The following is a 60013-nucleotide window of genomic DNA, read 5'->3' on the forward strand; positions in this document are numbered from 1 at the left end:
TTTTTGTTTTGTTTTGCGTCCGATTTTCAAAGAAATGCCTTTGGAGCACGCTTCTTCATGGCCGCTGCTAGGAGGTAACTGTGAATAGAGCAATGACTGGCCCTAGTCCAATGCCGCTTTCTCCGGTTGGCTACCCCCCCCCCCCCCCCCTTTCTTCGAGTCTGTCTCAGTAAAACGGTCTCTAGCCAGACTGTTTTCCTCGAAGTAATCGCTTCGAAACCTGCTGGGAATTGAGAATTCGTGCGCCTTTTAAAATTCGTGTCGCGCAGCGGGCCATTGGTATAGGGGTATGATTCTCGGTTCGGGTGCGAGAGGTGCCGGGTTCAAATCACGGACGGGCCCGTGGGTTATTTTTGTTTGGTTTATTGCCATTTTTATGAAGAATTGTTTTTTGGAGAGTACGCTTCTACAGGGCCGCCGCTGAGAGCCAAATGGGATGAAAGCAAGAACTGGCTCTTTTGAAATGCCGAGTGATCCGATTCGTTTTAAATGCTTAAGCATTTCTATACCGAGTCAACGAAAACACGCGTCTGTCCGTCTGCGCCGCTTGATGTGCCGCACTTTGGCTCCTTAAAAAAATGCTAATATAAAGCGCCTCAGAGCCTTGAAATGGTTATAGATGACCGCTTAAATTGCCCCTAAAAATGCCTTCCGGGCAATGTACTTGTGTTCTGTTGTGTAGTGCAGTATATCGAAGGCAGTTTTTCGAATTCTATTAAATTTTATTTTTCCAAACAATATATTCTGGAGGGGTTCATGGGCTAAAAGCTGATTCAGAAAAGATTGGCTGTGCACGCGAGACTTCAAAAGAAATCCCGATTCACGTCTACCAAAACATGGTCCAAGACACACTGCAACTACTATACAATACAATACAATCATATAATCGTAGAAAAAAGTACAAAAGAATAAGTTCTGCCTTGACGCTGAAAAATAAAATAGTAAATAAAATAAAACAAAATAAAATAAATAAAACAAAAAATAAAATATACGATTGTAAAGGACAGAGTATTAAAATAAATGTTGTAACAGATAAACTGCGAACAAGCTATTGTTGTTTCTAAATAAAGAATTCTCTTAGTTCTTTTCTTGTGAAGTTAGCAGAACATTAATTATGAATTTCAGGTTATGTTTTACTGATTGCAGGATATAGTTTGCGAAATTTCGGGAGACGCCAAGCATCGCGGGGGCGTGTGTTTAAAGCATTTACGTTAGGTGTTAGTAAAGAAAGACTGGTCATTAAATACTTGAAAGAACAATGACACACACTGAAAAATACAAAAAAATGCATACATTCAGCTGTTATGATGTCACGTTGTATAACAGGAATATGTGTTTGTGACAAAAATCGAGGTGTGCAATATAAAGTAGAGCTTTTCTTGCAATGTAAGTATTTTAATAAAAGCATTATATAACCGGTCGGGAATTCAGAAATCGTTAGTCTTCTACAGTGCATGTAACACAGCGTCCTGTTGGTCTTGGGGTCCGGGTTCCAAACATTGGTTAAAAGCACTGATTACCGCGCGCACGCTAGGTACATACTGCACTCGGCCATCCAGAACAACGAGATAATCATCAACATAGCGGAAGATCTTCACTATGTTCAAAATTTGCTGCAGCGGCGGCAACCGCCTTTTCATGCCGGCCACAAACAGGTCGCTCAACACTGGTGCAACGCACGAACTTTTGCACACCCCCTTCTTTTGAGGGTAAGTGTTGTGACTCCAGTGTACATAAGAGGTACAGTGTACATAGGCGGCTGGAGGCCCTAGCTTGCAGCAAAGTTTGAACATAGTGAAGATCTTCCACTATGTTGATGATTATCTTGTTGTTCTGGATTGCAGAGTGCAGTATGTACCTAGCGTGCGCGCGGTAATCACTGCTTTTAACGAATGTTTGGAGCCGCTTTGCGTGACACACGAACTTACGGACAACAGCACGATAAAGTTACTAGATTTAAAGCTCCATTTCCTCGCGAGCAGTACGTGCTGGCAGTTTGGGCCCCGTGCCGGTAAACCTGTACCTCCCTATTCTTCGGGGAATTCAAAAGTGGTGAAGCGGGGTGTAGCCAAACTGCGCTTCATATAGCCTTAAAAAATCATGTCTTCACAAAATGGACGATAGCCTAACCATGCAAGTTGGCCGCCTTGAACGAGCAGGTTTTCGTGAGCACATTTTGACGCATGTTGCGCATTGTGTGATCAGATAATCAAAGAAGGGTCTGCGCGAGCGGGACTGTGTAAACGATCAAAAAAAAGAAAAGTATGCAGTCATTCCATACAAGCATGGGTTATCGCACCGGTTAAAAAAGATTGGAGCCACAACTAACGTCAATGTCGTGTTTTCCGCACCCCTGAAGATTGGATCCTTGCGCAGAAAGAGCTACTGTAAAGACACGAAACCACCTTGCGAAGTCAAGCACAGGGTTAGGTTTGTTGACAGCGCTACGTGTGTAGTGTACGTCATTCCGTTAGACTGCAAAAAGATATACGTAGGGCAAACGGGGAGGTGTATCAATGATCGCCTGCGCGAACATGCTAACAATGTGAAAAATGCCAACTCGGGTCATTTGGCTATCAAGTGTCTGAATTAAAAATGTAGCACTCTGTTTGTTAAGTGTTATATTATAGCGACGAACAGGAGCCAGACGACCCGCGAGATCATTGGGGCCAACGAAATAGCACGTGCTCGGGAGTGCTGTGTAAGCACTCCCACCCTCGCACTTACGGACAAGGAGATACACTTCCTTGGGCAAGACAACGATTTATCGTGAAACTGCAATCGCTGAGGCGCATGCCCTATGAGTGTGGTAATTCAAAGGGGGAGGAGGGGTTTCTTCTCTGTTTTGGGGGTGAGTGTGCATGAGAGAGAGTGGATGGTATAAATCTCTGATTTCTTCTTAATAAAGTTTGTTGTAAGTGTGCCCTGTCTCGTGTCGTCTCTCTTCAGTCTTCGTTCCTTTTGTGCGCAATTGAAGTACAGCATGGATTACCAAATCGCCCGAACCTACAGCCTACTAAGTGCTTTCTCTGTTCTGTTTGCGCTCCTCTTGGCTTGTAATGGTCCTTAAGATGCCGGTTTAATTATCTGTAGCTTGATAAAACGTGTACCAGGCAACTTTCCACCGCATAACCTGCTTTACGAAACCGCTTTTTTGATGCCAGCCTAACTCTTATATTTTCGTTTTAACTTGTTCTTGTTCCCAGCGCCCAGATTTTCATTCTCTAGGAATAAAACTGCTGGCTCTTGTAAGCGCTCGTTCGTCACATATCACCGTTGCCTCACAGTGATGCTCTGTTAAATACGAACGTTCTGAGAACTATATGAGAATTTCCTGCGCTGAAAGATAGCTTCTCAAAATAGCAAGCTGGTAGATGAAAAACAATTCAGAAGTACTTTAATGGTTGCATCACACTTCGCGCTCAAACAAATATTTATGCGCCTAAACCTGCGCGCGGCTCTGTATTTGTCATGGGAGTGATATACGAAAAACATGTTTGCGTAACAACTTCAATACTAGGTTTCGGCAATTTTCATTTCTCTGTTACTCTGATCGGCGTAAGCGTAACGTCAATCTGCAACGCCGCCTGGCGTTTTAGTATTCATGTGAATACCCGGCTTCGGCTGTCCGGAGGGTTTCATTTTCAATCCCCGTTGTGTAACGTAGGTGACGGGACGGGAATATAAAAAAGCTAGGAAAACTGGGGTGCCAGCACGTGTCTCACAATGCGTGCCTTTAAAAATGCAAAGCACCGTTGAAGTCGAGCTCAAGATGGAACCGAAGAAGGAACGCTTCTTGAAAGGAATCAAGCTGGGACAGCCTGTGCGGAAGGCGCTCATTGGTGGACCGGATAAAGCGATTTTTTTTTATTCTCGAAAGTTTCATAAAACACTTGCCAATATCACCATCCATTGCGTGTCAGCTTCACGCATGAGAAACTGTCTGCCAAAAAAGAATACAAGGTTGAAAAGCGCAATATTTTGGACATGGAAATGGAGTTTGCATTATCGAGTACATGGGAAAAAAGTCGTTCAGCTTAAGCGTAAATGCTTTATTTACGCCAATGCGATTTTTTAGATGACACATTTACTGTCTATATATAAGTCGCTTCCATAAATTGAAACACTCTGTAAACAATCTATAAAACAAGATTATAGATTTAAATGAGCGCGCATTGCCAGAAATGAAAAAAAACCTTACCGATTGGGGCATGAGCCCCTCTACTAATTCCAGCCTGAATGGAACAAAAATTGTTTCGAGTGAGCCATATTTTGTTGTCTATAGTTCATGCTGGCAAAATGTCAATGAAGAAAGCTTTTCGCTTAGCAAAGGAACGGTCAGAAACATATTTGCATTTGTGGGATCTGATTTCTTTTTGTCATTTTTAATTTCGGTTTTCTTAATTTATTTCTCGACTTGCACACACCACCCGCCAAACCTAATAACCGATTCTCAACAAGCCTGCCGGCATTACCGCATGGGAAGAGTACCTCCGGCGGCTCTGAAGATCCCCAAAGCCATTCGTCGCCTACCCACAGTCACCATCGTATGGACCCCGAAACATGCCTCGCGCCCTGGGAACGAAGCAACACATGTGGTGCCCTCGAGCTACCCTTCCGGGCGTTCCCTACAGGGTAGGCGGCTGTGCTTCTACGACGGCCACTCTCGATCCTCCTCCCCCTATACTTCACACTTCACCGATATCCTACCGCACTATTGTCACACCCACCGAAGGTATCTCCCGCCCCACCTTACCCTCTCTGTCGAAGAATCGCGAATTTGGGGCCGACTACAGACCGGCACATACTGCAACGCCACCATCCTCTTCCACATCTCCGACTCATGCTTAGGGTGACTGTCAAGTTCCTGCCACCACTGCCCACTTCGTCTACGTGTGCCCTAAACACTTCATTCCTCCCTCTTCCGCAACCATCGAGCAGCGGGAATAAGCGTTGACCAGCTCGGACCTGCAGTAGCAGCGCAGCAGATCCAACGGGCCACACGAGCAGCGGCGGCGCGCGGCCTCCTGAACTGACTAGGCGACCCACTGTTCCGTTTCTTTTTTGCTCAGTAAACGTTTTACCCACCTATCTGCCTATACCAAGAAAAAATTATACCGCGTTTTTTTTTGTTCCTTCGGCAGGCCTCCGAAATGGTGACATTAGGAGCGGATGGGTTGAAAACCTAAAAATATCGATCCTGACTTGCCCGGTGCTGTAAATTGGCTCCCCCATTACTCCTCCAGAAGTACCGTGTTACGAGTGAAGTTTAGAGGAGGACATTTTTAAATGTGAGACTGGCTTGAACCTAGGCACATGGTCCCTGAACAAAGTATGTATACCATGCGTTATGGTTTCTGAAAGCACCGATCAGATGGTGTGAATATTCTGAGTGGGCTTCTCCTAGCGGCATATCATTAGTAATTATTGTCTGATTCTGTAAGTTTGTTGTTTCTTCCAAACTAACTATTGCTACAATTCTTCTTTGAATATGTTTTCTTATTATGCTTCCTTTCTAATCTTTTCATTCCTCCTTTTCTCTTCGTATGTTTCATTTTCTTCTCGTTATCAGTACTGTTTCGTCATCACACACACAAAAAAGAGAATGAATGCATTCACTTCAGGCTGTCAAGAAGTTTCACAGGTCGCTGTTGTCGCCACCTGCAGAGTACATATTGCACCTTCAACAACTCTGTGGTTTCAGTTGTCATATCTTAAAGCGAACACATTTTAATGAGCTACGTTTCATGGAAAGCGGAAGGTAAGGAAAATTGTTGTGAGGTACGCAGAATTGCACAGAAAATCGAAGCACGCGCCGCAGAAAAATAAAAGGCCGCCGCCGAACGTGTAATAACATCCACTGTGAGAGGTAAAGGTGTTGGCTGGGGCGAACAAACGGCTCCTGGTTACGGCGAGCGAGCGAAGCGAGCTTCGGAGGGTGCTGTGCGGAGGGCTGGTCAAGTGATATCAGCCCCGGCCGCAAAGTTGAACAAATTCAACAGAAAAGATCAACAGTAGGTCCAACGAGGCTTTCGCCTTCACATTCTTAGAAAGTTCTAAGCAGCATTCCCCAACATTTTTCCCCTTTCGGAAATGGCCAAGCAAGGCGTGCGGGAGGACGTAACGGAACATCGCTGATGATTTACAATTCATAGGGGCGTAGTTTTATGCAGCCCGAGCAGAAATATTTCAGCTTTTGGATTGTTTTTGTACCATGTGCTGCCATCCGCCATGGAGCAATATATGCCCCCGTAATGACATACGCCCATATGATACTCGAGGCAGCAGGGACGCCCTTGTACACATACAACGTTAAAAAAAAGCCTTATTTCGTCATTGCATAACGCTCAGGCACGGGCCAGAACAAGGACACGGTCCGTTCAAATGTAAAGCGCGAACCATTAAGTACCGCTTCAAAATTGCATCACGGCCTCACTGGAGAGCGACTGGAGGGCCCCGCAGGCGTTCCCTGTGCCCTCGGGGCTCTGCAGTCCGGAAGTGGCTGTATCTGTCTAATAGAAAAGCATAGAGAAAGTGAAAGAAAAGAAAAATCTGGTGAGGACTAGCGTTGCACCGTTGTAACCACAAAGCGAAAGATTGCAATCTGTCTTCTTAGGTTTTTTTTATTATTATTAGTTAACTGGCTGCTCCTGCCCAGTGAATGACATACGCCCACTCACTGCACGTCTGAAACGATGGGTACACTCGATTACAGAGAAAAATCAACGCGTTTCGTGCTCACTTGCAGAAACGAGAAAAGAAAAACTATCTGGAAGTCAAAATCGGGTCGTTGGGAAGTCAAACTGCATTTTCCGAGGCATGTAATCCTGAACGGGAGTGACTGAAAACTTTCCACGATTTCTTCATGTGCGGATGAATAGCGAAAGCTGCAGCCATCGCCAGCACGACGCGATACTCCGGAATCGGCTTAGAGCTAAATATACTTTAGTGTTTGTTTCTTTTTAATTCAACCTTTTTATTCTTGCGCAATTCCTTAAACAAGTTATCGACCACTTTTCATCCTTGCAACTGAAAAGCGACCAATGGCAGGGGTTTTCTCTGTTGCTACGCACTGGGCAATAAGGTACGTGCTAAATTTCAGGAGGGAAGGAAAGCAGTATTTTGAGTATCAATGTTCTGTGCTTTGCGTAGAATATCACCATTCTCGGCTCATGCTTTCCGTGGTCTCATAAACAGACGGGGAGCGCGTAACTTCGGATTCTCTGCGAAAACATTTCAGGTGCTTAAAAACATTGTTTGGGGCTTCATCAAAGCAACGGTCTCAATGGTGGTCGAACGACGGACAATTATGCGGTTGATGAAAGTCGGCGTGGTTACGGAATAAATTTTTATCGTGTTTGTTGCTCTGCTTAAGGTAACAGCAGTAGGATTTTGAGAGAGTGATGGCTAGTTTTTAGTGTGCTTTCCTTTCGACACCATTTTGTGTCGCCTTCGGTGAAATTCTGCTATTTCTCTGACTTGAACGCGTGTGTGACGCCGGCATCAGTTTAGCCGTTGCGTTATAGCGGTACTCTGTATTTGAAGTCTATCGCCGTTGCGCAATTCGGTCACAGAGCCAGCCTGTTCTACACAGGGCACTGTGTGGTCGAAACAGTGCCACTTGCCTGCGACTCTCAATGTGTGCTTTATTAACCTTATACGTTTGTTATGGGGACTGTTTTGTTCTTTACGGTCTCTCCTCTCTGTTTCCTTCTACAAAAGGCTCTCATCACAACGATGCGGGCGAGGATGGGAAATTCGTTCGTGGCGTTCTTCGGCCTGACCTTGGTGAACACCGGGGACCAGTTCCTGATCAACGCAACCGCGAACATTATCAAAGAAGTTTCCCAGTAAGGACGGCAGTTATTCGCTCAGTCCAATTGTTGAACTGGGTTTATCCACCGCAGAGCAAAAGAACTTGAACCCTTCATTTTGCTACTTTTTCTCTCCTTATCTGGGCGCAGGTACGCGAATCTTTTGATTGTGAGGAGCGATATGGTGCATTTTGATGGCACGGCCTGCAACCCTCATCCTCTTAGCACGTGGAAGCTCGCACAAGGAGACCACAGTGCAACAGCGTCAACAATTGTGAGTGACTCCCGAAATCTGAAAGCGTTGCACATATATGTTGTGGTGTAGTAGTTTCGAATTTGATCTTTTTATAGCAATAGAGCTCGCTTTGGGGTACATATGCAATAGCCTTTGTACGGCATAGCTAAAAAATGCGCCTCTTGGATGAAGTTAGCCGGCTAGCCTACCTGCGTACTTTGTTGCATTAATTTCATTTGATATGCGCATCTGAAGGTTATACCTCCAAAATAAGGCCTCCCTTGAATGAAGACTCATAACTTCCCCATACAACTTGGCCCGTTTATGGAAAATCAGACATCTTATTTTTAGAGAAAGATTGACCATTTTATAGCCTGTTATTCCTTAGAAGTGCCTCTTTTACTTAAAATTCAGCAAATTACGCAGGAAGTTTTCTGTCTTAATTTCTTGGCATTTTTTATGGCGTTGAGTAACAAGCCATAAACCGAGAATCCAGACAGCACTGCCCCCCTCTGAAATCCTAAAATCTACCTACCAAAAGTAGGCAGGTGCATTGTAAATGAGTTTTTTGAGCGCGTATAGGTGAATAATCTTTGCACTCTAAGAATCGCTAAATCTGCTCTTGTTGTTTGCTGGCGTCGCGAGTCGTAGAAAGGAAAATATCTGGCAGTGACAACTGTCTGTGCATTTTACTAGCATAAATGCATAGATTTTACTGAACGTCACTCACGCACACACACACGCACACGCGCACACACACGCACGCACACACACGCGCACGCACACACGCGCACACGCGCACACACGCGCGCACACACACACGCACGCACACACACACGCACACACACACACGCACACACACACACACGCACACACGCACACACGCACACACGCACACACACACACACACACATTAGCTTGTTTTCTCGCTTTTAATTCTGATTGAACTCATAGCAGATTTATGTGGAATAAACGCTGCGTAGATGTCAGCGTATTAGCTCTCCCTTATAGAATACGAGTGTTTCTTTTCATCAGTAGTAAAAGGTGGAATGAGGGGTGTAATTGAAATATCAATTTCTTTTACTCATCGAGCAACTTGTTCGATCCGCGCTTAAGTAAGCATGGACTTTCAAAGTGTCTTCGAGAAATATTTGCTTTGTGTTGCACTGATTCGTGCAACAGGGCCGAGTATATTGCTACCGTACTAAAACAACCTGGACTGCACATAGTCAGAACACTGGAGGCGAAGCTCTTGCCGGGGTTTGTCCATTCGAATATCGACAAATTATTGGTTTGGGGATTAAATGCACGTGGCTTTACCGTGGTCTGGCGCAGGCGCATGAACAGATTTATTCCCCACTGAAATGGAGAGCTGAAGAAATTGTTCTATTACAGCCCACTTCAGTGTATACAAAGTCCACACGAAAGCCGGTTTGACTTCGCATATTCTAGCGTCCCAAGAAAAATCCCTGTCCCAGGTTCTTATCGATAACTACCGCAAGTCTAGCGCAGTAACTCTACAAACTGAGCTGACCAGGAGGCTAGTCACTGGAACCACAAGAGGGAACGAGAAAAACGAGAGCGAACTCGGAATGCAGTAAGAACATACAGCAAAAGAAAACAAATACCAAGTTTTAGAAAGGCAACCAGATTCCATAGTTCGAATATACACTTGAGAAGTCTTCACGAAATCACTAGAATGCCCGTAGAGTAGTGTAGCACAGTTTCAACAGACATTTGAGAGCCTTTGAGGTAGGTCACGCTTCATACAGCTCTGTGAAGACGTGTTGTGAGGGCATGGATGGCAGTGTTTTTTAGTGAGGGGGAATCGTCGTTGTAGGGGGTCGGTTTTATTTTAACGAGTGGTACGCTCAGTTTGAGAGGTTTTGCCTGTCAAGGGAGGGGGCGGAACATGACCTTATTAAAGGTAAAACATTAGGAAGGGTATCATACTTGCAGACAGAGCATTTTGGAGGAAGACAACAATGGAGATGGGCTTATCTCGAAATAACATCGGGCATACATGCGCAGTTGGCGTACACCTTATTAGCGAAGTCTTCCCTTGTCTGGAAAAACTTTTAATGGTTGAGATGAGGCCCGCAGGTAGGCTTCAGCGAGACTGGGACGTCGGTGACTGACTGGCGTCGGCGAATAAGTTTTTATTTTTATTTAACGGTATTGTTGTTGCCAGAATGACCGATGGTTGGTTTTAGCCGAAAGAAATATTACCGGAACTTGTCATTCTGCTTTTTTTTAATACTGCGGGAAATTATATATTTGCACTGTATTAAACTACCATATTAATTTGTTTTTTCCCCCTTCGTTCTGTTCACGTCTCCAAATTCCGTTGCAGAGTTTCACTTCCGACCAGTGTTTCCTTGATTGGCATTAAAAGGCTCAAAGGAATCCACTTGTTTGGAGTCGGCGTATCTGGAGCTTTAAGCTTTCTTCTACTAAGTGAAAACAACTTTTTTTATCGACTGTTCCAAGCAAGAGATGGCGATTCCGGGTTAAACTAACTCAAGATGACCGGATTCGTATTGCAGCAAGCTCCAGATAAGCTGACGCAAAACTAGTGGATACCCATACAGCCTTTTAGCGCCAATCAGTGAAATGCTATTTTTATTTGAAGACATCTAGCGAACAAAAAGAAAAGACCGAATCAAAAAGACGATTTGTAATACTGTACAAAAATAGCGTTTCCAACAGGTATTAAAGTTGCAGAAAGACTCCAGGTTCCGATAGATTTCTGGAGTTGAAGTTAAGGTGGCCCTGAAGCACTTTCTTCAACTTTCTTTGCAAAATATGAAATTATTTCAGAACTTTGCTAACAAGCGAAACAGTACTTCCAATGCGCGGCTGCAAGGTACCGCAGCCAAAAATTGCTGCTCTACGCTGTCGTATAACTTAAACTTGTGCTCAATATGTTTTGTACCTATCGACCTGGGCACTGTTTCGGCATGACGTGATCCGAGCGGTATCGCTGCTATAGACCAGCTTCTTTCCATTTTCATCAATGGATGCTTTCGATAGCCACTTCAAAAAAGATTTGAACAAGATCAAAGCTCAGAAACTGGAAGACGTATCTGCGGCGACGGGCAAATCACTCGCTGCTATTTGCTAGTGATAAACCGCTTTCGAAGGGCTTCCATTCATGAAGGATGAGTGATAACATTTAGCGACAGTGTTGCGGGGTACCTTTAAAGAACATGTAGCACCAAGTTTAAGCCTCGCAAAAAACACTGAAATCAGCTGGGTGGGATTGAACACTCACGTAAATTCATCAGTTGAAAGCAAGATGTGTTTCACGCAATACCCCTTTCACGTGGCAAACCATACACGGGCCAACAGGTTGATGTATGGATGGAAAATTAAGAGTACACGGTAATGCCTGCCAACAGATACAAGCACAAAGAAATATCTCTGCGCACTGCAAATAATACAAATGCAAGCCATGATTTGACACTGCGCAGGCGTTGGCAGAGGCCAATGATCGCACAAAAAGAGATATTATGGAAGCTTACTATGCTTAGTTTATGAGGCGGACGAACGCGTTAGAGCATGTTTTATAAGTTTATCATGGGTTAGATAACATTATTAACAACCGTGTGGCATAAAGAATCACACTTCTGAATATATTTCACTTTATTACACGCCTCTTCACCCTGACCCATACCTATACATAACCGTTTCCATTTCGTTACTGAAGCAGCTGATAGTTTGCGCTTATCCTATGCATGTTGTTTGTGTTGTTTTTGTTTTTGTAACCCTACAGCGCACTCACACATGAATACGCTTAAAAGCATACCAACTCAGGGGTACTGGCCAGTGACGATGACAGCAGCTGTCACAAGCCCGCTGCCGATTCGTCAATTCCCATTTGACTGCGACGGCTGCATGCACTCCAACAATACACACGTATATCAGGGAGATTGGCCAATAGCGATGACAGCTGCCGTGAGGAGCCTAAGGGCGAGTCACCACTTCCCATTTGGCAGCTGCGCCGACGTACTGACCCCACTATTCTCACATGTCCCCTCCGGAGGATGGCCAATCACGAGCACAGCAGCGGTCAGATATGCTCACAGCAGATTCGCCAATTGCCACCGGCAGAGATATCAGCATACCACACACGCATAGGCTTTCACATGCCAACAAGAAAGGATGCTCACTCATTCTCATAACATAAGAGAGAGCTCGGGTGTCCCCGTAACTTTTCTTGGAGCTACGAAAAATAGGAAGCTGTTGGGGTTCGGAAATAATTTTTATGCATTTCGAATTTTCGTTCGTCCTCATTAATTTCCACGGAGTATATTCGGGTATAAAACTGACAGATGAATTTCATTTATAGAACCGGCAGGCATTGCAAGTTATAGAACTCGTTGCGCTATCTTTATTTTCTGGAGCCCGGACAGCGCCAGTACGCTCGTTCAAAATCACGATCTTCAAAATTTCGATAGACGACGGCACATTTTATTCTTCTCGTTATACATTGCTCGGCAAGAATTTTTGAGGCTTGTACGCATGCGTCTTGAGGCATAATGTTTTCATTGCTGCAACGAACGAAGCCTTTTAAGTGCAAATGCACTTTATAAGCGACCCTGAATTCCGTTAACCGCCGTCCGTCCACATAGCAACAGCTGCGGGTGCGCGCGCTCCTCGTCTTCCTTGGCAACGGGGGGAGATGGCACATACCCACGTGGGGGATTAGCCAGGAATCTCCTCGTCCTCCTTGGCAACGGGGGGAGATGGGCGCGCGCGGCCTGGCCGCTGACATGGCACATACCCACGTGGGGGATTGGCCAGGAATCGGGCGTGAGAAGGGCTAATGCACCCGCTTAAAGGAGTACTGACACGAAATTTCAAATTCATGGTGTGCGTACCTCTTGACTCACCCACTACCATCAACGGTGGATTCGTCGACCTGGCCTTTGCGAGGAACTGTCAGATACGCGCTGTCATAGAACAACCTCTAACGGTTCATTTCAGCGACCATAAAGCGCTGATCGTGGCGGTCGAGTACATCGATAACACCGGCAGGTGCTGATGTGTAAATAAATACTGTGGCACTTTACTGGCGCGTGTGCGTGTGCGTGTGCGTGTGTGTGTGTGTGTGTGTGTGTGTGTGTGTGTGTGTGTGTGTGTGTGTGTGTGTGTGTGCGTGTGCGTGTGCGTGTGCGTGTGCGTGTGCGTGTGTGTGTGTGTGTGTGTGTGTGTGTGTGTGTGTGTGTGTGTGAGAGATTTCATTCCCTCTCAAACATACACTTTAATTCACCAAGATTTCCAGAGTGGGACTAACGGAGTGTGTGAATCCCCACTTGATCACGCGGGGTGTTAAATGCAACTAACGGGCGAATGCCAACACAGTTCAACATAACTCCCCCTCATAGCATCACCCGTGCATTCGCACTTCCCCATGCTCCCCTTCGGGGAAATGCGGGTGAATTTTTATCGAATTTGTCGCCCTAAAACAGCGGCGCCGAAATGACGAGATTATGCTTTCTATTTTACTTTACCGTGGCTTGTTTTAAAAACATTGTGAAACATCTGAAAAGCTTAGGCCATATTAAAAGAGAGAGAGAGATATAAACTTTATTTTTGGAAAGGTCTCGAGGAGAATCGAAGTTCTAATGGTGGTGGCAGGCAACGGGCTGAAGGCCCGCCACCTCCTGGAAGTCTTCTCCTTAACTTAGGTTGGTGGTCCCGTGGTGGGCGTTGGCTGGTGCCTTCCGGCGACCTCTTCCGCGCTCTTGACCAGGCGGGTCTGTAGGTACGGGCCGGGGCTGCGAAGCGAGGCCTCCCACCCCTCCTCAGAAGGGATTTCGGGGAAAGGGTCCTGGGGGCATGCCCAGATGATGTTGGCCAGGTTGGCATGGGCGCCACATAAAGGGCACGCCGAGGTTTGATAAAGGCTGGGATGGACATGGGTCATGGCGGCCGGATTGGGATATACTCCCGTCTGGAGTTGACGCCAGACGTGATTTTGCTCTAACGTGAGCGATTTGTCCGCCCGAGGAGAGATCCGGCGGGAGAGGAGGTAGTAGGTGGTAATATCATGAAAACCGATCAGACGGTCCTGCGCGGACTGGGCTCCGTGGTAAGGATACGGGTTCGGCCCAGCCCGGATAGTAAATCCTCGGGCTAGGTCATGGGCCGCCTCGTTTCCCTCGAGCCCAGAATGCGCGGGGGTCCAGATCAGTTGTACTGGCGATTGCGGTGGGTTTCTGGGCAAAATTTTGAGTGCCGCTGGGGATATGCGTGTAGCGGCAAAATTTCGGAGAGAAGTTTTAGAATCTGCAATTATTGTTGCGGGTGTGGGGGTGAGTGAAAGGGCAAGCGCTATTGCTGCCTCTTCCGCCGGTTTTGGGATGGGCGTCCGGAGTATTACAGAATCGAGCATGCTGGTGTTGGGGTAATTTTGAACGGCGATTGCGGTGAAAGCCTCCTCGGGTCTGCACTCTGCTGCATTGACGTACACGACTTGTGGATCATTTTTATACTTCTTGTGAAGGGCGCGCGCTCGTTGTTTTCTGCGCTCGGAGTGGTACGTGGGGTGCATATTGCGGGAAAGTGGTCTGGCTACAATATGAGAGTGAATACTAGGGGGAACTGTTTTCGTGTCCTGATATAGTGTGTAGTATCCTATTCCTAATTTGCTGAGTATGTGTCTCCCTGTGGGTGTGCGAGCGAGGCGTTCATATTGTCCCATTAGGTGAGCTTCAACTAATTTGTTGGCCTTGCTGTGAAGGTCTAACCCTTCCAGTTTGGCAGTGGACGTGCCGGGGGGAAGACGTAGTGCTGCCTTGTTGGCACGTCTAATGAGGACGTCAATTTTGTTGGTTTTAGCAGCTCTTAGTTTAAGGTATGGAATCGAGTAAACTATCCTGCTCAAGATGAAGGCTTGGATTAGGCGAACCCTGTTCTGCTCGGTCAAACCGGAGTTTTTATTGGTGACCCTCTTGAGTAGACCAATGGTTTGGTTTATGTGCCGTTCTTTTGTTTGAAGAAATTTGAGATTTAGTCTAGTGGATTGTATGTGCAGCCCAAGGAGTTTGAGGGCCGGGACCTCTGGGATCTCTCTACCTTCAATGTGAAGTGTGATGCTGGATTGGAGCCGTTTTTTCTGGTTCGGGGGGAATGACAAGTAGCTCAGACTTGGCCGGAGGGCAGGCCAAACCCGCCGTCCTGGCCTCCTCCACCACCACTTCTATGCCTGTTTGCAGTGTTTCTTCGATGTGCCCATCACTCCCCGGTTCATCCAGAGGGTGATATCGTCTGCGTAGAGGCTGTGGTAGAGGTGGGATATTCGTGCTAATTTTTTCGGGATGTCTATGATTTCAAGGTTAAAGAGTAAGGGTGACAGTACGGCTCCTTGCGGAGTGCCACTACTGCCTAGCGGGAATGTGTCTCATACAAGGCTATCTAGGTGTATGGCGGCTGTCCGGTTTGACAAAAAGTCCCTAATGTAATTGTAGGTTCTCTCACCCGGATTGATCGATCCCAGACCCGACATTATGGCCTCGTGCGAGACGTTGTCAAATGCTTATGTCAGGTCCAGGGCCAGTATCACCGATGTGTCTAGGCCGGTAGGTGGGTTGATAATTTGTTTTGATAGCTGTATGAGTATATCTAGAGTTGAGAGACCAGGTCTAAAGCCAATCATTGTGTGGAGGATTACATGTTCCATGAGTTTTGCTAAGCACGACGTGAGGGAAATGGGGCGGAGGTGTTCGATTGTGAGTGGTTTTTTGGGATTTGGGATTAGAATATCCTTGGCATGCTTCCACGATTCCGGAATTCGCCCCGTTCTCCAGCATGTGTTGAGAAAAACAGTGATTGCGGTGATTGAGAAATCATCGAAGTTTCGTAGCGCCCGGTTCTAAATGTGGTCAGGACCTGGGGCTGAATTCTACCTAAGTTTGCGAATCGCCAATCCGACCTCGGCTTCAGTTATGTCCCTGTCCATTTCGCTGTTGGAGTGACCCATGTACAGGTGACCCATGTACAGGGGTAGGGTCCTATCGGGAGGTGCATGTCTCTGATTTGTGCTATGAGTTCGACGTCGGAGCCTGAATATGTGTGGACGATTTTGGTTATGCGGTTTCTTTGTTCTGTCTTGCTCTGATCATGGTCGAGGAGGTGTCTAAGAATCCGCCACGTCTTCTTCATTCCAAAGTTTAATTGCATCTGATCGCAGATCTGGTCCCATTGGGTGTGCGATAGAGTGACCGCGTGCGCATCAATCTCCGTGTGCAGTCGGGACAGTTTTAGCCGCAGTTTGCGATTGTTCTTATTTCTGCGCCATCGTTTTTGGATTCCTTGGTACGCCTCCCAAAGGTGCCATATTAAAATCACTGCAGGCTGAGTCATTTACGTTCTACGCATACTTTTATTTCAGATGCACAGCAAGCTGCTCGTGGCCAGCTTGACAGACTTGGAAGGCACGATACTGGCCATGTCATCAAGCTTAGCTCTGAGAGTGTACATCGTGACGCAGAATAGGTCGTGCAAGACTGAAATAAAGCCGATTACGGAGGTGCGTAGGAATGACGCTGATTTCACCTAAGTGCGTAATGATGGGCCACCTTGCGAGAAAATCGCATATTCGCGAAGGCCTTAAATATTTTTAATACTTTTGCACACTTTTTGGGGTTTTTTATTAACAAAACGATCCCTTTGTGTGCGAGGGCGTACGATTGTTTTGTAAGGTAAATCTACTTGACGGATCGAACGACGTACCCCTCTTTGTTCAGGTATTAGTTTAGAACATTAGGACGCAAATACGACGAGAACGTTTTCACGAGAGTGTGGTATATATGCGCGTCTAGGTCACAGCGATAACCTTTTCTCTCCGAGGTTCTATACGAAATATGCATTAAAATTCTCTGCCAACACTCTGACTTGACCGGTTGAATGTGCAACAAAGGATGTCTTCTGCGAACTCCGTGCTAGAAATATTTCTACTTGGACAGCCAAAAACATTACCACCACACAAGCGATTAACTGTAGGGCTTGATAAAGCAAGCAGGTGCATTATTGTCACCAATCAGGCGAAAGAAGAAATTATGAGCGCGGAATCCACCTTCCCCATTATCGCAATAGGCAGCACAAGACCGCGAAGTTTGAAAGTAGCCTGATTCCTATCAGAAAGACGTGTAAGGAGTATCAAATTTTAGAATGCCTGAAAAACAGCTCAATACTTGCTGTAGTTTGGTTACAACCATGTTTAGCCTCTAACACAAAATAACGCACGCCACGCTTCAACACATTGAAACACTTTTAAGCGATAATCCATCGGATATTTTTGTGCATAGCCTGGTTGGCTTTCACCACTGAGTTTAGACTCGGTTTGTGCAAGAACTGGCCCCACTGTGCAACAGTTTTGGGCTGGAAAGTGCACGTTACGATAGGCTCGCGTTTCCTGGAACTTGACTGTTATGCACCATCAACAAGTGGGAAGTTTGCGGAGTGTTTTGCGGAGGTGTGATTAATTAGGCGTGGTTCCTTATTCTAGGCGTATTCAGTAGTGTAAGTAGTGTACTCTAGCGTACAGTATTCATATTAACCCCCAGACACACCGATTTAACCACACTGTACCTTTCAGAAAAGTACGAGGAGATGCAAAATGAATATATATGTTTCTAAAATCAATAACGTGCGTGCGACCACAGATTGCGTGCGCTGAGAATAAACCAGCGAACTTTGCCTGCCAATTTTACCTCTGCTTTTCGATACTTAATGCTCTAAAATTAGAAAAACTGGGGAAAATCCTTAACTGCAATAATAAGAAGTCAAGCGTTCACATTAGAGCCTTGAACTAGTTACCAGTTGGCTAGAGCAGTGGACAAGATTATTATTATGGCTCATTATCTACATAACAACAATAGACCCTGTAACCTTGGCAAGTGTACAGCGTCTGTCTGAAAAAGCCGAACAGTTCCCACGCAGCCATGATTCAACATGGCACTATACTACGAATGATCAGGACTAGTCATGACAAAGACTGCAACAGCGTAATGAAAGTGCATACAGAGGGGTGTACCCTTCTACTACAGCAAAAAAAAAAAGCACGATCTTTTTGCTTGTAGAATGTTTTTTTTCTTACCGTTTCCCACCATGATGTCACAGAAATTAAAGTGATGAGGAGGATGCAGATAATTACAGCGAAATTTCTCTCTACTTAACGTATGTCATTAGCGATACTGAGTCCATTTTTATGCTGCTGGTGTTCATTTCATGTTGCTCTATAATGGTTTCAGCTGGAATTATTTCTTTAATAGAGTACGTTTCGTTATTCTCTGTCATTGTTTCTTATTCCGAAAATACCGCATTTTCGAACGGACAGGTCTGCAACCAGAAGGGATTCGAGGGCGCCAGTTCCTTACGGGATCCAGGAGGAAAAGGCGCCCTATTTGAGCGCTACTCCAAAACTAAAGACGTGACCCTTTTTCGGACTTACGAGTCAGAGCTTACGATTCTCGAAACAGTGAGTACGTTCGGCTACATTTGACTACACCAATTAATAATTCCTCCAAATCTGAGTTGTAGGCCATCAGTTCAGAAGGAGTAAGGCAGCGGCCAACCCATGTGCTGTGGTAATTATTAACGGCACCTGGAAAGAGAAACGACGTAAACTCAACTAAGCGCTCGAGAAGTATGATGCAAGAAATTTCATCGCCCGTGTTGATGTGATTAGGACATGTTTATGTCTGCATAAAAACTTAATTTCGATGACCTATAGCTAGAACAACTTTTAGCATACTGGTTACAGCTTAAAACACACATCATTGGACGCGTTTACCTGCCCCACATTTCTCGGTTGGGAGGGGGAAACTTTGTGAAAACGAATTTGCCGTGTTTCAGAAAATATTCTTTGTCGCTGCATCTGGTATTGCGTGTCTGGATGACAGTGCTACTTCAAACAATTACTCGCAATTTGCTACTTTTTATTAATAAAGTAATTTATAACCAATTTACCATCTGAGTAATGTGGTATAGTTTGAGGGTGAGTAACAACTAATGGTGAGTAACAACTTACTATGGGGCGTACAACAAAACTCCCAAATTCTTGTTCAACCTGAGGCCACGCATGTCATGAGGTCAGAGCCATTAATGCGGGTTACCGACGTTTTAACCTTGTTAAACGTGAGTACATACTTTCGAACGAAGAGGCAAAAATGTTTACGGACACACATTCAAACGAGGCTATCTCGAACTTAGTTTCACTGCCCCACACCCCTTCGTCACTCACGAATCTTATTTTTTATTTGTGCTCGCATGTTCCCCTGCCTTGAAGTTGAACGCTGTTCTCTGTATATAGTTCAGGTCCTTCGAAATATTCTTTCTATAATGCCCCCTCCCCGCCATCTAGAAGTCTCAATCAGCAGCGTCTTACGGGGATTATTGTGTAAGTAACAAACAAATAATTTTTTAGTATGGAGTTACAATAATGCGTCCATTCTGTAGCTCAGCAACGGTCGTGCAGCGTACTAGTTACTTTTTAAGGCAGTATCAAATAACGGTATTCAGTAACTTGTTTTGTAACGTGACCACGATTTCTGCCATTTTAGGGACTTATTTTGTACCCACTCCTATTTTTGCAGCTTGCGTAACCAGGCGCCACACAAATACAAATCTCTAAGCCGGAAATCTAAATCTAAAACTGCCCCAACGCTTTCGACGCGGTTATAAATACACACAAAGAGATCTCAACTGCCGACACGTCGAGACGGCAACGCGACATGAATACAAAGGCGCTCCACGCGTCGTTTCCCTCCAATGGAGAGTAGGAAAATGAACCGCATACATAAAAAGATAACGTCACAACTTTAAAAAGATAGCTGTGAATTGAGAAATCGTTCAGACTTTCAGAATGCGTGTATCGCAGCGGCCCGTTGGTCTAGGGGTATGATTCTCGCTTTGGGTGCGAGAGGTCCCGGGTTCAAATCCCGGACGGGCCCTAGTTTTGTTTTACCTTTTCCGCGTCTTATTTCAGAACAAATTCTTTTGCGCTACGTTTCATCAAGGCCGTTTCTTGGAACCTAGCGTGAATGCACAATGGGTGGCCCTTCTGGCACTGCGACTTGTTCGGGGAAATTTCTTTTTCCTGCGTATGGTTTGAATAGAGGAATCAACGATGGACGGTGTCCTCAAGGCCTTCGCTTGGAAACCAGCTGCGAATTGAGAAATCGTTCGGACTTGCACAATGCGTGTATCGCAGCGGCCCGTTGGTCTAGGGGTATGATTCTCGCTTTGGGTGCGAGAGGTCCCGGGTTCAAATCCCGGACGGGCCCTAGTTTTGTTTTACCTTTTCCGCGTCTTATTTCAGAACAAATTCTTTTGCGCTACGTTTCACCAAGGCCGTTTCTTGGAACCTAGCGTGAATGCACAATGGTTGGCCCTTCTGGCACTGCGACTTGTTCGGGGAAATTTCTTTTTCCTGCGTATGGTTTGAATAGAGGAATCAACGATGGACGGTGTCCTCAAGGCCTTCGCTTGGAAACCAGCTGTGAATTGAGAAATCGTTCGGACTTGCACAATGCGTGTATCGCAGCGGCCCGTTGGTCTATGGGTATGATTCTCGCTTTGGGTGCGAGAGGTCCCGGGTTCAAATCCCGGACGGGCCCTAGTTTTGTTTTACCTTTTCCGCGTCTTATTTCAGAACAAATTCTTTTGCGCTACGTTTCATCAAGGCCGTTTCTTGGAACCTAGCGTGAATGCACAATGGTTGGCCCTTCTGGCACTGCGACTTGTTCGGGGAAATTTCTTTTTCCTGCGTATGGTTTGAATAGAGGAATCAACGATGGACGGTGTCCTCAAGGCCTTCGCTTGGAAACCAGCTGTGAATTGAGAAATCGTTCGGACTTGCACAATGCGTGTATCGCAGCGGCCCGTTGGTCTAGGGGTATGATTCTCGCTTTGGGTGCGAGAGGTCCCGGGTTCAAATCCCGGACGGGCCCTAGTTTTGTTTTACCTTTTCCGCGTCTTATTTCAGAACAAATTCTTTTGCGCTACGTTTCATCAAGGCCGTTTCTTGGAACCTAGCGTGAATGCACAATGGGTGGCCCTTCTGGCACTGCGACTTGTTCGGGGAAATTTCTTTTTCCTGCGTATGGTTTGAATAGAGGAATCAACGATGGACTATATCCTCAAGGCCTTCGCTTGGAAACCAGCTGTGAATTGAGAAATCGTTCGGACTTGCACAATGCGTGTATCGCAGCGGCCCGTTGGTCTAGGGGTATGATTCTCGCTTTGGGTGCGAGAGGTCCCGGGTTCAAATCCCGGACGGGCCCTGGTTTTGTTTTACCTTTTCCGCATCTTATTTCAGAACAAATTCTTTTGCGCTACGTTTCATCAAGGCCGTTTCTTGGAACCTAGCGTGAATGCACAATGGTTGGCCCTTCTGGCACTGCGACTTGTTCGGGGAAATTTCTTTTTCCTGCATCTGGTTTGAATAGAGGAATCAACGATGGACGGTGTCCTCAAGGCCTTCGCTTGGAAACCAGCTGTGAATTGAGAAATCGTTCGGACTTGCACAATGCGTGTATCGCAGCGGCCCGTTGGTCTAGGGGTATGATTCTCGCTTTGGGTGCGAGAGGTCCCGGGTTCAAATCCCGGGCGGGCCCTGGTTTTATTTTAGCTTTTCCGCATCTTATTTCAGAACAGATTCTTTTGCGCTACGTTTCATCAAGGCCATTTCTTGGAACCTAGCGTGAATGCACAATGGTTGGCCCTTCTGGCACTGCGACTTGTTCGGGGAAATTTCTTTTTCCTGCGTATGGTTTGAATAGAGGAATCAACGATGGACGGTGTCCTCAAGGCCTTCGCTTGGAAACCAGCTGTGAATTGAGAAATCGTTCGGACTTGCACAATGCGTGTATCGCAGCGGCCCGTTGGTCTAGGGGTATGATTCTCGCTTTGGGTGCGAGAGGTCCCGGGTTCAAATCCCGGACGGGCCCTGGTTTTGTTTTAGCTTTTCCGCATCCTATTTCAGTACAGATTCTTTTGCGCTACGTTTCATCAAGGCCATTTCTTGGAACCTAGCGTGAATGCGCAATGGTTGGCCCTTCTAGCACTGCGACTTGTTCGGGGAAATTTCTTTTTCCTGCATCTGGTTTGAATAGAGGAATCAACGATGGACGGTGTCCTCAAGGCCTTCGCTTGGAAACCAGCTGTGAATTGAGAAATCGTTCGGACTTGTACAATGCGTGTATCGCAGCGGCCCGTTGGTCTAGGGGTATGATTCTCGCTTTGGGTGCGAGAGGTCCCGGGTTCAAATCCCGGACGGGCCCTGGTTTTGTTTTACCTTTTCCGCGTCTTATTTCAGAACAAATCCTTTTGCGCTGCGTTTCATCAAGGCCATTTCTTGGGACCTAGCGTGAATGCGCAATGGTTGGCCCTTCTAGCGCTGCGACTTGTTCGGGGAAATTTCTTTTTCCTGCATCTGGTTTGAATAGAGGAATCAACGATGGACGGTGTCCTCAAGGCCTTCACTTGGAAACCAGCTGTGAATTGAGAAATCGTTCGGACTTGTACAATGCGTGTAACGCAGCGGCCCGTTGGTCTAGGGGTATGATTCTCGCTTTGGGTGCGAGAGGTCCCGGGTTCAAATCCCGGACGGGCCCTGGTTTTGTTTTAGCTTTTCCGCATCTTATTTCAGAACAAATTCTTTTGCGCTACGTTTCATCAAGGCCATTTCTTGGAACCTAGCGTAAATGCGCAATGGTTGGCCCTTCTAGCACTGCGACTTGTTCGGGGAAATTTCTTTTTCCTGCATCTGGTTTGAATAGAGGAATCAACGATGGACGGTGTCCTCAAGGCCTTCGCTTGGAAACCAGCTGTGAATTGAGAAATCGTTCGGACTTGTACAATGCGTGTAACGCAGCGGCCCGTTGGTCTAGGGATTCCACTTCCGGCCACCGTACCGTGCGGACGCGGAATGGCAAGCTCCGTGCAAGGAGCGGTTTTAGCGGGCCCTTCGGCCCGCGGTAACAGGTCTGCTGTTCGTGATATCGATACCCAGGACTACCAAGTTATTCTGCCCCATCTACCATCAGGACCATCTGCCCTTAACACAATATTTTTGCACGCGGACGTCAAAGGAAGACCTTACAAGGTGGAAGATTTTCGTGATATTCTGGTTCGTCTGGCGCTGCTCCCCGAGGTTGTCGCCTTGGGGGCGTACCAGATGAACCATTTGTGGGCGGTGACTTTCAAGGACGCTGAAGGGGCTCGGAAACTTGTTGCCGCCGGAGAACTTCGAGTCAAGGAACGTCGGTGCCTCGTGATCGATCCTCGAAACCAGGATGTCCGTTTAAAGCTCCACTGGGTGCTCCACCACGTCCCCGACGACGACGTGCGAAGCGCCCTGGGGCTTTACGGAAAGGTCACTGAAGTGACCAGGGACCGATGGCGTGTGCCAGGCTGCTCTGCGCAGTCTTCGACGACGCGCCTGGTCACCCTCCGGCTGAAGACGGGTATCAGCGTGGATGACCTCCCTCACCAGGTACGAGTCGCCGGCGAGATGGCCTTGCTGGTGGTGCCCGGGAGGGTACCCCTGTGTCTTCGCTGCCACCGGAGCGGCCACATTCGGCGCGAGTGCCGGGTGCCGCGCTGCGTTCTTTGTCGTCGCTTCGGCCACGACGAGAGCCAGTGCGTACGCACATATGCCAACGTTGCGGGATCAGGGGAGGACGACCAGCAGTCGGAGTTTATTATGGACGCGGCGGACGCCGAGGAGGCGGCGAAGGGAGGAGGCGACGGACTGCCGCGCGGGGCCACGCCCACCGAGAGGGCCTCGGAAGACGCGGCACAGCAGCCAGCGCCCAAGGAACCCGGAATTATCGATGAGGTGCCTGAAGTGCCGGAAGAAGCATCCACGTTTCAGTCCACAGGCAAAGAAGAAAAGGTGCAACTCGAGGGAGACCAGACTGGGTGCATGGAACTCGGGGACGACGCAGCCAGCTCCTCGGTTGGCAAGCGACCCCGAGCAGAGGTGAGCGACGAAGGCACCGAGGCGCTGAACACCGGGGAACCGCCGTCCAAGGCGGCTCCACAGGTTCGACGCGCATCCCTGAAACCGAAGCCCAACATACCTCCGGATCGTAACAAAGGTCGGCCGTCCGTCACCTGAGTCAGACCGTCGAAAAGGGTGGTGGGAGTGGGGGTACTGAGTGCAATGCTCACGCTACGGGACTTAAGCACGACGCCTGGATGGGACGTTACGCAACGATGGCAAGGTCAGGCCCTGGTAGAGCTGAGCAACCGCGCCACCCGGAAAAAGCACGGACAGCCGCACCCGAAAGGAGCGACACACCGGCGGGAATACGAGGAGCATGTAAGCTGACGACACGAACAGTACTGTCTGCTTTGTGTCTTTCCCGTTCTTAAATGGCAGTACTTCAAAGGCCGCTACATATAGCCACGCTAAACGTGCGAGGCCTCGGAGAAAGGCGCAAACAATGTCAATTGCGTAGAATAATGTACGAAAAAGAAATCGATGTTCTGGCGATACAGGAGACGAAGATAGAAAGTGAAGAGAGTACTGAAAAAATGATAAAACCTTTGTCAAACAGCTTTAGTGCGTGTGTAAGCCATGCAGTGGGGTGTGCGGGGGGGTGTTGCATCTTCTTTAGAAACAATGTTGGTATTCAGATCGAGAGTGTTGTATCGTGTGTGTTTGGTAGGTTTATTGTATGCGATTTTGTTTATTTCGGCTATAGTTTTCGCGCTTTCTGTATTTATGCACCAACGGTGTGCCGAGAGAGAAATGTGTTCTTTGAATCTATCGAAGGGTTTTTGGATTGCGAAAGGCATGTCATTTTATTAGGTGATTTTAACTGTGTTTGCGAGAGGGTAGACCGATCTGGCGCCAGTAAGTGGCAAGATTCCAGTACTCAGCTGCTGACAGAACTGCTAGAAAAACACGAGTTAGTTGACGTCGCCCATTGCTCTGATAACGTGAACACGCTACGGTTCACGCATTTTCAGGGGGCTAGCCACGCCCGCTTAGATAGGATTTATTTGTCGGGCGATTTAGCTCCCAACTGCAAGGGCTATAACGTTGAGTATGTGTCTTTCAGCGATCACTGTCTCGTTTCTTTCTGGCTAGGGGGGAGGAGGAGCAACTTCAAGACGTTTAGCTGGGACCTATGGAAACTAAATACAAAACTTTTAAGTGATGAAAGGTACAACGATGATGTGATGGAAGCTTTCAACAAACAAAAAAGTAACGAAAGCATGGCCTGGGGAGATAGATGGGAACGTATAAAAGAAGATAGTAAACTGTCCGCTGTAGAAAGGGCAGCGATCATTGCAAGGGCTGAAAGAAAGAATGAGAATGAGCTCAGGAGTAATCTTAAACGCATGCTCCAACTGGAATGTGAAATGCCGGGCGCTTTCAACGACGACATCTCACAAATAAAAAGCAAGTTGGAAGCCATCGATAAAGAGCGATACCGGGGAGCAACAATACGTGCGCGCGCAGAAAGTTTGCTAGCGGGGGAGATGCCCACGAAAAGGGCCTTAAGCGATGAAATGAGGTACGCAAAGCGGAATAAAATTGAAGAAATACTATGGCAGGGACGTTTGACTAAAGATGTAGAAAACATAAAAGCAGCTTTCATTGAACATTACACAAATCTTTTTAGCACAGCTCACCCTTGTAGCGAAAGATTTAGGCAAGATTATCTTAAATTCATGCCAAGACTGGAAGATGAGGTGAAAGTTCAACTGGAAGAACCAATAACATTGCAAGAAATTGAAGCAGCCATAGGCGACTTAAAAGTGGGCAAAGCGCCGGGGCCTGATGGTCTGTCAGCGGAATTTTATAAGAAGTTTATCGGTGTAGTGGCGCCATTCTTATTTCTCGTTTTCCTAGATGCTTTTGAAAAAAACGAACTACCAAAGTCATTTACAAGAACACACTCGGTGTTGATTCCCAAATCAGACAATCCTGCTAAACTTCAAAATGTAAAGGGTTACCGTCCAATCACCCTTGCTAACGTAGACTATAAGATTTTTATGAAAGTACTGGCAAAAAGATTGCAGAGAATTGTAACATCGCTTGTGGGACCACACCAAACATGTGGAATCCGGGGTCGGAGCATACAGACAAACACACACATTGCTCGCAGTGTGCTGCAGGGCTGCGATATGTTTCAGCAGAAAGTAGCGATGCTACAAATTGATTTCGAAAAAGCATTCGACCGCGTCTCTCATGAAATTTTGTTTTGCATTTTAGAACATGTCAATGTGGGTGACGTGCTTTTCAGGGGTGTCCGAATGGCTTACAAAAATTGCACCACACAGCTCATTATCAACAAGAATGTAACAAAAAGTTTATCTGTAGAATCTTCGGTGAGGCAAGGGTGCCCAGCTTCACCTCTCCTTTTCTGTATTTTCTTAGAGCCTTTCTGTTTAAGAATAATTAATGACAATGACATTCATGGTTTTCGTTTGCACTCAAGTGAAGTGAAGCTATTAACCTACGCCGATGACGTCGCGGTATTTTGTGAGGATAAACAAAGTGTAGAAAAAGTAATAGTTGTCACTAAAGAGTTTTGCGGTGTCACCTGCAGTTCAGTGAACTGGAATAAATGTTGCGGTTTTTGGTACGGAGAGTGGGAAGCAACCCCAGAAGTGTTTCAGAACGTTAGCTGGTCGACAACGCCAGCACGTTACCTAGGAGTGCCTTTGGAATACCATCAGAATAGTGAAGAGTATTGGAGTGGGGAAGTGACGGGTCTACGCGAAAAAGCCAACAAATGGGGAGGCCGCGCATTATCCGTTTTCGCACGGGCCACCGTTTGTAACCTTTTCCTCTTGGCGAAACTGTGGTACGTTATGCAGATATTACATTGTTCAAGGACGCATGTCCAGAAGATTCACCGTGTCTTTGCTGTCTTCGTGTGGGGTTCGCTGTGGGAGCGTACAAGCAGAAGTAATCTGTTTCGAAGTGTGAAACACGGAGGAGTCGGTTTGTGCCATGTGTTTTTGAGGCAAATTGTGAACCGTTTTTTGTTCCTAAGGGATGCGGAGGATCCTTTTCTGCGCACGTTTTTGCAGATGACTCTTCCCAATGTACTACCTGAGTTTGTTGTGTCCTCCAGTAACAGAGGACCTATACGATGCAAGGGTTTTTTGAAAGAAGTTGTTGATGCTTTTCGGTTTCTGGCGGTACGTTTCTCTTTGGAATATCTGTCTACTGTGTCCAGGAAAATGCTAACAAAAGATTTGAAGGATATTCTTTTTCCGGTGCCCCGTTACAGGTCAATCTATTGTAAAGGACCTGGTCAAAATGTTTTGTCACATGTAAAGAAGATGGTTATCCCAGCGTCCGTGAAAACGTTTTTCTTTAAGCTGCACACGAACACTCTTCCAGTAAAGACATGGGTGCAGGAAAAGGGATTATACGAGGTTTGGTCCAGCACGTGTTCTTTGTGCAATAAACCAGAGACTGTGGAGCATGTTTTCATGGAATGCTGGGATGCCATCTTCTTTTGGGATGTCCTGCAAAGAACCCTGAAGAAAGAATTGCCTGTAACACCACAGGGAATACGGTATCTCCCCGTTGAGTGTTCTGATGGTGTGCCGTACGACCTCATAATGGCTGTAGCATTGCATTCAATTTGGAGGTCGCGAATGGCTGTACGCCATGCGGACGTACACGCCCAAACCGTTAGCAAGTATTTTGCACAGAGCATGACTTCGATGTACGATATTGCTACAACCCAGGGTATAGAGCTGGAATGGTTACCAATTTTGGAAGATTTGTGTACTTTTGATGTTTATTTTAAATCTTTCCGCCAGCCAAAGCATGGTCGGCGGTTTTTAACCTATCATTGACGCATTTGTGTTCTGGTGTTCATACAGGCAATAAAGAAAAAAAAAAAAAAGGCCCGTTGGTCTAGGGGTATGATTCTCGCTTTGGGTGCGAGAGGTCCCGGGTTCAAATCCCGGACGGGCCTGGTTTTGTTTTACCTTTTCCGCATCTTATTTCAGAACAAATCCTTTTGCGCTGCGTTTCATCAAGGCCATTTCTTGGAACCTAGCGTGAATGCGCAATGGTTGGCCCTTCTAGCGCTTCGACTTGTTCGGGGAAATTTCTTTTTCCTGCATCTGGTTTGAATAGAGGAATCAACGATGGACGGTGTCCTCAAGGCCTTCGCTTGGAAACCAGCTGTGAATTGAGAAATCGTTCGGACTTGTACAATGCGTGTAACGCAGCGGCCCGTTGGTCTAGGGGTATGATTCTCGCTTTGGGTGCGAGAGGTCCCGGGTTCAAATCCCGGACGGGCCCTGGTTTTGTTTTAGCTTTTCCGCATCTTATTTCAGAACAAATCCTTTTGCGCTACGTTTCATCAAGGCCATTTCTTGGAACCTAGCGTGAATGCGCAATGGTTGTCCCTTCTAGCACTGCGACTTGTTCGGGGAAATTTCTTTTTCCTGCATCTGGTTTGAATAGAGGAATCAACGATGGACGGTGTCCTCAAGGCCTTCGCTTGGAAACCAGCTGTGAATTGAGAAATCGTTCGGACTTGTACAATGCGTGTAACGCAGCGGCCCGTTGGTCTAGGGGTATGATTCTCGCTTTGGGTGCGAGAGGTCCCGGGTTCAAATCCCGGACGGGCCCTGGTTTCGTTTTACCTTTTCCGCATCTTATTTCAGAACAAATCCTTTTGCGCTGCGTTTCATCAAGGCCATTTCTTGGAACCTAGCGTGAATGCGCAATGGTTGGCCCTTCTAGCGCTGCGACTTGTTCGGGGAAATTTCTTTTTCCTGCATCTGGTTTGAATAGAGAAATCAACGATGGACGGTATCCTCAAGGCCTTCGCTTGGAAACCAGCTGTGAATTGAGAAATCGTTCGGACTTGTACAATGCGTGTAACGCAGCGGCCCGTTGGTCTAGGTGTATGATTCTCGCTTTGGGTGCGAGAGGTCCCGGGTTCAAATCCCGGACGGGCCCTGGTTTCGTTTTAGCTTTTCCGCATCTTATTTCAGAACAAATCCTTTTGCGCTGCGTTTCATCAAGGCCATTTCTTGGAACCTAGCGTGAATGCGCAATGGTTGGCCCTTCTAGCGCTGCGACTTGTTCGGAGAAATTTCTTGTTCCTGCATCTGGTTTGAATAGAGGAATCAACGATGGACGGTGTCCTCAAGGCCTTCGCTTGGAAACCAGCTGTGAATTGAGAAATCGTTCGGACTTGCACAATGCGTGTATCGCAGCGGCCCGTTGGTCTATGGGTATGATTCTCGCTTTGGGTGCGAGAGGTCCCGGGTTCAAATCCCTGACGGGCCCTGGTATTGTTTTACCTTTTCCGCATCTTATTTCAGAACAAATTCTTTTGAGCTACGTTTCATCAAGGCCGTTTCTCGGTCCCGCGCGCAGCGGGACCGAGAAAAAAATGGGACGTAAACAATTGGTTAAACCAGAAATTTGTACGAATCACGTAGTTTTTTTTTTTCTTCGCAACCTCCTTCAAAACTAGCTTTACATCAGTATACGTGAAAAAAGTTTAGGGTGGTGGACAAAAGGCATTTACTCCGGATTGGTTTGAATTTAATCATTAGATAGCTGAATGCACACGTTGGTATTTAAAACTCCTTCGCTACCGCCGGAAAATTGACCGATTTTGAGGGGTCCAAGAAAACATTTTTTTCCTGGTAAAAAAATTGGTCCGGCACTAATTACAGGAGCACAAAATGCAAATTTTTTAATGGCTTGTCCAATAACACCAGTTGTTTAAATGTTTTTATCTATCATAGTTGTTAAAAAAATATCAAAATCAAAATTTTTGTCAAGTTGTCGAAGAAAATGATAAAAAAAGGAGTTGTGTATATCAAACCACCGGTAGTAGAAAAAAATTAGAATATACATTTCGTAGGAAAACATTTCAAAAATTGGCCGCGTATCTGCTCCTTTCGTTGCAAATGTCGTCAAAAGACGATAGTCTTTATCGGCTTTTGCGAAGTTTCGCTCTCAAATCACCTCTCATGTTGTTCCTCTTGCGTCGCGCTCCTCCCAAGGTAAAGACGCCAAAACTTTGCTTAAATCATTTTAAATTTCCCGCGTTCCACTGCTCTAAACCGGATGTCTCGATGCGAACGCTGCCGTACGGCGAAGACGCGCGTTAATCGAGGCGCCCTACTTCAACGTTTATAGAATCGCTTTTCCCTACTCCACGTGCGTTGCAAGCAGAACGTGGAACCTATCTAGTGGAACCTTGCGTAACTGTTGCCGGTTGATTTCTTAAAATGGCGCCAGAAGCTATAGTGGCGCGGGCGACAGCAGGCGACGGCGGAGTGAATTCTTTTTCTGCAGTTGAGGAAGTATTTAATTTCGCATAATTCAAGCATGATTGATTTTTTTATAAAGGAACACTGCAAATATCACTTCTGTATTGATTTGTTGTCTCATATTTGCGTAATGTCTTGTTCTTCTTCAACAATGTTGACAACTATGAACATTACACCGGACATAGACGGGTAGATTTAGCTGTGACTATATAAGACTACTTTGCAGGCATTGTTTTGCTTTGGCCGGGTGGCTGAATCGAGTCACAGACAGACGGACAGACAGACAGACATACAGACAGACCAAAATTTCTGGGTTTAAGTAGCCCAAGAAAGACTATCGTCTTTAAAACACGCCCTAGAAAAAATGTCGACTTGCGCGGAACAGTTTTTCAGATATAAAAAAATGTTAGCACGCGCGGTGCTCGTGTCATGCGCTGAAGCCCAACTTCCTATTCAAAATGTGCAATTTTGTGTGGTTCCCTGGGATTAATCTGGTGATTTGACATTATCAGAGGCACCAATTTGCCCCCACATAACGTAAAAACATCTTGTCAATGACTTACTTTGCATTTACAGTGCGCACAATATTTGGGACAAGCACGCGATACGGAAAAAAACGCATAAAGTTGAAAACGGAACGCCGTGGTTCATGCTTGTTGACATTCACGGTTAGTTATCTCTCAAAACATAAAGCTGAGCTTTATTATCATCCTCTGACTCGCAATTGTAGCCTTGACTGCAAAAAGGAGGTACGATGTGCTAGAATCGTGCCCTGCGATCTTTGGCCGAGTAGCAGTTGCGCCATAAAAAAAAAATCAGCACAACGAGCCTCCTCTATTGCAGCATCACCTAACAGTTTTTAAATGAAACAGTACAAAAACTTGTCGGAGACTTCGTTCGAAAAGACAGTTCAACTAAGCAGCAACACTAGACAACCGAGGATACCCTCGTATTGAAACGAAACTGCAAGGCGAACAGCTGGCAGTGTAAGGCTGGTTTCGAGCGCTGTCTTTGGCGGAACAGATATATGGCGATGGGTGTGATCTTTTGACTTGCATCTGAAGTTCTGATCGCCGAAATCGGGTTAGGGTGGGGAAATCAGGAGCGGCGTGCTTTGTTCGGGGATCAGTCGCGGACGCTCAAGGCGCCATGGCAGGTAGCCTTGAAGTTTTGTAACTGCGTAGTAGCGCTAAATATGAATTTCACGATGCAGAAACGAAACCGAAACTTGTAAACTGTTCGCGAATGGTCCTGGGGTAAATAGAACTGCCACACCACTTAGAACAACAAGCGCAAAGGCAATAAAACTGCCTAAAATCATAAAGTAGCTTTGCAAAGAGGCACGCTTGACATTTTCAGCCGATTTCTGGGATTATTGGCGTCAGGGTGCGAACCTGACGATTGAAAATCGTTTGGTTGTTCACCATTCATGCCCTCATAGCAAAAAAAAAAAAAAAAAAACGCTGGTGCAGAGTAATTACTACGAGTGGCACGCATTCTTCTTTGGTAGCAGTCACGCGCGATGAGCACGCCCCTTTACACACCCAGGTTATTCAAACGTGTATCAAAAATCGCGTTGTTATTGCAAAAATGGAAAAAAAAACTGATTGTGAAAGGCCATTTCCTGATCTAACTCCAAACAGCTTTACTTGTTCAAGCAACGCCTGGAACGCTATGAAAAGGCGCTCTCAAAGTATCGATCAAATTGAACGATTTTTAATAGGCGCGGTAGCGAAAGAGTTAAAGCGGTGGGTTGGATCTTTTAAAATACAAAATACAACTACCCCAACTAATGCAAGATTTCCGACGTTCCACCTGTAAAATTACTGGAGTTACTGTCTCGTGACAGCGACAACCACCGTTCCGTCTTCTGCCTGTCCTACATTAGCTGGTGTGTTATAATATTCACTGCAATAGTTAAAGCGGGCGCGAATAAGGTACCGCGGGATTCGGTATCTGACAGTATTTTTCATATTTTAAGAGATTTGGTCGTTTTAGGCGTCTGCACGTTACGCATAAATATTCGTATATTCAATTCTCCAAATTCGTGTTTTTAGGTCATTGAAATATTCGAAAGGAAGCGCGAGAAACACGACCGAAGGAAAGTAACCTGGAGTATAGGGGCGGACGCATCCAACGACGGACGCAGCGGGCGGACGGGCTTGACGGGATCCGCGCAGCTTGTGCGCGAATGTAGGTCATGAGAGGAGACGTAAGCCGTCGCACAGGTTTGAGATGAAGGCATGTGAACGGTTACTTCGCCTGTGATTGTGTCGGCCCGTTGGTCTAGGGGTATGATTCTCGCTTTGGGTGCGAGAGGTCCCGGGTTCAAATCCCGGACGGGCCCGAGTTTCGTTTTACCATTCCCGCGTCTTACTTCAGAACAAATTCTTTTGCGCTACGCTTCTTCAATGCCATTTCTGGGAAGCTAGCGTTAATGCGCAGTGGTTGGCCCTTCCTCCACTGCGACTTGTTCGGGAAAATTTTTTTTGCCTGCATGAGGTTTCAATACAGGAACTAACTAACGATGGACAGTGTCCTCAAGGCCTTCGCTTGGAAACCCCTGCGAATTGACAAATCGTTTGAACTTTCACAATGCGTGTATTGCAGCGTCCCCTTATGATTGTCGCTTTGGGTGCCAGAGGTCCGGGGTCCAAATCCCGGGCAGGCCCGTGTTGTTTTATTTTTTTGCATATAAATTTTTGTTTAAACGTTTTCGTTTCGTTTTTTTTCCCTTGTGATGATTGGCCACGTGGGCGATTGACCGCGCAATTGAGATAGCGGGAACTGCAGCGTCGACCACAATGAAGAGCGGCCGCGTGCGGGAGTGATCGCGAAAGTTGGAATGAGGACGGCTGGAAGCCGAGCGGTGGAACAGGGCAAGGTTAGGGTGGCTAGAATGTTCTAGCCACCCTAGCGCGGTTACGTTGAAACGACCCCGTGGGATGCCTGGTTTACGGGCCACCTTGAGCAAAACCGTCGCTACCCTCCGCCAATCCTTAACAGCACATCTGGGCATCGTCATTGTGCACTGGTGCGTCGACTGCTGACGCCCCATTCCTGCTGTTAGAGCAGCTAGAATCCCATCGTGACTGAACGTGAGCTAACTTCCTTATCGGGCATTGCTCTCGGACCTTCCGAACTGCCAGACTATCTTGAGTACCTTCGAACTGCATGTTGGCTGTGCCTTCCATGTGAGCCAAACCCGTCCTGTCTAAAACGCCTCGTCGTGTACTATGCTCACGTCCTGCGCTCGTCTATCCTGTCAACTATTGTCGACAACGTGATAACCAACGTTCGTCTCTCTGCCTGCGTGGTCCTTGGCCCATTCATAACACCCCTATTGTTTGTCCTTGAGCTCCTTTTTAAGCATGCACGCCTGCCTGCTTGTGTGTCTATCCGTCCTGCCATAGGTCGATGAAAGCTCGACGAGCTTTTAATTTGTGAACCCAAGCAAGAAATCCACAACTAATTATAGGTATGCAGGCTTATACTCCGTACGCGATATGGCTTTTCATGGTACGTGCACCTGTGAGAGAGGCTGCTGCATAAACGCATATAATTTTCTGCTAAAATGAGCGAAGTCGGTGCTTAATCACCCTCCGTTAACTGTGGTCGAATCTATGAACCACAAGAACAGTGCTTGAACCGCGGCTCGTATTAATAATCGGTGTGAGAAATGCTTGCGCATTCTTTGGTGGCTGCGGCTTAGAGCGGATGATTAATTTCAGCGATGTCAAGTAGCCCGTAAGATGTCAAGAACCCTTATATTGCTGGCAGCACACAAGTATATATATCAAGTGAACTTTAATATGTGTGGCGAAATCGGGCAAGCAATTCGTGGGCCGGCGTAAAAAAAACCTCAATGAAACGAGTAACCTTGACGCCAAGTGGGGCCTGTAACAATAAAACACAAACGCAAAAATATAACGCTGAGCGCGTAAGTTCTGAGGTCATGGTTATTACTCTTCTGTTGTCGCTTGCGGGGACCATGTTTACCCGTGCAGTACAGTTATGACTCTTATGCTTGAATAATGTACACAAGACGAGAAAACGTGCTCAACTCTGAAAAAAAAAAAAAAACAGCTTAATTTTCTGTTTTTTTTTCTTTTAAAAGCACGGGTGAAAGATACCACGAGGTCGATTCGTCCTACTTAATACTTAGTCACGGCACCAAATTGTTGAAGACCAAGAGGCAGACATGTTTAAAGGAGCACCGGTTTATTATGGCCGAGCGGGTGATTCGGTAAAAGAAGATGATGTTATACTCAGTTACAACTCAAGAACGGCACCACCTCATGTAGTGTATCACTCCGCCAAGGCGCCGGACCCGTGAGGTCAGTGCGCGCGCGTTGTGAAAGGGGTTTGCTATGAATGCGTGATATCGTCTGCCTTGTCTCACGCAGTTGTTTGTCGTCACTGGAGTCGTTTATAAGAATATTAAGCCCAAAAAATCAGGGGAACGGCTCACGCCATGTTCAAAATATTCCCAGTAACGCCCTACTTGCGCCGCGCGGAGAAACACCCGGCTACGGTGATAAGGCACATCGGCAACTTCCGGTGCCGTTCTTAAGTTGTCACCGAGTATACCAGCCTCGCTGCCCGTGCTGCTGCTGCTGGGCTCATTCCTTCTGCTTTGTCTTCCTTCCAACCAGATCACATTTTATAACAGTGACTAACCCCATCCTGTGTCTATGTCACACCACGTAGATAAAAATTTACTGATTTTCCCTCGTTATGTGTTACATTAATCGCATCTGTTCCTTTCGTTTGTTTGTATAGCGCCATATCTCTCCCGAGCACCTTTGCAAGCGTTTAAATGTGCAACTTTAAATCCGGGACGGACTTCACGCAAGCGTTTAAACGTGTACTCTAAGTCTGCGATTGAATCCACGTCTGCGACATTTCAATGAGGACTATATATGTGCCTATCCACGAGGAATATCGCCTGAAATTTTACCATTTTTTGCATCGCGCTGATGATGTCGATTCTATTCCTGTTCCTCGTTATAGCTGCAGCGGCGAATGCCTATATAGCTCGTATTCTGCTTCAGAAACAATTTCCCCGCGAACGACATTGGTATGATAAGCCGTAAACAAGCTGAGAGTCTCCTTTCTGACCGCGGACAATGGCCATTGTTCCACGGGTTTTAACGGAATATGTGTTGGCTTTTGGGCATCCGTATTTCACGTTGTGTGTAATCCACACAGTGATGTAGGCGCTGAGGGTGTTCGTTGCTATAGGCCCCGAAACACCATGTTTGCGCCGACGACACAGCTGAGGCAGGTGTTCCGTGACACTAAATCAATCTGTTTAACTAAATTCCGTTTAACGGCACATACGAGCAACAATCGTCCCCGTTTCGTGTGTTCACCGAAACACTTGAATCTGCCATTCAAGAACTTGCTACTGGTTGTGTAGTACTTTGTTTGCGATGGTAGGGGAAAGACTTGCATGAAAAGTTGGAGCCAAGTTCCCGTTCGAAAGCATTGTGTTCATGAGGTGAGGCAAAAACGACTGCACAAGCGCGATCAATCGTTGGCCGGTTTATGAAAAGGTACTGCAATTTTTCCACGATAAGCAATAATAGTAGCTCAACAAGCAGCTTATTTTGCTTCCTCGGATTCGCTGTCTAGAAGGAAGAACATTCGCTCTTCTATGTTTAGCATAAATAACTTTGAAAGATAGGTTAAAAAAATACTGGGCCCGTCCGGGATTTGAACCCGGGACCTCTCGCACCCAAAGCGAGAATCATACCCCTAGACCAACGGGCCGCCGTAGGAAGCGTTCTTATGACATTGTCCCTTCCTTGTTATGTATGCGAGAGTTCCGCGGGCTTTTTTGCGCAACAAACGAGTTGGCGACGTCGGCCTCCCGCTCGAGGTGCTCGGAGAGGGAGGCAAGAACACGGCGATGCAAGTCACGTCTCGGCTCTTAAACATGACCCCGAGGGGAAAAAAATAAACAGAAGCGCAGCGCAAGTATGGTGGTACCGGGAGTCGGCCTTCGGCAGCTCGTCTGGCAGAAAACAGTCGTTTTCTGTTGTGTCGTTTAAACTCTCCTTGAAGGGCTTCTAGTTCACGTGTATGTATGTGCGCTGATAGAAAAGACATATCTCCCCGTTTCTAGAGTGAAAACACTCTCCTACACTTCCCGATTTATCCTTGTGCAAACATACAAAAAAAAATACTGATTCGCTTCACTCTGAGAAGGTCGATCGCCAGCGAAGCTGTTTAGCACGCCACATAGAGAGCGGGGTCGCAGAAATTAGCTATAAATTTGCGGTGGTTGTACGCTGTTACGCCAAGCTTGTCGGTGATATCTCGGTTGTCGCGCTGACTGCGGCAGTGGGCGTATACACAATGGCGCCGGAAGAGAAAACACAGACGCTGCTCATCGCAGTCGTCGCTGCATGCGCGAACGGGCAGTGAACTTGGATGCAGCCAGCGTGTCATTTCTTGATGACACGCGCCTTTACCTTTTCCCCCATCCCCCTCTTTGCACCCCTCCCGTTGGACCGAACGAGTGATTTAGCCGCTTTCATTGCGCTACCGTATGAGGTGCTGGTTTGACTTTGGCTAAGCATGAAAGTCGGCTGAACATGAAAGTCAGATTGACGCTACGGCGAACTAGCTGCTTTAGAGGTTTGACCTGCAGTAATAAGCTTCGCTTAAATGTTCCAACCTGTTCAGAAAAGAAAAAAAAACCAGCAAAAACAACGCCTACTATAACAAGCGGTATATACGTATAGGCACACACATTGTCTTAATGGTAGAATTGGTTAAGAGATTCGTACGCGCCAAAATTTTTCAATTCTAAGGAAACCTTGGCCGCGTTTGAGGCAAACGCTAGTGCTTCGCAGTGGCTAGCGGTGTTCCGTTACTCTAAAAATTACAGAATGTTTGACCGCGCCAACCACGTAATATCGTGAGAAAGCATATATTCCGCCTCGTAAAGCGTTGTTCAATACACCCCCGCTGGCATGTAGTTGCTGCTCTGTGGGTGGGTAACAATATGACAGACTTCAAAATACTCCCACAGGATTCAGGTGCGTGCACAAATTTCTTCGGGTCGACCCTCGTTATTCTAGTACCCGCCGCGGTGGCTCAGGGGCTAAGGCGTTGCGCTACTGAGCACGAGGTCGCGGGTTCGATTCCCGGCCGCGGTGGCCGCTTTTCTGATGGAGGCGAAAAGCAAAAACGCCCGCGTGTACGAGATTTCGGCGCACGTTAAAGATCCCCAGGTGGCCAAAATTAATTGGGAGCTTTCCACTACGGCGCGCCTCATCGCCTGCGTTGCGTCGGCGCGTTAAACCCCACAATCAACCAATCGTTATTCTAGCGCTCTAAGCTATTTTTAAAGCTTAACATGTACTGTTAGTCCAGTTGGTAGGTCATTTTAAAATAGCTTTAGCGCGAACTGAAACACGAACACTTAAAATTGACGGGACGAGCGGTTACTTCCACCTAGATTTATTATGAGGAAACTTGCCCCTTTTATAAGCACTCTTCATGTTAACAACACTAAAAACTAAAAGATTTTGGAAAAACAACAGCAAAGAAGATACTTGAAACCCCTGGTAGCACTCCACCACATCACCACGCGTTCACTCACTTGGCACAATCTACACAGATACCGAGTTATGTCATACCCGATGCACATCACTGGTTAGGAAGAAAACCAATCTCTTTTTGGGACAACGTGACGCCCTGCTCACACATTTACAACCCACCCTGTCATTTCGTGTGCTTCAATTATTTCTCGCGTCGTTTGGCTCCCGCACCTTCCTATATCACCTCACACATGTCAAACTAAGGTTTGCACCCGCAAGATTTGCAATGCAAGGTTAGGAAGCCATCAGTCCCTTCTCGAACGTTGTTGTCGTGCTCCCTCAACCGGTCATTAAGGCATCTGCCCGTTTGATCGGCGTATACTGAACCACATTTTTTTAGCGGAAGGCGATAAACGACACGCTCCACACATGGAACGTACTGCACACCATGCTTTACGTGGCACCCAATTCTTTACGGTTCTTTACGTGGCAAAGCATGGCGTGCAGAACGTTCCATGTGTGGAGCGTGTTGTTTATCGCCTTCCGCTAAAAAGAAAACAACAACAAAAAATTGGCTGCCGATTACAATGCTGCGTAATATAATATTTTGGCGCAGCAGCAGTGCGATGAGGCAGCACTCACTCGTGGGTTCTCTCGACGGCAGCGATGATGAGCCTCTGCTTCGGCGGCGCTAAGTGCGTCCCAGAAAGGGACCATGGACTGCGTATTAAGCGAACGCACATCATAGTCACGCGCACGCCCCCTCACGTTTTCCGCTACCCAAGAACGTGGACCCCACCAACAACGCGGAGAGGCGAGCGGCGCGGGCAAAGGCGCTGCTACGAAAGTATCGCGACGAGGACGGGGCGGTGTACGTGGACGCCGCCAGGAACAGGAGCCCTCCGAACACCTTCGCGGCGGTGGCGGTGACCGCCGCCACGGGGGAGCTGAAGACCGCGTGCAGCGTGTGCGTCCGGGGAGCGAGCCAGGCGGAGGAGGTGGCAATCGCCCTGGCCCTGAGCGCCCCGGGTGTGCACACGATCCTGAGCGACAGCAAGACTGCAATCCGCAACTTCGCCAGAGGAGCGGTGTGCGAGGCTGCAGCGAGGATCCTGAGAGAGGACCGGGGGACGACGCCGGTCACGCTCAAGTGGTTCCCGGCCCACGCGGGCCGAGACCTGACACCAGACGCACCGAACCGCAACGAGGAGGCGGACGCCGCGGCCCGTGGTCTCGCCACGTGCCGGGACGCGGCAGCCCTCGCTTCTGAAGAGGCGGCGACAGTAACGGCAGAAGAGGATCCCCTGACGGACTACGGCGGAATCCTCAAGTGGCACCGCGAACAGCGACGCGGCTTCCCGCCCCCACACCGGGACTTAACCAGGTGGGAGGCGGTGAGGCTGCGCCAACTACAAACAGAGACGGTGTTGACCCCGGCGCTCGGGCGCCACGTGTGCCCGGAACTCTTCGAGAGTGAGGTGTGCAGCATGTGTGCGCGGGCGACGGCTACCTTGGCCCACATCATGTGGGGCTGTGACAGTGTTGAGGACGGTGCGTACCCGCCGCGTGTGAGACAGTGTGTGGGCTCTGCGGAGCCGAAGGACCAGAGATGGGCATTCCAGCAGCTCGAGGCAGCTCTGGCCCTGCAGAGGCGAAAGGGAACCCCTAGAGGGAGCCCGAGTAGTCCGAGCGGGGCCAGGGCACGGTAGCCTCGGGATTTAGGCCCGACACACGCCTATAGGACTGTAGACGTAGTGTAAGACGGGGGAGCACCGCGCCTTGCGTGGCCGGATTTGCTCCCTCCCATGCCGGACGCTTTGAATAAAGTCTTTTCTCTCTCTCACGTTTTCGCCAAGTGTCGCGCGGTCGAGCGGCTCGTGTGGGCACAGCATACCGCCCTCTCCTCCCCCCCCCCCCGCATACTTTTGGAGAGCGCTGGCACGCGCCGCCACGGAGAACCTCCCTCTCCCCCCCCCCCCTCCTCAATTTTGTGGCACTCACCTCCTTCGCTTTCTTTCATCGTTCGGTTTTTCTTTCACTCGAAGGTCCAGCCATCGTTCCTTGGTCACGACAACGGCGATGCGGCTCAGCCCACAAACGGGTGACAAAGGGCTGCGCCCTAAAAAATCATGCACCCCTCCGTCTAACGACGACGACGGTTGAACGCGAAGTTTTCTCATGACGGATTCTGGGGTTGTCGTCTGAGTTTGAACTGCGTTTCGACCATGTCGAAATGGAGCAATCGGATAGACGCCGGCTTCATAACGCGAGGTGCCGAAGTTCGATTTCGGTCCCTGAAGCGAGCGTTTTTTTTTTTTTTTTTCTTTTTTCACTTCACCCACGATCACTATCATCGTCAGAGAAAGTTGGCTTCCCTGCAGGGCGTCTTCGCGTTACAGACGCCATCAGTGAAAACACTAAAGCTTCGCTTTAATAAAGATGACCAGACGATTATACGAATAAAATGCCGTTATTCAGTGTTGGATCGCTTTGCTGCGTCGGCGGCTTACAAAAAAAAAAACATCACAAGTTATACTGATAGCTCTCGTACATTACTATTATATTCCTGAACGCTCTAACAGTTTCCCTCGTTGGTAACTGTGTTGCTAACTCCGCCGCAGCATGAGTGTACTTGCAGTAGAGCAACCTTTAAAGGCAAGCCTACGTGGTAATGGCGCGGATATGATGAACTGCTGACATCTTCTCTTCAGCAGCTAAGTGTCAAACTGAGCGACCTTCATCTGGCCTGCGGTAGCTATCGATTTAAAATTTCAGTTGGCGAAACCTACGCAAGATGTCTAATTGAAGTGTCGACATCACATTGTGCGCCAATGTGAGTCAGGGTACACTGGCTGTTTCGTCACCGATAGTGTGTCTGTTAGAGCCGCTTATATCACGTAGTTGAGACTGCACACAGCTTGCATTAGGACGCGTCCAAGAGTGCTTAAAATTCAACATAAATCAGGTTGAGTTATTCAACAGCGCCAATCCTATCTTTTTTTTCTCCTTTTAATCATCCAGATTACCGCAGTCGTAAGCGATATGCCAAAAAACAGCAAAGCTTTGTTCGGCTGGGCCCTTGTGGACATGAACTTCGAAGACAGCTCTGGCCAGAAGTGTCTACTTTACGCGCTCACGACGGACGCATTCGCAAGGACCGCGGCGGTGCGTCAGACGATGGGCAGGAGACAGCCATACCGGCTTCGACAAGTGCGTGAAGTCTGACGTCATCGAGGAGGAAACGTTTTACTGTAACCTGTTTAAAAAAAACTGTTTATGTGTGTGTTACTTTAGTGAAAAGCGGCAGGTATTGCCTTCTCCGATAACAAAATAAAAGATAAGTACAGTTTTGGCAGTGCAGTAATGATTTCGATTGTTTGCGTGATCTGCTAGAAATTTTGAAAAAAATAAAGTCGTGGAAACCTGGCTAGCCCACGTTTTCGCATGTTCCCGCGCACACTCAGTGTCTCTTGTTTTGTCACTAAAGTGCTAAATACACTAATAGGTCGCTGTATGATTCGGAAAAATATTTGTTAGACTTTTATGTGGCCAATAAACGATTCGCCAGGAAGAAAATAGTTATTACAATCTACATATGTGGTTGTCAACTAAAATAGTATATGAGCAGGCCAATCTCTTGTAGTAGCTACACATTCATGTGAACCTCAGTGGCAAAAACAGCGTGTTGTGTGTTGGGTTTACCTAGAACAATGGTTAAAAAAGCGGGGCATGACAACGATGAGCTGATGACATGGTATATATTTTAATGACGCAACGTGATATAGTACATAGTACTCGGTTCCTGCATCGCTGCATTTATGTGCATGATTTCGGCATAAAAATATTACATAGAAGAATCAAATTGCAAAATTGCCACATAAAAATGCTTATTGGAATGCTTATTGAGGTAAAAAAACACTTTCTGTGGAAGGGTAGTAATTTCAGACATATTCTGGTGCCTCTAAAAAATTGTAATTTCTAAAAGCAATTCAAGCGTTTTCGTTAAGAGATGTGAAAACTCTACACGCACGGCACCGCAAGTTGGTGCAGCGCACTTTTAAATAGCTAACTCTGAGTAAGAACCCGTCATTCACACGTTCCAAGCAAGGCACAAGTTTCAAACAAACCGGCACAGCTTCTCGCACTTCAATGGACATCCTGGAAAAGCAACAAAAATTGTGGAATCGTCAGCCGTCTCTTCGGCATAGACACTGCGTTATTGGATGTTTGTGCATCGAAATGTGAGCGTGGTGTGCCAGCATGATCGCGCAATAGAAGGAACACGCTGAATGAACAGCATGAAGGAACACCTTGAACACGCAGCAAAGTTGTTCTGGCAGGTGACATCGCGCCAGACAGACGTACGCGATGGTACAGTATGCCGAACACCACGTTGTTTAAGGCACGCTAACTACGCCTCAACGTCATGAACAGTCTATAAAATTAGGGCCGTGACAGCTTCAGTTCCGTAGGGCGTGTTTAGCTACCGAGAGCACACAATAATTCCGAGGCTTACTTGCTGGACATACGCGTCAGTGAGCATAGCAGTCGCTGGTAACTTTGCAGCAGCTGACAACTTCGAGCCGATGCGGATGCACTTTTTACGCAAACAAGCACTAGTTGTAGAAAGCTGGTTAAAGTCGGGCTCAGTGCCAGCTCAGCCCCGTTCACGGCAGCCACGAAGTTCTGTTGTTCTGTCAATTCTTTGGTAACACTAGTCTTTTTTAGTTAGGGTCACACCTTCCGAGGACGCGGTTGTCGCGGGGGGCGGATCGGGCGCTACCAAATCCGTCGCAGTCTTCGAGGTGGTGGCAGTAGCCGAGGCCAGCGTGGAAAGGCCCTCGTCTTTTTCGTCCGCTTCGTACTTCTCGGAACTTGGGGTGGGTTCGGTGGTGGTCGACGAGAGCGCCGCGTAGGCGTCTGCGTTGTGGGCCTCGGTGTCGTACCGAGCCGCGGCGGGAGACTGGCTCGAAGCCTTTTCGGCGGCCGCCTTGTACGCCGAGGCCACGTAGCGGGCCCAGTCGTAGCTGTCGGGAGACGCGTACTGCTTCGACGTATCCCTGTGTTCCTCCTTCCCGTAAGAAGAGGCAGGGTACGGGGCCCAGCCGTAGTTCTTGTACTGAGAGCTGTAATCGGCTGCCTTGTACGCTGATGAGGAGTCGTCCGCCGGCCACTTCGCGGGTTCCGTCTGGTGCGACGCCGGCATCCGACTCCAGGCTGATTCGAGGGAGGATATGTGCTTCTCCTTCATGTACTGCTTCAAGGCAGCCATGTAAGCAGGATGATCGGCAGCCTCCAAGTACCGTGGCCCGTACGGTTTGCGGGCAGCTGTCGTTAGCGCTTTGCTGGCGTAGCTGTCGTAGTCGATAGTGGCGTAGGACTTGTCTTCGTGAGCAGAGACGGCGGGAGGCGAGTAATACCTGCCGGGGGTCTCGGCGGAGTAGTACGTGGCGCTCCTGTAGGGATTGTAGGCGGGGCGCTTGGTTGCGGTCCGTTCCGAGTACGTTGGCAAACTCTGCGTGGGAGACGCTTTCGACGGCTTGTTCGAGCTAGCGGAGGACAGGGCTTCAGCTGCCGCGCTGTAGTCAATAACATCTATGTGATGATGATTGGCCTTGGTAGGTGTCTCAGCCGGCGCGTCGAACAGGGCGTGCAGGTGAGACAAGTCTGTCACTTCGGTGACGCCAGGGGACTTGGGGAGAGGGGCCTCCCAAACATTAGTGGGTGGGTAGTGGTAATGATGAACTCTGAAAAAAAAAAGTCCGACTTCAATTCCAACTGCCCGAAAAAAATTAATGAACATGTCTTTGTGGGTTTCTTTATGTGTCGCTTGCGGCCGTTTCCAATGTCTGCAATTAACTATGGATTCCCTGCATAATTACCCTAAACGTTGTTGAGGGCTTTCATAGTCGAAAAATAAACAGCGAAGTTTACGGTTTTAACCTCCTTGTCTTCTTCTATTTTGAAGATTTCCTTCAAGGACCTCTTCAACGATGCCGATATATATAACGGTAACATAAATACTGCTGATGACAGCTGCCGATATCAAACAATAGATTAGATACCACTCCTTTTCAGTAGCTGCTTACTGCACCCGGATGACTTAAAGGAGCCATGAAGAGAAAATACTTCGTTTAATTTGAAAGAACTAGGATTCAGTATCTCACTCAGCTCCATTACAGCCACAAAAGATGTTTTTTTAACGAAAAAAAAGCAAGAAGTATTTAAAAACTTTCAAATTTGGCGCCACAGTGACGTGTTATGAGCAAGAATGACGTCATACGGGCCAACAATAAAACATAATTTTCAGTGCGTTAGCTGCAGGTTAGCATTCAAGTGATGCGGTCAAATGGAACTAGAGGCCCCATTACAGACGTCCAGGCATGTGTCGTCGCGGCAGGTCAGTTAGGCGGCCGCCAATCGCACAAACAAGGTTCTGTGACGTCATAGAAAAGTTGCGGGAAATTGGCTAGGGGGTCGCAACTGCTTCAAACGTTTTCTTTAATATCTCCGTTATTTTTTCGAAGATTGCGATGATATTGGTATCATTGTAATCGGCACTACGCAGTCTTTATAATAAACCCAACTTGTATTTTCTCTTCATGGCTCCTTTAACAATTACGAGGGCAAAGTGTATACGAGGAAACATCTGAGTCATTTTTATGCCATCCATGTGTTATGCCATAGCAAGCCTTCGTGTTAGGCTGGTGTGTGGAGAAGCCCGTAATTTAAAGGCATCACTGTCCTGGCGTTCAGAAGCTTGGCGCAGGGTAACCTTGTGCAAAAAACCCTCATTACAGCGAAATACTTTTATTGGATATCTCGCTTTTTTTCGAAGTGGTTTTGATCCCCACGGCAGTGCATTGTACCGCCTATAACGAAGTATCGCCTATAACGAAGTCAGTTTCTCTTTTAATGAGTTTGTTGTAACGAGTGTTTACTGTGTGTACATGCGTATACTTACGGGACAGGAACGGGAAGAAGCGGTGGGGGAGGCGGCGGAGGTGGAAGGTGGTGGTGGTGATGGTGAGGAGGGTGCGGAGGCGGCGAGTGGTGGTGGTGGTGGCCGCTAGGCACGGGAACTGGAACGGCTATCACCCTCGGCCCACTGAGCAGCCGCGCCATGAGGATCTTCTTGAGCGTCGCCCAACCCTGCACGTTCCCCACGAACAGGGCGAGCACCACGACGAGGAGCACAGTGTGCTTGCCGTAGCTCGTAGCGCGTGGCATTCTTTGGTTTTGGATGCCTGAAAAAGAAAACGGGGCAGGTTTAACGCTTGTAAACCTAGTTACCGCGAGCGAAATGTCCGTTTGGCTTCGTTTTTCAAAGACCACACCCAGTGTTTCATAAAAGTTATGTCCCACCTGCCCCACTTGCGCTTCGAAAGCGTCGCGCCATCTATGGCGACACCGAGCGACCAAGCGCCAGCGAAGCAGCTGTGAAACCCACGCCTAGTCACGTGGTACCGCAGCAGAGTGGCTCCGCGCGAGAGCGCAACTGCGACGCCTCTCTCGAGCGGATCATTAGCGTGACGTCACACCTGGTACACTATCACGCCGGCGGCTCATTGGGACGCGACGAATGACCTCACAATGCATGGAGAAGTAGAGCTTTCATGAAAAAAATGTTACAGCGTCAAAATTTCACTTGAACGATGCCCGAAGAAAACCTCGAGAAAAATGACCTTTGCTAATTTAAAATCTACTAAACTCAACGATGATCACTTTGCGTGATTAGCACAAACAATTGAAATCAGCAGCAGCCCACTAGGTTCAGTGCAGGACGAAGGCCTCTCCCGTCGACCTGCAACTGCTCCTGTCCCGCGCCTCTTTAGTCCATTCTTTGCCCCTGAATTTTCTTATTTCGTCCCTCCATAGAGTTATTGGCCTTTCCCTTCTTCTAGATCCGTCTCTGTATCTACTCTGTTGCACTGGTGGTCCACCAGTTGTTATTTCGTCTCGCTACATGGCCTGCCCAAGACCATTTTGTTTCTTTATATGAACTATGATATCGTCTACTCGAGTTTCCTCCTTGACCCAGGAAGCTTGTTTTCTGTCCCTAAGCATTACTCCGGTAATTATTCGTTCCATGGCCCATTGAGCCCGCCCAAGTTTGCTTCCTAGCTGTTAGTAAGGCTCCAAGTTTCCGTTCCATATGTCATCGCCGATATGATGCATTAGTTGTATGTCCTCCTTTTGAGTGATAGAGGTGGCTTACTTCTCATTATTTGGAAGTGTTTGCCGAAAGCGCTCCGGCCCATACCTATTCTGAGCGGAATTTCTATCTCGTGATTGGGGTCAGCTCTGATAACCCGCCCGAGATACACTCTTCTACTTGTTCTGTTCGTTCCGTTACACAGCCTGAAAAGGGTGCTTTCGACATGTTTATTCATAATGAGTTTACATATATTCATATTTGTATTTAGCCCATGGCTTTGGTGTCTCTGATTGTAGTTCCTGAAGCATTTTTCGCAGGTGTTCTGCAGACTCACTTAGCAAGCCTCTGTCATCTGCAAATGTAAAACGGCTCACGTGTTCCCCGTTTATCCGTAACCCTATGTTTTCCCAGTCAAGCTTCCTGAAAGCCCCCCTCCAGACATGCTGTGAATAGTTTCGGCGAGATGGAATCTCCCTGTCTAACGCCACTTCGGATCGGAAATTTTTCGCTTTGCTTGTGAACAATTATCCAGCCCATACATCCTTGATTTATGTCGTCTAGAATGTAGGTTTCCTCTATCCCTCTAGCCTTTTAATGCTTTCAGCACTGCTGCGGTGTGTACTGAATCACACGCTTTTTTATAGTCTATAAATGACATGTAAAGGTGTTTGGTGTACTCTGCGGGTTTTTTCTAGTACAGTGCAACCTCCATATTTGGAACTCGCTTAATTCGAACTTCTGGTTTATTCGAACTGACGCTGCGGTCCCGGCAAAGTTATGTGTATTTAAATAGCTTTCGTTAATTCGAACTTCTTTCAATTGGAACAAATTTTCGGGTCCCTTCGAGTTCGAATTAACGAGGTTCGCCTGTAGTTGATTGATGACATGAATAAGATTTATTGAGTCTCCTTTTCTGAACCCAGCCTGCGGTCTGGGTTGTTGGGAATCTAGGCTGTCGCTTATGTCGTTAGCTATTAATTGGCTAAACGGCTTGTGTACAACTGAGACTAGGCTGATGGGCGTGCAATTCTTAAGGTCTTTGCTATCTCCCTTATCTCCCTTTTTGTGAACCAGAATTATGTTGGCGTTCTTCGAGGTTAAGGGCACTTTTATTGTATTTAAGCATCCCGAGAATGGTGCAGCAAGCTTTTCCAGCACAATGCCTCCTCCCTCCTTAAAAAGATCCGCGGTTATGCCATCGTCACCTGCAGCTTTTCCTATTTTCATTCCCTTGAAATCCTTTTCAACTTCGTCTTTGGTTATTCGTGGGACTTCGCGAGCTAAGCTTGTATGTTCAATAGATTTCCCCTGGTATAATGCCGCTGGCGTATAACCTGGTGTAGAATAGTTCTGCTACTTTTATTATCTCGCCCATGCTGTGCGTTGTGTTACGTTGTTCGTCTCTGAGTGCGTACATTCCGTCTTTGCCGATTTTTAGCTCTCTCTTCTAAGTGGCTCCTGTTGCTCCTGTTTCCGGCGTTTCCTCGATCACTGCCATGTTTTGCACACAAATGTCGTTATTTTTACAAATGTGAATAAATTTTGAGAGCTCTGCTAATTCAGTCTGATCTTCTCATTTTAATTTTGTCGGAAAATTGAAATGAAAATTTTAAATCTCATAGGACGTTTTGGTACGTTTAATGCAAGCTCTTCGAATTCCGCATATATTTGCGGTGTTTAATAATTGCTTAATAAAACGCTCCACTCTATACCAAACACTACGTTGTAGCAGAACAGAGTGTATTATTCCTCTTTAAAATATACACTTTTGAACCATACTTTAGAATACTACATGCTTTCGAACCATATACTTTGCTTGTGCCCGTTAGGCCGTTGAGCACTTCTCATAGAAGTTGTCCTGCTGCAAACAACGGCAAAAATTTCTACGTTTTAAATGCCTCCAACATCATTGTTTACCGTTCAGTTTCGGTCAGTATTTCCCCGATGTCGCAGCCAATTAGGTATCGCTCTAAGCGCAAAAAAAAAAAAGATGTCATTGCGACCTCTTATGCAGAGGTGCTTGCGTTACAATGAATTTATTCAACGATAATCCAAATTTCTTTGAGCACGAGCTGGGGCCCGGTGATTTGACTGCCTTCAACGCGAGAGGTTTTTACTCCAACCGGGCGTACATCCCATTTCCACGATGATGCAGTTCAGTTTATGAGCGGTGCCCACGATATAAAAAATCTTTGCTCTGAAATTATTGTTTCAGTCTCAGCGGAATACGAAACGGGGTGAGAGTTGCCCACAATGCCTTTCCCCGGGAGTGATTTCCCACTGGCCTGACTTACTTTTTTTAGAATTGTGTTAGACGTTTGATGAGTCAGATTTCTTCAGTGCCGTTTCACGTGAACGTTTTATTTAGCGCGTGTCTTGGCTGCAAAGGAAATTTTAGCATCTAAATTGCCTTATCATTCCCTTACTTTCCTTTGTATGTTTTCTCTAAATTTCGTAGCTTTGTCCCGGCACGTGCGGGAAAATTTGTAAGCCTGACGGGTTACTTTGGCATAAGCCAAGTAGAAAGAGGTCGTCTGGTTTTGTTCTGCACTTTATTTCTACCCATGGTTGGAAGAAAATCCGACGGAGAGCACTTTACTGCCGCCGATAAATCTTCGGCATGGGAAAAGGGAGCGCGCCCTATTCCCGAGACATCAATAAAGCCGAAAAAAACCTTTCTCTTCAAATTAACGTCATTCGCTCTGAGGCTGCAATCAGATTCCAGACATGTGGAAACAAGGAAAAGTGTTTCTTCGGGCTTTCTCGGCTTCCCGGCTCTCGAGAAAGTGGTTGCCCCGACCGCCAAGCGTAAAAGGAATCACTCGGCCGTGGCGCGGGACGCTCCTGCCGATGCCTGTCGAGATTAGGGCTTCCTCGCTGTCCGAAGAGAGCCACCCAATTTATTCGCGAACGATTTGAAAAGAGCGCCCAATGTCAGGTCAGCGTGCGGTAGCCTCCAGCGAAGTGGCCGCTTCGGACAGTTAAGAACACCAAAGAGCAACGACGGTGGTAAAGCCGTTAGAGCCCATAAAAGGACGCAACACTTTCACATTGTCAGAAAGTTTATACATGGGTCAAAGCGTCCAGAGAACGGGTCTCTAATGCAGCCTGACGGAAAGGAGCCCTGCCTCCGTGATTTCGACATCAGTACCAAAAGAGACCATCTGGGCAAAATAGAAGTTTGTTTCCTTCAAAGACTGCGGTGTCGCAATAAAAATGATTTTAACTTTAGCACAGACTTAAAGAAAAATTATTTCAGATAATGAGGAGAACATGAAGCAGTGGCGACTCACCAGCTACTTTGTTTCTCACCCCTTATGACGTCATAGGGACTTCGTGCGCTTGGCGGCCGCCGACCGAACCCCCTTCAAAAGCGAATGTATAGTTGCAGTGGTGTAGCTAGTCTTGTTTGATAGAATAATGTTAATGCTAATGTAGAGTGAACCCACTAACAGCTGTCTGTACAATAGTGCAAAGCTGGGCGAGCCGGTAAGGATCCATGATTAAAACAGCGCAAGGAACAGGACGAGAAAAGCTGAGGACGGGCGCTTACTGACGACTAAATTTCATTGAAAGAAACAACGAAATATATACGAAAAAGCAAGAGCACAAGCAAAACAAGAAAGGCAAACAAAGATTAAAAAAAGATTATTAAACAGAGGTGTCACCCTCCGCAGCCACGCAGCCCAAATAACTTATCTCTTTTGCAAGCAGCGAGATTGACGGCATGCTTACACACCAGTCCTGCATTTTATGGATTACAAACGCCTCCGCTGCTTCACGTGTGCGTCGATCCGAGTATCAACGCACAACGTTGGTATCAACGTTGTTATCAACGGGTATCAACGTTGAGCCTGAGAAAACCCGCAACAAAGAAAAAGAACGAGTCACCATCATCCCATACTTGCCCCGGCTGTCATACAAACTTATGAAAACTGCAAGGACGGCCGGCGTAAGAGTGGTTTCTTCAGCCTCCAATAAGCTTTCCAAACTCTGCAGAAAGGACAACAACGATGACCGTAGCTTGACAGGTTGCAACGTCAAGCATAAATGCCCCTACACGGAATGCAGTCTCTCTGTGGTGTACAGTGTCCCACTGTCCTGCGGGAAGTCTTACGTAGGGCAGACGGGGCGTTGCATCCACGATCGCCTCGTGAGCATGCCAATTCGCTCAAGACGTTCCAGGGGAGCAACCTCGCTACTCATTGCGGAACACATGGCTGCTCGCCTAAGCTTGACCACGCCTCGATTGTGACCAGATGCCCGGATCAACGCACACGTGAAGCAGCGGAGGCGTTTACAATCTATAAAATGCAGGACTCGTGTGTAAGCATGCCGTCAATCTCGCTGCTTGCAAAAGGTAAGTTATTTGGGCGGCGTGGCTGCGTAGGGTGACACCTCTGTTTAAAAACATTTCTCTGTGCGTACGTGTATCTCTTTGCGTCTTAGTAGCTATTATCACGACCCCCTCTTCACTAAGTGGGGTATGCAGGCACTTTACTGACGACAAGGCGGAGCGTGATCAGTCAACACCCACTAGACAATCATTCGCCGTGCTGAAGAAACTTGATTCGGAGTTATGACTCTGTGCTTGACTCCGTATATATTTGGGGTTTGGGTTAAACGATCCTGGCCAATCCCCCAAGTGTGTATGCGCCACAAACTGCGCAGGAGGCCGCCTGGTTCTTGCTGCGGCAGGAAACTAAACATCCCCCTCGCGAGGGGCACGATCAAATGCAGAGCATTTCCGGGGGCGCACGACGTTAAGTAGTTTGCGTTACGTTAATGTTGTTGCACTTGTTGCTGTTGGTTGTTGTATTGTAATTAAATGAGGAGACGTAATTACGGGGTCACGTGACATCATTTATTAGCAGGTGGGTATGACATCATTTATTAGCAGGTGGGTATGATTATTGTGGCGCAGTGGGAAGAGCACCATGTACCTCGCGTTCCGACCACAGGTAGTGAATGCGTTGTATCAGCAGCTTCTTGACGTAGTTTGAATGAGTCAAGGATATAAGGCGCGTTCGTAGCCCTCCATTCTGTGTCGGCTTTGTGGCGCAGTGGGTAGAGCACCATGTACCTTGCGTTCCGCCCGCAGGGTCGTGGGATCGAGACCAGGCGCCGGTAAGTATTATTTTTTTTATATAGTGTAGGGGGAGGGGTGCGGATGACGATGGACAACTAGAACGGATGACATCGTGAGTTAAAGAAATGCTCTGCTTTAAAATCTTATTTTAACCTTTGTTTGCCTTTCTTGTTTTGCTTGTGCTCTTGCTTTTTCACATATCTTTCGTTGTTTCTTTAAATACAATTTAGTCGTCAGTCAGCGCCCATCCTTGTCAGCTTTTCTCGCCCTGTCCCTTGCGCTGTTTTAATCATGGAGCTGTTTGTACATAAGTATCTTTTCTGTTACGTCACTGCTGACGGGTAGCGCGAAAAGTGAAAGTGCATCAAAATTTCTTTTTGTGTGCGAAAAGTACGCATTTCGGGGCTGGAATTCAGTTGAGTTGCCGAAGGATAGTCCCTTCAAATAAAAAAAAATTGTATTTTGTCCCCATGGTCCTTTTAAAATTACGCTTTAGCAATAGTGTAACAGTAATGGTAATCTTCCGCCGCACTTATTTCGATGATAAATGAAGGACAAGAAGCGTTGCACAAAAGAAAATAGATAATTCTAAAGCGGCCGCACAGTGTGGGCTCCTGGTCACACATGGTTCAAACGAGTTATTTTTTAAGGCTTTAAAAGCAGTTGCGAGCAAATCGTTTTCCTAACTGTGCTAACATGAACTCAAAGAAATTTTGTCGACCTCACCATAACCTCAACTATGAAGCTGACGTCAACTCAGGGAAGCTCACCTGAGAACTTGTTGTGCACGACGGATCTAATTTCAACCTCACCTCACACTCGACCTCACAGCTAAGTCGACCTCACCTGAGCCGCAAGCGCATAAGTTGTCTCTGATCATTTCAAGGTGACACCAAACTTTATTTGGAGGTGTAAAGCAATTCATACATCTGAAACAGACATAATTTGCAATAAAACACAATCATTACGTGTAACGGCAAACAAGATAACACTAATTACCAGTCAAATAAAATTTTGGGCAAAGCTTCTCCAGCATCTCTGTCTGCCTTTTCAAGTTTTGTAAGTGTTGTTTAAGCAGGCAAACACTTTGAATAATACTTAGTGTTAGATCACTGAATGAGAATAAGACGATGGGGGTACAAATGCTCGGTTTGAGTTTCATTCACACATAATCTCGAAGAAATGGTCCAGTAAATGTACAATGGATAAGCACTCCAAATACTGCAACAGGAGTTATAAATCAGTTTTTCGAAATATATGTTCGGGATTGTCGTGTGCAAGTGAAGATACGAGTTTCCAAGCGGGAAACCAAACGCGCTAATCGTGAACCTTACTTAAACCCCAGCTCTTAGCTTCAACCTCATGCAACCTCAAAACTCGTCGTCTGAGGTTTTGATCAAAGCCCTCCGAAGGCACTAACACTGCACGTCGTCACCTCTGACCCCCCGCTAAATGTCATCTCATATCATAAGGTTGAGAATAATTTGATGCTAAGGACGCCCTCATGAAGTATTAACCTCATGAGATTGACCACCTTGACCGCAAATGTTTTCCTAGTTTCGGTGTTCCTATTTTACTGATGCTTTTGAACCAGCTAGTATTTGATTTTTTTTAAGTTTCAAAGCTAATTAGCTCTAAAAACGAGATATGGTTATAGGCTTACAAAAAAAAACGTGTACGGGTCACGGGGAGGCATAACATATTCAATTTATAATTTTACTTTGCATCGACTACCATTTATTTTCAGAGCATGATCAGTGCATACTGTCGTCTGTTCCTCATTTCCGGTGTAATTTATCTTTCTCTGTTTATATGACTAGAAAATCGAGCGTCGCTGTGCTTTTATAATGGCCTTCACCGCAGCAGTTCACCACAAATTCAGCGGTTATAGGCTCACAAAGCCTCTAGTCATGAGTTTGTTTTATAAAACTTAAAAGGTTCAAGTGGCTATCACTTGAGTCTACAGTACAGCCCACGTTTAAGTCATATAACCGTCTTCTACACCATAGACTACACGCCCTACATTTGGGGCCAGATATTCGTGCTTATCAAACCCCGTAACGTCCGTGCTATGCTGTTTGTTTTCGTGTCAGTGTGCTATGTATGGCGCGTGCAAACCCGCGAAATGCGAAATGTGTAAATCATGCCGTGTAAGAGTGTACGAAAAACATATTAGTAGGGATGGGCGAATATTGGGCGTCGTCGAATATGCGACCGAATTGCTTTCCATTCGTTATTCGCTTCGGTCCGAATGCCGGTATTCGGTATTTTAGAATTATCCGGCACTACCGAATAGGCAGCCAAAAGCTTTCCCAGATGTCATCCCAGGCTTCTCGCAATACCCCGCCAACGTGGATATTTCTATCATCAGTGCCAAGTTGTTGCCTTGCCTAGAGGTTCGACAAGCTCTCGGCCGCCATCACACTTTCCGTTCTAAGGCGCCACTAAAACAACACCGCTGCCTATATAGCGGCACCAAGCCAGTGCACTTATATTACCGATTCTATGCGGAATCAGCGGAGAACTGTTCAAAATTGCGCCCTCTGACTTGTGCTTTGGTTGGCTACGGCCGCGGATACTAGTGGCTACAATACTCTTCTTTTTTTCAGAGGAGCTTCTAGGTAGCGCCAAAACTCGAGCCAACTGCGTGTCACTTTTCATTTTCGGCGACAACTAATTGCGCTTGAATGTGAATCTTAGTGGACACATCACTTTTGTATTTACAGTTTTTCCAGTATCTGCTTAGAATTTAGTAACTTAGAATCTAGTAAATATGGCAGCTCACTGCGTGAGCTGTGACAGACAAGTGACAGGCTACTTCGGCGCCCCTTGTCCTCCCACGGTGTGGAAACCCTCTGGGGTGGTGGAGGAACCATGACATCCGGCTTTACCCAGCGCTGGCTAAGGTGGCCCGAAAGTACCTTTCAATTCCTGCCACGCAGACGAGGAGTGAGCGGATGTTCTCGACACCAGGAAATGTTGTCAGCAGCCGGCGGGAGCTGCTTCTCCCGGAGCGTGTGGAGCAACTAGTATTTCTTCACAAAAATTTGTGAATACAGTAAAGGGAAGCTGCGCATATAATTTCTGAATAAATACTCAACTAGTATTAGTTTCACAAAATGTTATGCCTGTGTGAGTTCAAATTCTTAATCGGGTAACAACTTGCTCATATTTTTTGTAATTGCTGGTCTGTATTATTCGACCTATTCGATTCGAAATTATTCGACCAAATCAATATTGGTTTCGAATTCGCTTCGAACTTCAATTCACCATTCGCCCATCCTTACTTATTACTGAAGCCGTAAACGTAGTTTTCAGGGCGTGAACATTGCGAGCCCTGTTCGTGTGAACATAGCTTTCCCTACGCCAGCTTTTAACGGTTCACGAAATTGTCCAAGAGGGCTTTATATCAGCTATAATGAGGAGCTACATTACAGTGACCATGCTTTATGAACTCATAAGCAAAGTTAAACCTGGAGTTTTCAAACAGATGGATGGTTGGGCTGCTTGCACTTTAATTTTTTAAAGCAAGATGACAAAGAGAATAACTTAATTGACTACGGAAAAATGGTACTGATGGCATATGCATCACTCAATTACCATTCAAACTCAGTTGGGGTGTTTTCCCGCAGCAACTTCGCCACCGAGATTATTGGGCTACTAGAATATATGTCCCTTGCAAGTAAATCATTTTAATTATGACTAATTATAATGTACCTTAATTAAGGGCCTGCACAGTTCACATTCAAGTCTTGCTCGCATAGGGAATTTCTGCAGTAAATTTTTCTACTTAAAGGTGACGATCATCTCTAGTTATTTCAACGTTTTGAGCCCTTCCTCGATAGCGCGGAAAGGTTTCGATAAAGGAAATTTGGAAATCCGGTTGCAGATAACATTATTTTGAGCTGCTACACATTGACTAATAAGGACAACTTGCAGAGTAGTTTTCTCCAACATAGGTTGGTGCAAGAGCTATAATATCGCCGAGGTATTTTTCGGCATGCTAACCAAGCTGTCTGGCTTGGGAACTGAGACACCGATACGTTGTACATCGCGAGCAAAACAAGACACACTGGTGTTGTGTTGACCAGTTATCAAACGCCAACTTAGCCTGAATAAGAGGCTGGTGGCAATCGGTTTCCGCGAAGCCAAGCCCAGCCACGCGAGCTCCGAAAGATGTTTCTCAGGGGTCTCCAAACAAACTCACCCGACGTGCTTGGTTCCAAAAGGTATCCTGCCTAGCGCTGCACAGCGATACAACTCTTGCGTCCTGTCGTCTCCCGTGGCTGTCCCGAGTGTGCGACCGCACGGACCCAAATGCGAATGAAAAGGAACTAAACACCTCGGAGCACGCGCCCGTGCCCTTTAAGATATCTCGGGGGAGGGGGTGGGCGGGGGCGAGCGCTTTAGCCAGACGACCGAGACGAAGTTCCTCGAAGCTCTTCGGCATGAAGAACAGGGCGCCGCGCCTAGCCTACATATGCCACATGCGTCATTGCGGCATGCCAGCTTCGCCGCCTCCTTGAAGGCCCCGCGGTCTTCCGCCGTGCGTTGCTCCTCTTTTGCAAGCATCTTTTCGTGCTCAAGCACCGAAACTCTCACTCTCCGAATCTTAGACCAATCTGTTACCTGGTTCTAACAGTTGCAAGGTTCATTAATTCCGAAAGAGCGGTGGATCTGGTAGTTCTGCTCCAAACCTAACCAGCAAACGTATATATAACCTGGGCTGCAGGGTATCTTCGTTTCACCAAAATGCAGAATTTAAGCTCAAAATACGTATTTCTGAATGTTCATTTAAAGAAAACCCTCTGCATTGGCCATTTTAAACGACTTATTAGCTGTTACGCAGTTTCGGAAGTTGTAGTGAAAATTTATCACGAACGCCTAATGCTTATCTTGCATCAAAATGGTGTCGACTTCTGTATATTAAACCCAGCGAGGAAAATAAATGCGCCTGCTGATCCATTTCGGCAATGAATTTGGCCATTTCACTCGGGAGTTGCGATGGAGACGATCGGGTTTTATACATAGTAACGTAAGAGAGCTTCTAACGTCCGTTGCGCTGCCTTTTGTTTTATCCTTTTAAAAAAAAAACTTCGCTACCATTGTGGGGAAGGCCAGCCTATTTCATTGCTTGGTAGCTTCCTTGCTCGCTGGCATGCTCCGTCAGAAGTTTTATCTTTGAATTTCATAATCTCGGACAGTTCATTGGAGAAAGGAGACCTGCAATCTTTAATAATATACGCAAAACATTTTTCGATTACTCCACCCGTTTTGCGGTATCTGGTTGGCTATCAAGCCCGTTTCACCGGTTCCTTTATCCCCGACTTTCAAGCAGGATTCATGCCCTGTAAGGATCCTGAAATCTTTATCCGTAGATGTATCTGATGTATTACCAGGAATTAGCTCAAGCCATCGTATTCTCACTAAAAGAGAATCGTGGAAGATGAAACAAGCTTGTATATTTTTATTTATTAAACGACATCTTTTGCTAATGACATGACTCACGAGATTTTTGTTTTTACTGACTTCGATGCACAATAGTGTAAATAAACTTTCTGGACTATTGAAGTAACACCATAGCGGGCGATATTAGGGGAGGTCTAGTTAATGGTTACAATCATAACACTGCGGGTAAAGCAAACGAATGGTAGTTATAATCAGTGTTATTATAACTAAAGCCTCAATACGTACCTCACTCAGCGCACACATTCTTTTCAGCAAGCAGCATTTTTTATTCATCCAGTGGTAAGTTACATCCATGGTGATGTAATGAATTGAGCTCCAGTTAAATTTTGTTGTATGTGTGAATTAACGCTGGATCGTGTCAATTATTTCAATGGCTGAGTGGGCAGAGCGTTTCCTGGCGAAGTGGCACCGGGTATACAATTGTTTAGAACACGAGTAATAACAAATGGGGAACTAGCTCAGTTGGTTAGTGCATTTAATTTTGACATGACACTGACGCTGTACCATTCAACGCTGCAGTGCGCAAAATCGCTAACTACACCAGTTCTAATGCTCCATTATGCGCGCAGCCAACAGAATAGAAAGCGGCAACACGACGGCGCACTCATTGCGGAGCGCGAGGTGAGCGCGAAACGTTAGCGCGCATCAGGAACTCACCGCGGCCAACCTTGGTCCCCGATTCGGTCGAGTAAAGATTCTCATCCCCACCCCAACGCGGTCGGGCCGCTCCGGTATGCGCATTTTTATTCCGCTCCAGGTGAACTCCTAAATGACCGAAATCTGGGATTCATGTAAACAAGAAGAGGGCATCCACGGGGTCGGCGGCAACATCGCATGCGGACGCCCGCGTGCCGGGGCGAGTACTCAGAGCGTCGCCCGCTCAGAGGCTTTTCCTGCGTAATGACTCGAGGTGATGGGTTTGCACGACGCGCTGCGATTACCGCTCTTTTCTGCGCTGGTGTTGAGCTGAGTGAGGTGATGCTCTCACTGCTGCCAATATGACGTCTACGAGGAACGTCGTGTTCCGGGACGCGGTTTCAGTTACCTATTTTGACCTCCGATTACGAAAGCAGAACGTTAGAGGAAGCCATCTTAGTTTCCTTAATGTTCCGGGATGATACTCCGGGCATTACACGTCCGAAGTTTTCCCTATTCCTCTTCTTATTTTGTTTTTAGACGCGAAGAGACACGCACGAGCATTACGTCATGTTATGCTGCGATGTGACGAATTTGGATACGTGGGTACAGGCTTGGGAAACTTGTCATGTGTGATCACCGGTCCGCATGAATGAGTCGATGTAGTGTAGTGCCACCATATGGCAGCACTTTTGTCATATTCAACTTGCACAACTTTAACATTTGGGGGTTTTAGGCGCCGAAGCTACGGACGGGCTATGAGAGCCGCTGTAGTGGAGAGCTACATGTTAATTTTGAACAGCTGGGGAATTTCGTCCTTCGCTGAAATCTCGAAAATCCTGCGTTTTCGTTTTTCGACTTCATCAGAAAAACTGCCGACGTGGCCGGAATTGAACCCGTGTCGTCGGGTTCAGCAGCGCAGCGCCTTAGCCGTTGAGCCACCGCGGCAGGTGGCTTTCACAACTTTAGCAGCCTTTTAGGCTACATCTATACTGCAATAAAAAACTGCTGCTAAATTCAAATCCACTGAGCACTGATTCAAACGTTTCCTTGACGCTGCAGAATAATTAATCCCTCAGTGAATTGCATTCTACCGAGTGGAGAGCTTCAGCATACCGTTACTGTATATGCCGTTCGACCCACCATTTGCTGTTTCCGTATTCCGGCTTAACGCACCCTGTAATACTAGACGCGACGTCGGAAGAGTTAATCTCAAAAGGAAATAGAGACTGATATTCCTATAGCCACATATAGCTACCACAAGAGCAGCTACTGCTGCCTCCTCTCCTATAGCAGGTTTAATTACTCTTAGTAGAGCTACCACTAGTGACTTTGCTGCTGCTGCGACTGCTGCAGGTAGTACAGCTACCTCTCGTGACACATGCTCGTGCTTTGGTGTATGTTAGTGTAGATGCAGCACCAGTTGAGTCCCGTGTGCATGTTGTGTTGTCTGTTCCTCGGTGACTTTCTTGTGTGTTCACTTACTACTCGTATCTGAACCGCTTCTGCTTTACTGACTAGTCAATCTAAAGCAATGTACGCCTAAGTACTTCCCCGGGCTGTGAACTGCCGTACCACGATAGATGTGCATGCCTGCGTAACCGCGATTTTGATCAGCACGCACTTACGGTCGCAATTTCACATTGCTTCGATGTTTTGAGCGCCTTCTCTCCTTTGTCACGTGTTGTCCCTTGTCCGAGAAATTCTCGAGGGTAACTCAAGTCTTTTACGTATGTTGTAATGCTCCACAAATTTTCAACTGAAAAGATTCGCTCAGATCACTCATTAACAACTTAATCCTGCATCTTAGCTATGATAGCCTTGTTTATGGCAACACAAAATATGACAAATGCTTACCAACTTCACCCTTTCTTACCTGAAATGCCTTGTTTGAAAGCCATTATGACGACTTTTTTTGCCGGGCAGCTGCTCTATCATATTCTTAATGTCTGACTTCACAGAAATAAGAACGCCTGTTGTTAGCCGAACACCAAAATACCCCAGAAACTTCTTCGCAAATCCTGTTTCTCTTACTTCCAGCATTGCGTAGCAATGTTGCTCAGGAGGATACAAAAGCCCGACTTTTGTTTCTTTATTTTCTCTAGAACATATAAGGCGTTTTTTTTCTTCAAAATGAGCCAGATACAGAAACGGAAACTAACTCTGATAAAACTGCACTGACAAAACTGCACTGACAGATGTCAAACAGTGATTTCATTTCGTCTCAACCGTCCACACGAAATAACTCTGGCTATATTTATTTTTTATTCCCATATTCAACACTTGAGTATTAACTAAATAGCCGCCGCTTACAAGCACTGGCAAATCTCCCCCCCCCCCCTCCCTCTGAAAGTACGAACCACTTCATTGAGGTGAAAAAGATATAAGGAGCCTCCCCGTGAAGCGCTCTAGAAGTTCATGACAAAGCAATGAAGAGCTTGCTTAATTCGTGAGTGCCTTCAGCCGTGCCCAAGAAACGAACCCTAGGGAAACATTCGAAAACAGTTGCTAATGGTGCCAAGACTCGCCTGCTGTCCTGGTATAGTTCTACGGTTTGTGAATCCATGTTGCATATTTTTAATGCCTTTTCCACCTAAACTCAAACGCACGATGCTTGAAAGTAAATTTAAGTAATGTTTTCTTAAGAATGCCGCATCAACTTCAGTGTTCAAATTCATTATGAGCCAAATCCAACTTATCATCCCAATATTTCTCAAATTCACGGCATAATTTTTAATTACTTGTGGCCATAAACTTCCCCTA

General features: G+C 46.8%; 3 protein-coding genes and 15 non-coding genes across 18 annotated transcripts; 16 read left to right on the forward strand and 2 right to left on the reverse strand.

The window, feature by feature from the left end:
* Positions 1 to 7724: 7724 nt before the first annotated feature.
* Positions 7725 to 41345, forward strand: LOC144167684 (uncharacterized). The gene is made up of 5 exons (XM_077696868.1): positions 7725 to 7850; positions 7965 to 8088; positions 16448 to 16585; positions 18395 to 18535; positions 40920 to 41345. The coding sequence occupies exons 1-5, from the start codon at positions 7738 to 7740 to the stop codon at positions 41121 to 41123; spliced, it is 720 nt and encodes a 239-aa protein (XP_077552994.1). The 5' UTR covers positions 7725 to 7737; the 3' UTR covers positions 41124 to 41345.
* Positions 19938 to 20009, forward strand: Trnap-ugg (transfer RNA proline (anticodon UGG)). The gene has a single exon. It is a non-coding gene; the product is annotated as a tRNA-Pro (tRNA).
* Trnap-ugg (transfer RNA proline (anticodon UGG)) lies at positions 20271 to 20342 on the forward strand. The gene has a single exon. It is a non-coding gene; the product is annotated as a tRNA-Pro (tRNA).
* On the forward strand, positions 20604 to 20675 carry Trnap-ugg (transfer RNA proline (anticodon UGG)). The gene has a single exon. It is a non-coding gene; the product is annotated as a tRNA-Pro (tRNA).
* On the forward strand, positions 20937 to 21008 carry Trnap-ugg (transfer RNA proline (anticodon UGG)). Its single transcript has one exon. It is a non-coding gene; the product is annotated as a tRNA-Pro (tRNA).
* On the forward strand, positions 21270 to 21341 carry Trnap-ugg (transfer RNA proline (anticodon UGG)). The gene has a single exon. It is a non-coding gene; the product is annotated as a tRNA-Pro (tRNA).
* Trnap-ugg (transfer RNA proline (anticodon UGG)) lies at positions 21603 to 21674 on the forward strand. Its single transcript has one exon. It is a non-coding gene; the product is annotated as a tRNA-Pro (tRNA).
* Positions 21936 to 22007, forward strand: Trnap-ugg (transfer RNA proline (anticodon UGG)). Its single transcript has one exon. It is a non-coding gene; the product is annotated as a tRNA-Pro (tRNA).
* On the forward strand, positions 22269 to 22340 carry Trnap-ugg (transfer RNA proline (anticodon UGG)). Its single transcript has one exon. It is a non-coding gene; the product is annotated as a tRNA-Pro (tRNA).
* On the forward strand, positions 22602 to 22673 carry Trnap-ugg (transfer RNA proline (anticodon UGG)). Its single transcript has one exon. It is a non-coding gene; the product is annotated as a tRNA-Pro (tRNA).
* On the forward strand, positions 22963 to 24354 carry LOC144167683 (uncharacterized). The gene has a single exon (XM_077696867.1). The coding sequence runs from the start codon at positions 22988 to 22990 to the stop codon at positions 24179 to 24181; it is 1194 nt and encodes a 397-aa protein (XP_077552993.1). The 5' UTR covers positions 22963 to 22987; the 3' UTR covers positions 24182 to 24354.
* On the forward strand, positions 27945 to 28016 carry Trnap-ugg (transfer RNA proline (anticodon UGG)). The gene has a single exon. It is a non-coding gene; the product is annotated as a tRNA-Pro (tRNA).
* On the forward strand, positions 28277 to 28348 carry Trnap-ugg (transfer RNA proline (anticodon UGG)). Its single transcript has one exon. It is a non-coding gene; the product is annotated as a tRNA-Pro (tRNA).
* Trnap-ugg (transfer RNA proline (anticodon UGG)) lies at positions 28610 to 28681 on the forward strand. Its single transcript has one exon. It is a non-coding gene; the product is annotated as a tRNA-Pro (tRNA).
* On the forward strand, positions 28943 to 29014 carry Trnap-ugg (transfer RNA proline (anticodon UGG)). Its single transcript has one exon. It is a non-coding gene; the product is annotated as a tRNA-Pro (tRNA).
* On the forward strand, positions 32621 to 32692 carry Trnap-ugg (transfer RNA proline (anticodon UGG)). The gene has a single exon. It is a non-coding gene; the product is annotated as a tRNA-Pro (tRNA).
* Positions 36049 to 36120, reverse strand: Trnap-ugg (transfer RNA proline (anticodon UGG)). The gene has a single exon. It is a non-coding gene; the product is annotated as a tRNA-Pro (tRNA).
* A 305-nt stretch (positions 41346 to 41650) lies between the features above and the next one.
* LOC144167685 (uncharacterized) lies at positions 41651 to 55477 on the reverse strand. The gene is made up of 3 exons (XM_077696869.1): positions 55353 to 55477; positions 44863 to 45145; positions 41651 to 43645 (listed from the first exon to the last, which is right to left on the reverse strand). The coding sequence occupies exons 2-3, from the start codon at positions 45126 to 45128 to the stop codon at positions 42613 to 42615; spliced, it is 1299 nt and encodes a 432-aa protein (XP_077552995.1). The 5' UTR covers positions 45129 to 45145; positions 55353 to 55477; the 3' UTR covers positions 41651 to 42612.
* Positions 55478 to 60013: the final 4536 nt, after the last annotated feature.

Source organism: Haemaphysalis longicornis, unplaced genomic scaffold (assembly GCF_048455015.1).
Source record: "Haemaphysalis longicornis isolate Haplotype H1 unplaced genomic scaffold, Haemaphysalis longicornis Haplotype H1 scaffold_2, whole genome shotgun sequence".
Taxonomy (NCBI): Eukaryota; Metazoa; Arthropoda; class Arachnida; order Ixodida; family Ixodidae; genus Haemaphysalis; species Haemaphysalis longicornis.

Coding starts and splice junctions, on each gene's coding strand:
- LOC144167685 (XM_077696869.1), bottom strand. CDS start 45,128: ATGCCACGCGCTACGAGCTACGGCAAGCACACTGTGCTCCTCGTCGTG. Junction 43,646..44,862: donor CTTCTTCCCGTTCCTGTCCC/GTAAGTATACGC, acceptor TTTTTTTTTCAG/AGTTCATCATTACCACTACC.
- LOC144167683 (XM_077696867.1), top strand. CDS start 22,988: ATGGCAAGCTCCGTGCAAGGAGCGGTTTTAGCGGGCCCTTCGGCCCGC.
- LOC144167684 (XM_077696868.1), top strand. CDS start 7,738: ATGCGGGCGAGGATGGGAAATTCGTTCGTGGCGTTCTTCGGCCTGACC. Junction 7,851..7,964: donor ATTATCAAAGAAGTTTCCCA/GTAAGGACGGCA, acceptor ATCTGGGCGCAG/GTACGCGAATCTTTTGATTG. Junction 18,536..40,919: donor AGCTTACGATTCTCGAAACA/GTGAGTACGTTC, acceptor TTAATCATCCAG/ATTACCGCAGTCGTAAGCGA.